At 35.0% G+C, this 72,089-nt stretch overlaps 6 protein-coding genes across 7 annotated transcripts; 2 read left to right on the forward strand and 4 right to left on the reverse strand.

The window, feature by feature from the left end:
- The first annotated feature begins 21,827 nt into the window (after positions 1-21,827).
- LOC130995507 (uncharacterized) lies at positions 21,828-24,390 on the forward strand. The gene is made up of 2 exons (XM_057920811.1): positions 21,828-22,501; positions 23,088-24,390. The coding sequence occupies exons 1-2, from the start codon at positions 22,406-22,408 to the stop codon at positions 24,183-24,185; spliced, it is 1,194 nt and encodes a 397-aa protein (XP_057776794.1). The 5' UTR covers positions 21,828-22,405; the 3' UTR covers positions 24,186-24,390.
- A 5,040-nt stretch (positions 24,391-29,430) lies between these two features.
- On the reverse strand, positions 29,431-33,408 carry LOC130993882 (uncharacterized). The gene is made up of 4 exons (XM_057918918.1): positions 32,040-33,408; positions 30,949-31,870; positions 30,464-30,894; positions 29,431-29,438 (listed from the first exon to the last, which is right to left on the reverse strand). Exons 1-4 carry the CDS (start codon positions 33,406-33,408, stop codon positions 29,431-29,433), a joined length of 2,730 nt encoding a protein of 909 aa, XP_057774901.1.
- A 6,188-nt stretch (positions 33,409-39,596) lies between these two features.
- On the forward strand, positions 39,597-41,290 carry LOC130995509 (uncharacterized). The gene has a single exon (XM_057920814.1). The coding sequence runs from the start codon at positions 39,653-39,655 to the stop codon at positions 40,073-40,075; it is 423 nt and encodes a 140-aa protein (XP_057776797.1). The 5' UTR covers positions 39,597-39,652; the 3' UTR covers positions 40,076-41,290.
- LOC130995510 (probable E3 ubiquitin-protein ligase XERICO) lies at positions 40,673-41,295 on the reverse strand. Its single transcript, XM_057920815.1, has one exon. It carries the CDS (start codon positions 41,194-41,196, stop codon positions 40,861-40,863), a length of 336 nt encoding a protein of 111 aa, XP_057776798.1. The 5' UTR covers positions 41,197-41,295; the 3' UTR covers positions 40,673-40,860.
- Positions 41,296-43,516: 2,221 nt separating this feature from the next.
- LOC130995508 (uncharacterized) lies at positions 43,517-48,373 on the reverse strand. Of its 2 annotated transcripts, none has more exons than XM_057920812.1 (15): positions 48,262-48,373; positions 47,021-47,148; positions 46,814-46,925; positions 46,612-46,737; positions 45,986-46,090; positions 45,218-45,301; positions 45,024-45,139; positions 44,834-44,935; positions 44,633-44,746; positions 44,476-44,532; positions 44,318-44,384; positions 44,163-44,216; positions 43,989-44,063; positions 43,853-43,888; positions 43,517-43,743 (listed from the first exon to the last, which is right to left on the reverse strand). In XM_057920812.1, exons 2-15 carry the CDS (start codon positions 47,068-47,070, stop codon positions 43,636-43,638), a joined length of 1,206 nt encoding a protein of 401 aa, XP_057776795.1. In that variant the 5' UTR covers positions 47,071-47,148; positions 48,262-48,373; the 3' UTR covers positions 43,517-43,635. The 2 variants fall into 2 exon arrangements, with proteins under 2 accessions (XP_057776795.1, XP_057776796.1); XM_057920813.1 differs by having other exon boundaries at positions 47,902-48,270.
- A 10,689-nt stretch (positions 48,374-59,062) lies between these two features.
- On the reverse strand, positions 59,063-65,291 carry LOC130995512 (chloroplast sensor kinase, chloroplastic). Its single transcript, XM_057920816.1, has 9 exons — positions 64,628-65,291; positions 63,149-63,310; positions 62,723-63,019; positions 62,464-62,529; positions 62,325-62,393; positions 62,118-62,210; positions 61,537-61,730; positions 60,873-61,146; positions 59,063-59,499 (listed from the first exon to the last, which is right to left on the reverse strand). Exons 1-9 carry the CDS (start codon positions 65,078-65,080, stop codon positions 59,242-59,244), a joined length of 1,866 nt encoding a protein of 621 aa, XP_057776799.1. The 5' UTR covers positions 65,081-65,291; the 3' UTR covers positions 59,063-59,241.
- Positions 65,292-72,089: the final 6,798 nt, after the last annotated feature.

Genomic DNA, 72,089 nt, shown 5'->3' on the forward strand with positions numbered 1-72,089 from the left:
GGGACCTTCTAGTTGACTACACTAATTTCACACTTCTTAATCTCCGTGCCCAAAAGAAACGGGACAACATTATTGGGACGGAGGGAGTAATATATATATAGAGTAAAATTTTGAAGTAGCCAAAATGAAGCATAAAACACAATTTATGGCCACACATTGAAAAAACACAAATTTTGGCCATTTTTATTGATTTGGACGTTTTTGCCCTTAATGAGGCGGACTGAGTAGGATCAGGCACGCGGGTCGCGTGCCGGGTCGGGTTAGGCACTTATGGCACTATTAGTGTCATAAGTGCTAAGATTTTACTTTGATTTTATTTTGGATTTCCGATGGCACTTATGGCACTAATAGTGCCATAAGTGCCATCGAAAATCTAAAATAAAACCAAGTAAAATAGTCATTTTGGCACTTATGGCACTAATGCCATTAGTGCCATAAGTGCCAACGAAATTCAAAATAAAACTAAGTAAAATGGTCATCAGCACAAATACAGAAACAACAACATCATTTAAACCCTAAATGGAACATCTAAACCCTAAATGAATAATCTAAACCCTAAATGGAACATCTAAACCCCAATTGAATAATCTAAACCCTAAATGAAATATCTAAACCCTAGGGGGAAGTGTGCACTTATGGCACTTATGGCACTATTAGTGCCATACGTGCAGCACAGATCAGATCAGATCAGATCTGTCGATGGCTGAAATCAAAGGAGGCGAAGATCAGATCTGCCGATGGATGAGGCGGCGCAACGATCAGATCAGATCCACCGCCGTCTCATCAGATCAGATCTGCCGCCGCCGCCTCATCCTCCGCCACCTGACTGACCTCCTCCACGCCGCCGATTTCAGAGGACCAGATCTCCTCCACCGCCGCCGCCTCATCCTCTACTCCGACGAAGTCTGCCCAAGCCGCGAGAGCTCCGGCGAATTCTCCAAGCTCAGCGCCGCTGGAGAGAGAGGGAGATGAGAAAGAGAGAGGAGAGAGAGAGAATGGTAGAATAGTCATGACATACAAAAAATGGCCAAAATTTATGTTTTTTCAAATGGTGGACAAAATTTGATGTTGTATGTTGAATAGGGCCATTTGGCCCTATTGTTTCTATATATATATATATATATATATATATATATATATATATATATATGAAAATGATGAAAATTTATAATTTCATAAGCCGTTATCTATTTTGAAATGGGCTTGAAAGCTCTCCTCTTAGGGTGAATTTGGTCCCTACTGACTATTAGATAGAAAGAAAAAAGAAGAAGTCGTTGTGCCTATGAAAGAAGAAGAGAAGTGAGCCCATTAAGTAGGGAGGGCTAAGAGAGAGTTGCATCGAAAAGACTGGCTGCGGTGAATTCCGGTGCGCGTGAGCTGGATGGGAAAGAGAAAGGAAGTCAGATTCATTTTATTCTCTTTTTCCTACTCCCCTTCTTTGTTAGAACATCTTCAGCCCTGAAAATAAGGGTTGGATCGGGCTGGCACCAAATAGAGGAGGAGGGTTGGCAGACATACTTGGCTCGAGGAAGGCATGCGGCGAAATGAAGAAGGCGCGTGATACACACACGTTAATTAAAAAAAAATATATGAATTTGTATCGTTGCAGATTTTTAAAGCAGTCATTTTTTTTTCCTTTTTTCTTTTTTTGACCGTTGCAATTTTTTTTCTTTTTTCTTTTATAAATACTACACTTTCTCTTCTTTTTCATATATTCTACAATCTCTCTACACTCTCTCTAAATTTCATCTCAATTCCAAGCAATGGAGAAAAGTTTTGATGAATTTTTCAAGAAGTATTCTCAAGATGCGGTCGTTCTGACTACCAACCCGATGATAGGGTTTGCTTCTTTCTCCCAAGCGTCCAACGTGTTAGAGGTGGGCAACGTTCCACCCCCGACGAACCCACCCCCCGTTGTCGACGAAGTGAAGCCGAAGGCTACAAAAGGATCCCGTAGTGGCTACACCCCGTCGAGTCGAAGCTCATATGCATGTTGTGGGCCCACAACTCCATATTTGGAGTTGGCAAAAGGGCTACCGACAGCTAGGGATGACAATTTACCCGTGGGTAACGGATATTCGCGAAAACCCGACCCTAATAGGATGGGTTCAATAATTGTTTTAGTTTCTCAAAAAAAATATTATTGTTTCAATAATTGAAAGACACTAAACTAACAATATTAAATATTCATATATGTATTTAAATTAAATAATTGTATTTAGATATTTATAATAAAATTGTATATTTTTGTTGTATTTATAATTTTTTACTACATGATAATTGTATTTAATTTATATGTAGAAAATATAAAATACTTTTTTCATGCATTACACGAGTGTAAATGCTAACGACTTTTTTACTAGTTAACACATAAATTAAACATACTCTCTCCGTCCCCCAAATAACTTTATAGGAGGGAGGGACACAGGTTTTAAGATGAAAATGTGAAAAGGTGAGAAGTAAGTGTAAATAAGGTATTAAGAGTAGTGAAATGTGAAAAGTAAGGTTAAATGACATACTCCCTCCGTCCACGAAATAAACTCCTACTTACTCTTAAAAATTTGTCTATGAAATTAACCTCTACTATGTTTTTTGTACAGTTATGTCCTCCCATATTTCCTATATTTATTACCCTTTACCATTAATGGACTCACCCCACAACACTTTTATCACTTTTATATTCTATATTTACTACTCTTTACCACTAATGGACGACCCACTCCACAACATCTTTATCACTTTTGTGCATTGTCATTTTATCTCACTCACAATACTTTTATCAATTTTTTTAGTTTTCATGCCAAGCATGAATTGAGGGTTTATTTCATGATCAAAGGGAGTATTATCAATTATCAGTGGTTTGTTATAATTTAAAAATAGGAAGAATTTTTTTTTAAGAGACTGATTAAAAAAAAGTTAGAAAATTATTTGAAGGAGTAACAAAGTATTTTAATAGTGAAGACGAGGTTATTTGATTATTGATTAGTCAGGAGGCATGCTCTGGTGAAAGGGAATGCATGGTGCATTCATTCTAATTAATCCTTAACGAACTATTAATTAATATGTAATCCTTTAATTAATTGTATATAATTACTTAATTGCAGGCGTCTACATGCTTACCGAGTGTAGTAATTGGGTGAATCAATGTTTAGGAATGGGCATAGCTCAATCATGGACTAACAAGTGGCAATTTGGACATTTTGATTGTTGAGCAAGGGTAGTTTGGGAGAAAAAGTGGTGGTGGTGGATTGTCGACTCGCATTATTATCCGAAACGGCGTAACGGGGTCTTAATCCGTGTCGCCCAACGGGGTTACAACAAACATATGGGCCCCGCCCCCTATTCCTTTCGTATTTTCTACATACTTTGTAAAATGGAATGGATCAACAATTCTAACTTCCATTTTATTTTTCTGGATGCTATTAAATCTACCGTCCATGGGAACATCAAGCCTTTTGTTATATTTAATACTATGTCCCAAAATTTGGTGAGAGAAATGGAAGATATAATTAAATGAAAAAGAGTGGAAGAATAGAACACGAATTATCTAGTAATATTCATTAAATTCCAACAAATTAATTAAACAAAGATTAAGTGCGGATAGTTTAACATAAAAAAGCTGGGGGGAAAGTACCCTAATGCCACCAAACAATAAATAAAACAAAAATTGTTATTTGTATGGCCAACATAAATACCCCATATGCATATGTGGAGAGATTTTAAAGATTTCCTGAATTTTCCCATAATAAAATCTGAGTTGACAGGCCCATTTTATTACCCTTACAGTCGGTGCCCATTTTCACGACATTTTAAGGCGATTTCAATAAATGCTCATTTCAATTATAGGATAAATTTCTAAGTTACGAGACGAAATAACGTTATATTCTTGTGAAAAAATGAGGATGATCATCTAGTGTTATTTCATTTTTCTTTATATGGAATAATAAAGACGTATCCGGGCTAGTCTGTCCCGTGAAACAACTCAAACCGGAACAAAAGAAAAAGCAAATTAGCGGTGAATGAATGAATGACCTCGTTAAAATCTTATGAGAAAAAACCCTCTAATTAAAAAAAAAAAATCCTAATTTCTAGCGTTACATCATTATTTGACGAGAGTGGTGCATAATTTTGACCTAGAAATATGTTTAGTTCGTGTATGACTAGAATAGCAAAAAATATACAAGAGCAATAGAGAGAGGAAACTGACATGTATGTACATTTTCAAAGTGATATGTAATTCTTGAATGGCAAGAGTTATGGATGAAAGAACCCACTCACGATGAGTTAAACCATATCCTGCTAAACATTTTTAGACTTGCCTGGTTTGTGACACGTCAACTTGTTGTATTTTAATATACAAATTTGGCTACAATATGTGAACGGAGCAGGAGACACAGAAACATCAACAACGCCTATCTTCTATCACTCATTTACTGTCAAAAAAGCACGAAAAGTAGTGGATTTTAATTAATTTCAATCTCCCAAATTGAAGACTACTAGCCTTTATGAATATAAGGCCGGAAGACTTTATCCCTATATATTTGCATGCAATTTTGACGTAATAGGTAGTTTAATGGAGTACTATATATATAAATGTGAAAATATCATAATTTATAGTACATATTAGGCGATAATGGAAAATTAACTCCATATAATCAAATTTTAAAATTATTATTTTAACTGAATTGTATATTAATGAACTAATATTTATAATTTTAAATGTTATAGCTCAAAATTTAATTTTGAAATTTTAATTTAGATTTTATTTTCATAAGAACTGAATAAATCAAAATAAAAACTGTTGAGTATTGACCCTCGTCGTCGTTGTTGAAGGCTTCCTTCGACTTTGGGCAGCCACAGCGCAGCTACAAAGCCGCAAAACAGCAGCTGCACAGCGGCGCAGCAACGAGGTAGCAGCAGCCTCGACAACCTGCAAAGAAAAACACACAAAGAGAGGAACAAGGGGCGTCGATCTTCTCGGCTCAGGTACAGCTCTCTTCCTCTCGATCACGCACACACTAAGCCACGAAGAATCACAAAGGGGACGTTGCTCTCGCCGGCACCACAATCGGCCAACAAGCCTTACACCTTCACCGGTAGCACCTCCACACAAAGGAAGAACACTAAGCAATTTTCGTCTTCTCTACAGCCACAGACCAAGGGCTCTTTAAATAGCCTACCATAGAAGGATCTAGAGAAGGAAGGTGAAGAGGTTCATGGGGGAGAAGAAGCGCAGGGGTCACAGCCCCAAAAGGGCACTAATTTTCGACTGGAATGGGGGAATGGGAGGGCTGCCAAAATAAGGAGGATAGGGCATTGGCTTGTTGGGCCAAATTTGGGCCAACTAACAACATCTCCACCTTTGGCCCAATCACGGTATTGTGTGCATCAAAGAGGAAGCTGTACCATAATCATCATCGCCGAGCCCCCTGTTAAATCACAAAGAAATAACAGGGAAACACAAGACCACAAAGGTCAACGGGTAAACTAACCAAGCCAATTCCTGCAAAACACAAACAAGAGAAAGACAACCACCAAGCACGAAGCACACTAACACAAAGTTAGTCTAGCACAAAGGGCCACAAAGAGCTAGCACAGATCACAAAGTACACATGATCACGAAGATAACATGCGACACAAACGGTCATCACAAAGTAAAACTCACAAAGCCACATAGACACAAAGCTACTAATCAATCACAAAGACACTAAGCCACAAAGACTCACATAGTCATTAAGGCACTAACCAACGAAGTCTCACAAAGCCACAAAGCCTAAACAATCACAAAGAACAACACTAAGGCATTAAGAAAGAGCTCCACCTTAGAACACATCACTATTGGTTTCATTACCAATTACATTAGCATGCTCTACATCTTGTTTTTTCTTAGGGTGAGGACAATCCTTAATATAGTGACCAGTTTCACCACAGTTATAGCACTTCCTAGGCTTATATCTATGATTAGACTTATCATTAAATCTCTTTTCACCCCTAACATGCATGACTTTGTCCGGTTCTTGAACACAAATATTAGAATTTAAATCTAATTCCTTATTCTTTAAAGCACTCACAACAGTGTCAAGCGTCACATTATCTCTACCATACTTAATAGCAGATTTAACATCACTGTAAGAGTCAGGAATAGCATTTAAAAGAGCATACGGAGCATACTCATCAATATGTTTATCACCCGTCAGTTTTATATCTTGAACTAACTTAGTGAATTCATCAACATTTTCATCAATTTTCTTATTCAAATCAAGTTTGAAACGGAAAAACCTTTCAATCAAAAATATCTTAGACGGCAACGAGGTTCCAGTGTACAACTCCTCTAACTTAGACCATAGTTCTTTAGCAGAAGTCATTCTCCCTACTTTTCTAAGAACACACTCAGACAAGTTGAGAACAATAGCAGACAAGGCAAGACGATTCAATTGAGTTTTCTTTTTCTCATCAACATCTTCATCATACGAATCATCAATTACTTGATAAACATTTTGTTGAATTAAAATACATTCCATTTTCTGCTGCCAAAAACCGAAGTCCGTTTTACCATTAAAAGGAGCTAAACCATAATTTGCCAAAGAAGACATCGCAACACGAAGCAAATAATCACAAAGACTCACAAAGATTGACAACCACAGAGTTTACAGCGGAAGTAAAAATAAGAGACCAAAAACACTATTCACGAAATCACTATTCATGTGAATAGTAACAGCGAAAAAATAATTAAATCAGAAAACAGAATTCGACACACGAATCCTAGATATCTACCAGCAGATAAGCACCAAGCCTAAACTGCACCAGATGGCAGCAACTAGAAATTGAAAAACAAGAGAGGTTTAAGCCGCTTTACCAGAGCGGGATCCTAAGGTCAGGACCCCGACTTACCAATGCGACGACGAGGTCAACCGTGGCTCTGATACCACTGTTGAGTATTGACCCTCGTCGTCGTTGTTGAAGGCTTCCTTCGACTTTGGGCAGCCACAGCTCAGCTACAAAGCCGCAAAACAGCAGCTGCACAGCGGCGCAGCAACGAGGTAGCAGCAGCCTCGACAACCTGCAAAGAAAAACACACAAAGAGAAGAACAAGGGGCGTCGATCTTCTCGGCTCAGGTACAGCTCTCTTCCTCTCGATCACGCACACACTAAGCCACGAAGAATCACAAAGGGGACGTTGCTCTCGCCGGCACCACAATCGGCCAACAAGCCTTACACCTTCACCGGTAGCACCTCCACACAAAGGAAGAACACTAAGCAATTTTCGTCTTCTCTACAGCCACAGACCAAGGGCTCTTTAAATAGCCTACCATAGAAGGATCTAGAGAAGGAAGGTGAAGAGGTTCATGGGGGAGAAGAAGCGCAGGGGTCACAGCCCCAAAAGGGCACTAATTTTCGACTGGAAGGGGGGAATGGGAGGGCTGCCAAAATAAGGAGGATAGGGCATGGGCTTGTTGGGCCAAATTTGGGCCAACTAACAACAAAAACCATTGATTCATGTGTCTTTAAATTGTGAATATAAAATCTAAGTCTACATATATATTCTAATTTGGGCTCTTCATTTCCTTTGAATTTTCGAGTGAGGAGAATAGAGTTGAGAATACTCTTCTATGGCACTCTTATTCACGTCACGTGAAATGATTTCTTCGCAACCATTGTTTTACCACTTATGGTGAGTCGGTGACATATAAATGGGATCATATCATTGATGCAATAACCGTACGTCAAATTAATTTACAATTTTTTCATCCATTTTTTTTTTTCAAATTCTAGTATGACGCCCGCTGCTACTGTTTAGCGCAATTGGTATTTACATTTCCAAAACATCTTCTTAGCATTAACTTTGACTTGTGAGTTATTGTAAACAAACAAGATTTTTCCAGTATTGGGTAAATCAATCATTTTTTTTCTCCACCAAAATTTCGTTTACTCTTCCACCTGTTTTTCGACCGATTCCATATCATTCACAATCGATATACCTTTGCCCAATTTCTACCACATTGGCCATTGTGAAATCTTTGTACATGATTTCTCATTGCGATTTCTCTCGAAGATAATTTTGGAATCTATCGCTCAAATATGAAAATTGATTAGGGATTTTCTCATGTTTTGTTCTTGTTTTTTTTTTTTCCCTCCAATTTCGCCGCATTCATACCGGATTTTCTTCACACTCAAATGAAATTATTGTACAATAAAGTTATTAAAATAACGTATAAAGATAAAAATTAATATTAGATTTTATTAAAAAGCAACAATTTTCTTATGAAGCAATCAAACACATAGCAACATTTACAATGAAAAATATGCATAGGATTGGGTTATCGGGAGAATCTAATAATATAACATTGATAAAGTTCGTGTACCATGATCAACACACATTTTCTATGTTTCTAAGGTCACTAGACATCAATATTGTGTGTTTGATGATTATTTTGAGCTTAAATTGATTTGTTGTCGAGAAATTATTATTCTCTTATTATTTGAGTGAATTTATATAAATATTAAAGCTGAATTGGAAAAAATTATCTGAATAAAGTTAGAGTTCATCTCGATATGAGTTCGTGAGCGCATACCGATTGGAAATCGAACAATGGACGAGGGAAACGGCCTGAAGCAAAAACACTGCTCAAAGTTGAGTTGTGTACGCGGCACGCACACATGACAGCCTGCGTGCTTGCTAGATATTTGATGAGTTTTGACGGATTTTAGGTTTAAATTCGATTTTCACTTGAATTCCTCAATATTTAACATCCTGGTTTATAGAAAGCCTGTGAAAGTTGCAAAAAAAGAGATAGTCTTTATTTTCTGAACTTTTGCATTGTGGAGCTCGAGAGACGAGAAGAGAAGATTTGTGGAGTCAAAGCAAAAGATAGCGAAATTCTGCAATTTTTCCTACGAGTTTAATTGTTGAATGATTTTATTTTTCATGGTTTATAGTTTGCTAGTTTACTTGTCTATGTGTGACTAGTAGTCTTTTATCCTAGGGTTAGTTGATGATGGATTTCTGAACTTATTTTAATTGATTAATCTAGACCATTAATTTCTTCGTTTTCATGTTCTTGATTTTATTATTTGCTTAATTGATTGACCACCAATTTTGCATGATTAATTGCATTGATTTGATATCGGGAGATGATTAATTATTGATGCTTAATAAGATCATAGAACATGCTTTTCAATATCCGCCGAGAAGATTTGAGATTAGTGTGACGACTTGTAATCTTATCGATCTGTTAAGAATTTTGCTTAAGTACGATATGAGGACAATAGTCTTGCATGTAATCTATGGTTTATTCACTACAGGAGTAGGTTTAGACTTTATTTGTGATTGTCTTAGGATGGATTGAGTCTGAGAATGATCAATTAATCTGAATTTGTTTGATTTCATGAATCTGTTGAAACTGATGCAATATCTTTTTCTTTATATACACTCTCTTTGCCTTTATACTTTTTATTTATTTTATTTGTCTGCTTATAGGTTTAAAACCAATTCAATTTTCATTAGTCAAAGATAGAAGATCTTAGTTCAAGCTAGTAGTTCATTGTAGTTTTCAGTCTCTGTGAAATACGAACTTACTTGTTGTTATACTTAATTGCACTTGTACACATACGACATGTAAAAAAAAAAGTGAACAAATTTTTGACATCGTTGCCAATGACTGATTTTACTCTTTGTGATATTATTCTGACTGTTTGATACTAGTCTAGTTATTGGTATGAAAAAAATGCAAACATAAAAGTAAGTATTTTTATATAAACTAATTAGTGGATGCACTACAAAAAAATCGTTGATTACCGACGGCGAAATGCCGTCGATAACAAAAGACGGCCGCCGGTAAATAGTGTTACCGGCGGCGTTACCGGCGGCAACTCGCCGTCGCTAAACGGTTCGTCGGCAACGCCATTACCGACGGCGATCGGCCGCCGCCGGCAATTAACGGCGGCGAAGCCGCCGGCATTTCCGCCGTTAAATACCACCGTTGAACGGCGGAGAGTTGCCGGAAAATTACCGACGGCATTTGCCGTCGGTAATTACCGACGGCGAGATCACCGTCGGTAATTTCCACCGGACGGTGGTGGCGCATACGCCGGAGTTGTTCACGATATTACCGAGGGCAAAATGCCGTCGGTAATTACCGACGGTATTACCGACGGCATTTGCCCTCGGTAATATTTTTTAATATATTTTTTTTATTTTATTTTTTTTATTTATTTATTTTATTGTATATCCACAATTTATTTCGGTATTTATACAGTATTGCATAATTTAGACGAACTTCCCAGTCGGTCACCCATCTTAGTTGTGCTCTAAGTCAAGCACGCTTAACCTTGAAGTTCTTTTCGAATGGTCACCGGTACAGAACACTCGTATTATTGATATATATAGTATCTATTAATTCATTTAAAGTCTACTTCAATATACAATATCATATATATTCATAACCTTAGAATATGTCGAAATGATATACAAAAAATGTTGTTAATTACGGATTGGGCTCGTTTCCGTTCTTATTTTTATGTCGAAAAAATATTTATTAATTAATTTATTATTAATTTTCGATTTTTTTTTTTTATCAATCTAGTTTATACACCATTCATAACCTTAGTGTTGATTGATGAGTGAATCACTAATCAAATTAACATTCTTAAGTTATAATTATAAGTTACTTACTAAGAATCTTGAATTCTTAGTAATAATATTAGATTAGTGATGAGTGATGAGTGAATCACTAATCAAATTAACATTCTTAAGTTATAATTATAAGATTCTTACTAAGAATCTTGAATTCTTAGTAATAATCTTGGATTAGTGATGATTGATGAGTAAATCACTAATCAAATTAACATTCTTAAGTTATAATTATAAGATTCTTACTAATTAAGAATCTTGAATTCTTAGTAATAATCTTGGATTAGTGATGATTGATGAGTGAATCACTAATCAAATTAACATTCTTAAGTTATAATTATAAGATTCTTACTAAGAATCTTGAATTCTTAGTAATAATCTTGGATTAGTGATGATTGATGAGTGAATCACTAATCAAATTAGCATTCTTAAGTTATAATTATAAGATTCTTACTAATTAAGAATCTTGAATTCTTAGTAATAATCTTGGATTAGTGATGATTGATGAGTGAATCACTAATCAAATTAGCATTCTTTATAATTATAAGATTCTTACTAAGAATCTTGAATTCTTAGTAATAATCTTGGATTAATGATGATTGATGAGTGAATCACTAATCAAATTAACATTCTTAAGTTATAATTATAAGATTCTTACTAAGAATCTTGAATTCTTAGTAATAATCTTGGATTAATGATGATTGATGAGTGAATCACTAATCAAATTAACATTCTTAAGTTATAATTATAAGATTCTTACTAAGAATCTTGAATTCTTAGTAATAATCTTGGATTAGTGATGATTGATGAGTGAATCACAAATCAAATTAACATTCTTAAGTTATAATTATAAGATTCTTACTAAGAATCTTGAATTCTTAGTAATAATCTTGGATTAATGATGATTGATGAGTGAATCACTAATCAAATTAACATTCTTAAGTTATAATTATAAGATTCTTACTAAGAATCTTGAATTCTTAGTAATAATTTTGGATTAGTGATGATTGATGAGTGAATCACTAATCAAATTTACATTCTTAAGTTATAATTATAAGATTCTTACTAAGAATCTTGAATTCTTAGTAATAATCTTGAATTAGTGATGATTGATGAGTGAATCACTAATCAAATTAACATTCTTAAGTTATAATTATAAGATTCTTACTAAGAATCTTGAATTCTTAGTAATATAGTAATAATCAATGTTTAAATTTTCACTTGTATTTCAATATATATTTGATTTCAATGTTTTTGTATTTTTATCTTTGATCAATTTATTAGATGATAAATGAAAAAAAATAAAAAAAAAATTAAAAAATTAAAAAAATTAAAAAAATAATAAAAAAATAAAATTAATTACCGACGGCATTTGCCGTCGGTAATTAGCAGCGGAAAAATGTCGTCGGTAACGTTGGCCGGACGGCGGTTGTGCTATCGCCGGATGTCACCGACGGTGGCGATTAGCGGCGGCCGATTGCCGCCGGTAAATACCGACGGCAAATGTTGTCGGTAATAAATAATATATATGTATATTAATATATATTTAAATTAGCGACGGCGTAACCGCCGCTAATTAGCGGCGGCCGTTTTGCCGTCGGTAATTCGCCGGTAATAGTCAAAAGGCGGGTCGTCGTTTTTGTCGCCGCCGTGCCGGCGGCGGCGCCGCCGTCGGTAGTTTTCGTCGCTATTTGCGCGTTTTTTTGTAGTGATGTGTGCATTTTAAATTTAGATATTTTATCCCTAATTTCTCTACTTATTCACAAAAAAAAAAAGACGATTCATAGTCCACCATTCCACTCATAAATCCATTCTCCACTCACAGTACATTTATCTAATATTTTGTAAAATATGTGCCTTCAAAATTGTCACATGTTTTTACGATAAGGAATGAGTATGATTTTAAAAATATCAAGTTGTCATCTTCTCACCCCAAACGACACGGCAAGTCTCTTTTATAAGTTTGTCATCAATAAGTTAGCTGTCGTAATGAGTAATTTGCTCCACATCAAATAATTAGATTAGGTCAAAAAAAACCAACTTCGTAATATTAATCATTATTAGAAAAAAAATATGTTTAGGTATGAACCAACTTTTAAATAATGGCTCAAAATCAGCGTTTTGCACTGTGAGTGAATAGTAGCAACTAGCAAATGTAAAATCTTGACGTCGTTTTTTAATTTGCTGGTCATGTCACACCATCCACGCCGATCTTTCACAAATAATTAGAGTACTTAAGTAAATTACCGGGACAAGATCCAATGACCAGCCAAAAAGCATGCAAATTTATTTATTTTTAAATAAAGTAAAAGTTGATAAGATCATTATTAGCGAATAACAAGTGCCGGTTACAAATCCAAGAAAGATTTTCATACATATTTCTAATAGAGTAATGCTAAATGTGGCCACCCACAATTTACCTAAATAGAATATAATTTAATTTAATTTTTAAAATAAAAATAAAATTTAGTAATTTTATCATATTCTCTATATTGTAGTTATTTTTTTGCAATTTTTTGGTAACTTTTTTATTTTTATTAAAAATAAATTAAAAATAAAAAATGCAAAAAAAATAAAAAGTACAATGTAGAGAATATAATAAAATAACTAAATTATATTTTTATTTAAAATAAATAAATTAAATAAATCAAGATTTTCCTTATTGTACTAGTTTGTGTGGGTGGCTACAATGTGACTGCATAGATTTATTGTTTCTAACTACAGCCGCGTCTCTAAACATATATTATATATATTTGAATCTCGCAGTCCCCAACTAAAAAGAATATGTATTTGGAAATATATATGCATCATGTAATATTTTATATAAATATAAAATGTTTATCTGTTTCAAGTGAAAAATAGTACTGTAGATAATAAGAAGATTATTTTCATTGAAATAGAGACTTTCAACCATAAGTCAATTGAGATCTTTTATTGTGAAGAATTTGTATCACATCTTCTTATTAATGTATTTGTAGATGTACTTCCAAATAAAATTTATATAAAGAAAATATATACTTTAATATTGGGCAAGTTAAAATGTTTAAAATTTAGCATATATCAATCACCCTTTAAATAGCTGCAAGGTTTTGTTATTATAAAATAGTAAAAGATCATGAACCACTGATATTTTGATTTAAAAATCAGACTCCCACTTAATCCTTTACCACAATATATTTAATTTTGCAGATTGATCCCTTCATCACAAAATATTAATAATAGGAGTTGAATTATTGGGAAAAGGGAGGCCCCAAGGGTGGTAATTAGGGATGGCCCATTTCACCAAGAAAGCTGAGAGCAACTATTCTAGGATCAAATTGCCACTTCAGACAGTAGGCAGTAGTCAATACCCCCACCACCATCTGTCACACAGATATATATGGATGTATACAACTAAAACCTATCAAGCCCATATCGGCTATTCGAGTAACTCCTAATTATTTAGTGTTCGACTATTCATTAATTAGTTGTATTCGTTGAATATGCGGGTATACGTATAATATCCAAACAATTATATTATAATTTATATACTGATATTTTTGGTAGTTTTGATTTTACACTACAAAAAATAAGGAGATCGAATTGCAAATGAGATCCTCTGTCCCAAAATATAGTGTGTACCACGTGTACCACGATGTTTTGAAACTTGTTGATGCGAATTGTGATTTAAGAATGATGTTTGATTATTGAAACTTTGGTGTTTGTTTTGAAGTCTAAATAAGTGAAGAAAATTAAAATATATATATATATATATATATATTTTTGCGGTATTATAGTTACTTTTGTAACCAACCCGTTTGATCCAATCGGTTAGGTAATTGATCAATGCTACCCAAATTTGGATTCAAATATAAAAAATGGACTATTCAAATACAAATACCTACATTTCGAGTTCAACTTAACCGTACATCACCCCTATACCGAACACAAAACAAGATATATACATGTCAAAGACATCCATTTGAGCTCTATTGCATGTGTGCATGCACATATAGATACAAAAATCAAGAATAAAAATAACAACCACAAAATTCGGAATATATGTGGACATTATAGATATAAGCTGTCCCCTGAGCATGTGACCAGTACTGTGATTGAACAGGGCATGGAAAGAGTAGCTGTTTCATTCTACAAAAGTATCCAAGTTGGTTCAAGAAATTGAAAGGCAAAAAAGAAAAAAAAATCAAGCTAATGTTGTTAAGTTAGATATAAAGGGTGTTTGATTGAGCTTATAATCCTTTTAAGACAATGCTTATCTATAAGTTCAAAATAAACTTTAAAACTGTTTATAAATTATGAAAATTAGTTCATTTAACTTACATATATAGAAAATTCTTTATGTGGTCTCATTACTTTTACACATGATGATCAATTACCTTAATTTATCCATACTCTAATCTAATTCTAGCTAACTATGCCGAAAAAGGCTATACAAGAACTTGCATGCTACACTAGAATTTCTTTTATTCCCTCACCAAGCTTTGATAGTTTAATCATTGAGCTTAGTAGGAGGCACTACAACTACAAAAAAAAAAAAAAAAAAAAAAAAACAGCCCAAAAAAAGAAAGAGAGACCCCAAATGTGTGGTTTGTTGAATGTTGCATGGTTGGTTTAGGACAAAAATTGTAGAAAGCAACAAAACATTGAAGGCAGTAATGAATTTAGGGTGTGTGAGCGAGGCGAGGCCATACCGTGGTGTTGGAAGCATTTGATTTCGTCAAGTGAAAAAGAATTAAAGGGGCAGTTGGTAAGGGAACACCAAACGTTGACACAACAATCTGAGCCGCACGTGCGATGCGACCCCAACTTCCATGTTCTTGTGGTCTCAAGGTGTCAATTATATAGAGCCCCCACTTCTAGGTTAGGTCTCTTTCCAAATGCTTAATTATGAATTCAGAGTAGAGATAACAACTACAAGGATGAGGAGAATACAAACATTTCAAAATAACTAACGAATTATATAGATTAATTTATCAGATATTACAAACTATCTATAGGCTTCGCTTCGCCACAAACATCGCCCGAATTTACAAAATTCAATGATGACATAATTAAGAATGCTCGTTCTTCTCCATACGTCAATGGTTTAATTGCTCCATTTCACAGCAGATTCTCTATTAGAATAGAGTACTACAAAATCTGCACTCTTACAGCAGAAAATATTTTATATATTTATTTATTTGATCTAACTTATATTAAAAATAATACTACTATATAATATTATCATTTTATGCAAAAAAAAAATTGAAAGAATTTTAGTATTTATTATATACTAAAAAAGTAGTCATTTTATTTTAAATTTTGTGGTGTATCTTAGCTTTACAAAATTTTATACCTCAAGTTATTCATCCAAGTCCACAAATGTGAGCCCAATTCTTAATTTGACCATAAAACTACTTATTACAAAAACTTGGCCCACCGCTTGAGATGGCTTGAGAAATTACAAGAAAATATAAGCCGAGTTCTCATTTTAAATATAACTCAAAAAGGGGAAATCCCAAAGAATAAAAATAATTCTCAAGTTTTTTTTACTTTAAATCAAGTTATGCATATGATAAAATATTAAAGAACGCGAATTTGCAGTAGCTAGATTTGCCACTTTGGTCCTAAACATTAAGCTGTTTAAACTCCCGCTTTATAATTTGTATGCTGCTGCTCTTTAACAGTTTCAGATGACAGATTATCATATATGTATATGTCGGGGCTGGATATTTGGAGAACACAAGTTAAAAGGAGATTAATCAGAGAATTGAGGCTGTAAAACTAATTTTAGAACTTTACCTCCTCTAATTACTAGAATATGAAATATAAAACGGCATTGAATCTCTATATAATGTCTTTTGTGTAATTAATTTGATGAGAGAGTTGGTGGGATTAGGGCTGAAGAATATTAAATGAAGGACTAAAATTGATTTCTTTTTTGAAAAAGGGGCATTGATTTCAGAGGATATGAATACAAGTCTTATATCACAAATAATACCAAAATAAGCTTCATGCCCTTGATGGATTGGCCACCCCTAACCTAATCCTTTCTTCTTCAAACAGAATTAGGATGCTAAACAGGTATATTACTTTGCCTCACACTTCTCAAGTCTTCCCAAAATATATACTCAGAGATTACCATGTCGTAATTAACATAATCAATAAAATGATTTGGCTAGTAGAATTATGACATTCTGCTTTTGTACAGAGAAGGAATATTACTAGTAATACCAATGTGTTTTAAGAAAAAAAATGAATTGTTTTACCTAGTCATCCCTACATGTTCCATCATCATTGTAGCCAGGTGACTCACATATTGCTTTGGACAACTGTTACAATCAAATTGTTACAATTTAGTGGTTAGTAATCAATTAGCATCTTTAGATTATCGATCCTTCAACTGTATGATTTTTTATGAGTTTAGGATGATATATAGCTTTTTGATTTTGTTTTTTTGAGAACCAATATCTATGAATATGTATAGAGTTGTTTAATTACTAACATTATAGTTGGTCAATGTGTATTGAGCCGTTAGAAGAGATCCCTTCAAGTTCTTAAGTTTCATAAATATCTCATCTTAATTTATTATGTTTCTCTTCTTGGCCACCACTTTGTATCAACAATATTTTTCTGCGATAGCAAATTTGGCTTGCATCTACTTGTAAAGTAGTCAAATTTGCACGTTGCTCTTTCTGAATTGATGGCCATCTACTTGAGTATATATTTGATATTGGTACAATCTCAAAGGTATCCTTTGATTATTCTCTTCAAAAAATCATTAAAATCTTAAAGAGTAATTAAGTTTATTTCTTTCTCTTTCTCAACCGATAGGGTGTTTGACTTAGTTTATAAATTCCTAACTCATTTAAAGTGTTTGGCAAAATAAGCTTCTAAAGAGCTTATAAGCTGTAAAATTAAGCTCTAATAGCTTATAAGTTCCTCTAACCCAACTTATTTTTTCCTTTTTTATAAGCAACACTCATTTTACAAAAATAATTCAACTATAATTTTTTATTTTCATCATATATCATTCTAATTTCATTTTTCTTTGATTTTTTCTCTCTAACAAAATTTTTCTCTCACTAACTAAAAATTCTCTCTATAGCTTATAAGCTCAATTAATTACCCAAACACTTTGACAACTTATAAGCTCTTAAGAAACTAAATCTTCTAAGCTCTTGAAACATCTTATAAGCTCCAAGAGCTTATAAAACTCTTTAAAATAAGCTTAGCTAAACACCCTCTAAACCCCTCTGATTGTAGATGAGTGGTTCATCACAGTCTTCCTTTTCTTAAAGTTGTGATTCCATATTAATGAGCTTGCCATCAAGAATTTTAAGAAGGTATAAACTATAAAGTGAAATATAAAAAAATTCCCCCTATCGATGGCGTCCCTATCGAGTACAGGACCCTATAGTCAGGGTTATAGTTGTTTACTACCTCAACATGACAAAATTGCACCGAATCCCCTCCCCCCCACGCCTTTTAACGGACGCTAACGCTGTCAGAAAAAAATATATTTTTTTAATTTTTAATTATGATGGGCTCCAGCTCGCCTTCTCTCTCTCAATTCCAGAGAGTGTCCACCACCGTCCGCCTCGTCTCTCCCCTTCTTCTCCGACGACAGGTGACCACCGCCAGCCCAAAGGTCGCCGCATAAAATTCAGAAATTGCAGAGAAGATTTTCCAAAATTTTAGAAATGAACGAGAAGATTTTCTAGAAATTCCAGAAATTCAAGAGAAGATTGATTGGGCGTATTTTATACGCATATTTTGATTGTTTTTGGTGGATTTTTAATGCATAGTTCCTACTTATTATTATCTTTTGAAGTTAATTGTGGAAGTAATTAATATTCCTAATGATTTTTGATAGGTTGTGGAGGAAAAGGTTCATTTTTGGAAGAGTTTTAAGGTCCTAAAGCGAGTGAAGAAAGAGCTGATGACGTGTGACGCTGAGCAGTGTGCCCATACCGTCTGAGGGCGACCAGAATCGGAGATTGACGAGAAGATTAATGAGCTGCTACTCCTTTTGGCTTTTAGTGGGTTGTTTTTTATTCTTTAGTGGGCCTAAACGTTGACTTTAGGCTTAGGTCATTATTCTTGTTATTTTATTGCTTAATTAGGTTTTAGATTTAATTTACAACTCTTATATAAATACTTATGTTTTAGATTCACGCCAACTTAGAACGGAGAGCAACTGGAGGCGTGAACTTCAACAATTTATTCAAGTTTTTCTTTTCTTCTTTATATATCGCAATTATTTATTTATTTATTTATTTTATGCGTTCTAGCTAATTTCTTTTATTCCAGCAACGATTAGGGAAGCACTAGCAAGATTATTCTGTGAGATCTAATTTGTTCTTATACTTTGTTTTATGCTTGTATCTGTGATTCTCCGTGTTTATCGTCATTAATTGTTTTAATCCATTAGGTAGTGCGCAATATTTAGTGGGTTAGAATTAATTATACAGCCAATTGAACCAGCCAATTATTTAGTGGGAAAAACACGAAATCTGTGCGAGATTCAGAAAATCGACAACCAAATTAACTATAGAATCTACTCATCCTCCAAAATTAGCTTTAGATCTACACAAAAATCAGATTTAATTCGAATAAAAAGGCTTCAGATCCTTTGAAATTAGCTTCAGATCTCCTCATCGGCGGTGGCTACAACGAGGAGCTCCCGGACGAGTGGGGGAAGAAGAGAGAGAGAGGAAACAGAGGCGGTGGAATGGGTCTCAAAGAGGGGTAGATGAGGGTTTTGCAGCAGACGAAGACCCGGCCTCAGTGATAGCTGTTGGTGGAGGCTGCGGCGGATGGCGGCGGGAGCGAGAGGGGGAAGGAGGTGATGGTGCTGATGAGAAGTTAGGTGGATTCTTTGGCGGTAGAAGAGGGAAGCCAGGTAGTCGTGCTGGTCGAACAGATGGTGGATGAGGCGCGGTGGTGGAGGGTGGCCAGGTAGTCATCGGAGATTTGGAGAGAGAGAGAGAAAAGGGTGGCCAGGTAGTCACCGGAGATTTGGATAGAGAGAGGGGAGAACGACAGATGAGATGAAACGAGGTGAGGGATAGATTGATTCTAACGACGTTAGTGTCCGTTAAAAGGGGCGGGGAATTTGGTGCGATTTTACCACGTTGAGGTAGTAAACAACTCTAACCCTGACTATGGGGTCCTGTACGACTGTACGCGATCAATAGGGGGATTTGGTACATAACCCAATATAAAAAAAATAGAAATGTCAAATATAATAATGAGAATACTTTAATAATTGAACTAGCATGTAACCGATCAAATACTGATTTGAATATGTAAATATTTTGTTAATATAAACCTAATAGAGTGATACTCCCTCCGTCCATGAAAGAACTTCCTAGGAGGGAGTGGCACAGGTTTTAAGAAAAAATATTGTTGAGTGTATTGAGAGTGAATAAAAGGTAGTTAAGTGTATTGGGAGTGGTGAAAATGTGTTATAATTAATATTGAGAGTTGTGAAAAGTGAAAAGTGGATTATAAGTGGTGGGGTATAGTCCAAAAATAGGTAGGAAGTTCTTTTGTGGACGTCCAAAAAAGGAAAGATAGGAAGTTCTTTCGTGGACGGATGAAGTATTAAATTCGCTTCAAATTTTGATTTGTTTATATCGCTTTATCTAAATTAAACTCCCCAGATAAATTTCTCGATTTAAAATATATCTGTTTGTGTAGTCAACTAAATAATTAATTGATCACATTAAATTGGTGGTGTTAATTAATTGAGGGATGAGAAAAAAATAATTGATTTTAAATATTTATTTAGGTTACTATCTATTCATGTCCCAAATTTGCGCATAGTATAATTATTTGTTTGGCCAATTTAAATTGATGGTGCAAAATAATTGTGATTTATTTAGGTTTTTTAAGGATCTCAATAATAAATGGAATTTATATAGGTTTTTTTGAAGATCTCAATAGTAAATGAAATTTATATTGGTTGTTTCAAGAGTGGAGTTTCGTTGGGAAACAATGTTGGATGGAAAATGCTATAAAAATAAAGATGTTGGAGATTTGAGAAAAATGAGAAGGAAGAGATTATATAATGTTACATAGGAGAAAGAATAAAGAGATCTATTTTCTTATCATATTATAGATAGATAGATAAATAAAGAATAAGAGATTTAAGAAATACGGTGTATGTAAATTTGTATTTCCTCTGTTTCAATTATTTTGAGATAAAATTTTTGGGCACGAAATTTAAAAAAATAGTATTTAATGTGGTAAATAAAAAAATGAAAAGGTGAATAAAGAGAAAAACTTTTGTTATAAAAAAATGTGTTAAGATAGTTGGGTCGGCTAAAAAAAATACGAATCAAGATAGTCGGGACGGAGGAAAATAAGACTTCTTCCGTCCACAATATCGTTTCCACTTTTGCTATTTTGGTCCATCCACAATATCATTTCTACTTCCATTTATAGTAGTAGGGTTCACATAATATTTTATTTCTCTCCATATATTTATAGTGGATCCAAACTCCACTTACATTAATATTTATTATTAATAATTATTATTTATTATTTTTTTAAAACTCGTGTCATCCATAATGTAGAAACGATATTATGAACGGAGAGAATAGTTAGAACGAGGGGTACATAACAACTCTATAATCTCAAGGTGGAGGTGTCAAGACTCAAAACAGATTTAAACCCCAGGTCAGGTTCGGGCCAACCCAATATATTTGAGCTACTTTTTCCCAAGCCTGAGCCCATCTCGGATCTTGCTTTTCTGGGTTAGCTGAGGTTGCACCAACCAGACTAGGCCCATTACAATATTTCAAAATTCTTGGGCCTACAGAAGAAAATATAGTTAACATTTACAGAGTCCAACTTCAATTTTCGGGTCAAGTTGAGCACTTTCAACAAGCCTAATGAGTAATGATTCTCTTCTTCTTCTTTTTGCTTCAAAAAATGATTCTCTTTTTTTCTTTTCATTTTTCTAGAAAATAAAAATATTTTTAAATATGACATCAAATTGTTTACCAATGATTTTATATGAGATCGTGATTTGGATTCTAATCGAAAACGTTGTCAACTGTTCCCAAATTGTTAAGCTACCGACTACCCTTCTAGTTGAAATCAGCTCGAATTAATGCATACATAATATTATAAAACAGATATTCAAATTAATTATATTTGAATTTGAATTATCCATTAAAGCAACTTGGATGAGTCCACGAGGTGAGGACTCTGTGATTCCTTCAATCTGGATTCCAATTGTATGACCTAATTAAATCACTCCACAAAGCACACGCCATAACACAAGGTTGCTTTTTTGAAAGATAAACAGAAGATTGATTTCTTGAGCAGGTCAATCGACGCGTTAAACAGGGACCAAGCAAGCCTGCATTGAAATGTCAAGAATACCCTTTTCCACTTTCCAAGATCGAAAACATTGAATGGGCTTGTGCGTAAATTGAACCCCAAATATTCCCAACTCGCTAAGATTTATAAACGGCCAGCAGACGTGGGGTAGACGACGAGAAAACGGCTTCCTTCGTTTTAATCTTTACAACTGCAGTCTGCGGCGATCCCTTCTGCTCTCTGCTCTATTTAATTCTCTCGTAACTTTCAATAATTCCCTTTTTCTTTTTTTAATTTTCGTCATTTGGGGTTTCTGGGAACAGAGTTAGGGCTGTTTGCACTTTGCTCCCCTTTTTCTGCTCAAGATTTTGAATTTATGGGCAGATCTTCATTTCGGCTGTAATTGGATTCTTGTAAGCGTACATTTGCGGATCTTGAGATTACACAGTTAGAGAGAGGGATATGTGTAGTGTAACGAGGTTTTGTGAGAAAGTATATACGATGGCGGAAGGGGGATCTAATTATTGTTCCAAGAAGTCTGATGATGTATGTGATGAGGTATATTTCTCTTCTTCTTGCTTCATCCTACTTTATTTGCTGCCCTGATTGGGAATTTTAGGTAATTAGATTCTGCTTTTGTGTGGCAGGTGTTATTGTTGTTCTATTTTGTTTTGAAATAACATCTGTAAAGTCCATGGAGCTGAGAAGCTCAAAATTTGAATTTTAAGAAAGGAAAACTTGGAAATCTTCTTTTGAATAATATTTATAACAATCCATTAATACTCTTAGCATATGGGATAAATCAATTTTGTATTCCTATAGGTTTTATGGGGCAAGAAAACTGTGATATTTCAGATTCTACACCCTATAATTTTTTTTGTTTTTGTTTTTCCCTTTTCTTTTTAGGGGTTTTCCCCCCTACCCTTGGTTCGCATTTTTTGGGGGAGGGGTTTCTGAATATTTTGTACTGGGTGTTGGCTTGTGTTCAATCTAGCTTCTTATGCGTCGAATTGGGTTCTTGTGTGTTTGTAAACCCGAATTTGTTATATTATTCGTGTTCTTTATTTGGGAATTAGTTGTAGCCATTGCAAAATGTGTGCTAATCTTTGATGAGTTTAATGTGTCTGGTATTCTCAACAAGCAGGATTCAGGCAAGAGCTTGAGCATAACAAGATTAAAATGCTTTCTGCGCGGGTTGGATGTTAAAGCTTATCTCTTCCTATTCATGTTGATCCCGACATCTCTGTTTTTCATATACGTGCACGGCCAGAAGATCACGTACTTCTTGCGACCGTTGTGGGAATCTCCGCCTAAGCCCTTCCACGAAATCCCTCACTATTATCACGAGAACGTGTCAATGGAGAATCTGTGTAAGCTTCATGGTTGGGGAATCCGTGAGTATCCTAGGCGTGTTTTTGATGCCGTGTTGTTCAGCAATGAGCTTGACATCCTTAAGATAAGATGGAACGAGTTGTACCCTTACGTCTCAGAGTTTGTCCTCCTGGAGTCGAACTCAACCTTTACTGGCCTGCCGAAGCCATTTGTGTTTGCTGGATTCCGAGATGAGTTCAAGTTTCTTGAGCCACGTCTAACATATGGTCAAGTTCCTGGGAGATTCAAGAAAGGGGAGAATCCGTTTATTGAGGAAGCGTATCAGAGACTTGCACTGGATTATCTCCTGAAACAAGCTGGTATTCAGGATGATGACTTGTTAATAATGTCGGATGTTGATGAGATACCAAGTAGGCACACGATTAACCTGTTGAGGTGGTGCGATGGGATCCCTCCGATCCTCCATCTTCGTTTGAGGAACTATCTGTACTCGTTTGAGTTTCTTGTGGACAACAATAGCTGGAGAGCTTCAATCCACGTGTATGAGGCTGGGAAGACGAGATATGCTCACTATCGACAGTCTGATGAAATCTTGGCTGACGCAGGGTGGCATTGTAGCTTCTGCTTCCGGCGCATCAAAGAGTTCATATTCAAGATGAAGGCATACAGTCATGTTGATCGGGTGAGGTTCTCTCATTTCTTGAACCCAAAGAGGGTCCAGAGAGTAATCTGTAAAGGTGCGGATCTGTTTGATATGCTGCCGGAGGAGTACACTTTCAAGGAGATAATCGGGAAGATGGGGCCGGTCCCGCACTCGTACTCAGCTGTGCATCTTCCTGCTTATCTCTTGGAGAATGCGGAGCAGTTCAAGTTTCTCTTGCCGGGGAACTGCTTGAGAGAGAGTGGGTGAATGAATGGGAGTTGGAGTCTATATATTTTTTGTATAGGTTGAAGTGTTGAGGATATTTCTATTTAACGCAGCGGGGTGTCGTATTTACATCATTCTTTTTACCGGTGTTTGGGGAAATCGGACACACTTGTTGGTTTCCAATGGTGAGTTGTGTATATACCTCTCGATTTTCATATACCAGCCCTGCCCTCTTCTGCCTTCTAAATTTGCTGTGCTATTTCATATTCATGTTTTGCCCCTTACTCTTTTCACTACTTTGAAGCTAATACAAAAATACATAATGAATTGCGTTTAGTTTGGTGGATAATGGATAAAGATAGATAAGATTGAAAATATTAGAGTGACAAATAAATTAAACGAGAGGTGGAATATGCATTCTCGAGAAATTTTATTTTTCGTGGGATAGCATGTAAATCACATAGAGAAGTAAATTATATTTAAAAATCAAATTTTCAGATCTTAATTTTGTAAGGAATGTAGTATCAAGGAATTGATTCATGCATTTGGGCGAGCAATGCATGATGCTATAATAACCGCCGAAATACCTATATTAATATTGTTAGGTACCGACATCGGAGGTGCAGGTTCCTTCTCATCTTGCCTTAACCTTAAAAAAATTGCAACAAAAAATAAAAATAAAAATAAGATCGAAAAGTCAAATATAGTTGTAACATGGTTTGCTGTTTTTCCAGGGTTGGTAATGTCAGTCTGGATATTATCCCTAACATTGTAATCATTGAATGCCACTTATGTACAGCTCATCATAATCATATCACTAATTGGCGTTTCTAATACCTATCATAGTATAACTAAAAAGTTATGAAGTTAAATCATAAAATCTATCATCTGCATTGAATTTCAAAAAGAAAGACCCCAATAACGTTTGGATTATGAAAGATCCATTCACAGATTGTCTAAAAATCAATTTCGAACTTTCAAGAAAGTTTTCTATAATCATTTCAAGAAGAAAAAATTAAAAAAATGTAAGTTATCATTTTAATATTTTATTGGGTTTTCGTGATTTTACAATATCAGAAGCTGGATAACGGATTTACACAATTAGACGCATTTGAACTTTAAAGCAACAAATAATAATTGTGCCTAAGCGACACAATGTTTAATTCAAAATTCTTTATATATTCCCTATAAAATAAAACGAGAGGAGGAAAAGTAGTCTTTTCTTCTAATCTAAATACAAAGGACCTACCGAAGCATTCCTTTTATTGTTTCAAAACATATACACTCATTAGCCGTTGCTACTTTGAAAAAAAAAAAATTAGACTGAATTAGGTCGCTGCTTTTTTTTTTTTTTTTTTTTTTTGAGAAAGAATTAGGTCGCTGCTTTAAATTGCTGTTTACTAGCCGTTGTGCTGCAATGAGATCAATGAGTCTCACACACCAGTTAAAAGGAACAACATATCCTTGCTTTAATTAATTTTTTTAAATACATAATATATATACTCGCTTCGCCGTGGTCCAATAGTCATCTTTCTTTTGGGCACGGATATTAAGAAGCTTAATTTTTAAGTGTAAAAGTGTATGAGACGATTACTGAAACAAAAAATGTAGAAAATCAGAATTACAATGAAACAAATTGAATAAAGAATATAGAATAAAGAAAGAGAAAATTACAAAATAACTTATATACTATTAAATTAATTATTATTCACAAATCAATGTGGGATAAACATTAATATCTCTTTAATGTTTATCAATTTCACATAACTCCATATTTCAAGTACCCAACTTTAATAAATTATTTTTTATTCACCGAAAATCAATTTTGAGTAAATAAATATACTATTATCATCTACTCGAAATGTAGATTGATTCTATGCCATTTAATTTCACTAAATTAAATATTTTTAGTACTTAAAAATTGATCAAATATTAATCTTCTCTTAACCAATTTCCTACCTAAATTATACTCCCTCCGTCCCACCATTTTAGTCCCCTCTCATTTTTCACACATATTAAGAAAATGCATTTAATTTTTATATTTTTATCTTTTATACCCTTATTTATTATTTTCACACATCATTTTCACATTTAAGTGAAGCATTAAATAAGGTTAATTTAGTAAAACAATATTTTTATATAGTATTAATTAGAAAAGTGGACTATCTTTTTGGGACATCTCAAAATGGAATAAGGAACTAAAATGGTGGGACGGAGGGAGTATATAATATTAATAAATTATCAAGCCATTTGCCCCAAATCACCGATCCCTAAATGTTTATGAGTTCCGAAGATCTATATTTTAAATGATATTTTAGAAAACAAAATCATATCATTGTGTCATTTTCTGTTGGATATACGTCACGCCTTATTTTTATCCTAACATCCCAAGGATAAATACAAGAACCTAAGATAAAGATGTAATGAAGGTGCTGAAACAGAAAATTTATTAGAAAAGGAAGTAAGAAATAGGGCCCATGTGAGCACAGACGCAAATAAGGAGCCGGATCACAAATGAGCCGAGAAAAAACAAAACAAAAATAGACGAAAGACAACCTCAAGAGATCAAAAATCTAAAAGGTCGTCCACATCCAAAGAAGCTTCATCGTCCAACATATCACCCCATTTTTTCTTGATAAAGATGTAATGAGGATAACTGCAATCTTGTAGTGTACACTGACATACGTGGTGCGAAAGTTGGTGACCAACTTAGTTTTCTTTTTTTTTTTTTTAAAGAATATTAATAATAATTTCTCATTCCACTGATGGATAAACTTAGGGCTGTCTAATTGGTTATCGGATTTTGGATAATCCGTTAACTGAACCGAAATTCTCGGGTTTGGGTATCCAATAATCGAATTTTTTGGTTATCGGTTCGGTTTCGGGTATCATTTTTAGAAAAAATTCGGGTATCGGTTAACCCAATAACCGAAACGGGTTAACCGAAATAATCGAAAATTATTTAATATTATATTATATGTATTTTAATTATTAATTCATTTATTTATTTATTTAAAAATCGATTTTTAGCTAAAATAAAATTATGATATATTTAAAGTATAAGAATGAGCTTTAGTCTAGAGGATAAGTTGCTTTGTTTATTTTTTAGAGACTAAGGTTCAAATCTTCTATCTAGCAAATTATTTAAATTTAATTTTTTAAATGGGTATTTCGGATATCCAAATAACCGAATCGGGTAACCGAAGCGGTTATTGGGTAACCGAACAGCTAAAACTGGTTCGAGAACGGTTAGTGAAATATGACAATTTCGGGTTCGGATAACCGAAAATCGGGTACGGATAACCGAACCCGAACCGATCGACAGCCCTAGATAAACTTAACAGGGTCACCGTTAAGTTCTAAAAAAGCTCTCAAAATGATTAGAGTGAAGCTTAGTTAATGTCTAGGGTCAAAAGTTTTGGGTTCGAGTCCCCTGTGAGTCTGTGTCGCAGTTATTTAATTTCTTTATTTAATATTATAATTTTTTTAAAAAAATAACTACAACACAAAAGTTAGCAGCTATAAGTTTTTTTCTTCTTTTTTAAGAATATATTAATAATGATTCTTCGTTACTCTTTGTAATAATTTGAACATCTGACTTATTGATTATAGACGAAGCGTCTTACCAATTGAAATGCGCTTTGTTGTCATTTAAGCTTACCGAAAACTTCGTTAAATAGATATTTATTAGAAAATCATTTTGTCAAACTTATGCACATTTTAATGCAAGGTCAAGTTGATTTGGCCGGTGGCTAGGGATGTCAATCGGGCCAGTCCTATCGGGTTTCGGGTTAAACGGGTGCGGGCTAATCGGGCTGAGGATTTTGTCGGGTTATAAATTTTCAAACCTAACCCTAAACGTTCGGGTGGTTTCGGGCTAGCCCATCGGGCTAGTCGGCTTAAATGCGTAAAAATAAAATAATCATTTATATTTTGTTATTTTTAATGATCTAATGTATAAAATATACATAGAAATCAAAGATATAAATTATATAGCAAGCATGAAATGCAAAAATATAAGATATTGAAAAAAACATCAAGATTACATAACATATAAAATAAGTTGATAACAATAAAATGTTCAACTTTGTTAACGAAAAAACAATAAAATATCTAACAATAGTTTGAATTCATAGAATCAAAGCATCTCAAAAATACATAAAAGTGAAATGATGAGACTTTATAATATTTTGTCATTTTTTTATTTTTATATCTAAATATTTAATATTGAGTATTCGGGTTTCGGGCTAGCCCATCTGGTTAGTCGGGCCGACCCTATCGGGTGCCGGCCTATTCGATTACGGACTAATCGGATTGTAACTTTTATCGAGTTGAAAATATTCAACCCCAACCCTATCGGATGGCGGATTAATCAGGTCAGCCCACGGATTTCGAGTTAAATTGACATCCCTACCGGTGGCAGAGCCACACACAGGCTCGCGTGGGCTTAAATCTAACCCCAATTTTTCATTTTTTATAAATAAATCAATAACATGTAGTATTAAAAAATTTACGTGTTGATTTAACTATAGAAGAGCTGAATAATTATTTTTCCAAAGTTAAAACGGGTGTATTTAAATGCATGACATGCTTTAATCTAAGAAATTATTTCACTCAATTCGAGATTGATCAATTCATGCATTGTGGTACTTTGTATTTGAAGACTTCTTGATATGTGACTATTTATATTTTTTTTACAATAGTTCTGTAATTTTATTATTACTATGCACTTTGTAACATATAATTGTTTATATTTTCCACAACAACTTTATATTTCCATAGCATTTGTGGATGATCCTTGATTTTCTACCATTAGAGCATGAGTAACGCTATCCTCGATAGCTTACTCGAACTCGAGTATTGCACTCGAGTAGCCGTTGCAAGTGAGTGCTACTCGAGTTATCGAGTATGCTCGAGTGCAATTTTTTTTTTTTTTAATTCTCTTCTCCTCTTTAAAAATTTCTCTCTCCTCTTTAAAAACTAAAAAAATCAAGTAGGCTATCAAGGAACCCCAATGCAGCACTACCTACTCAATAACACAACCACTATCAAGTAGGCTATCAAGGAACCCCATTGCGGATGCTCTTAGCAATTTGAAAAGTCTTGCTCAAGAAATGGTAAAAAGTGACAATCATTTAATTTTTCAGTTAATTTATCGAATGATTGAGTTGATATTGATTTAATTTTATCCATAACCACTGCTTCTATTTAGTGAGCATTTTATGCAATGAAGATTGTCAATAGTGATTTGTAAAATCGTATGAAAAATTAGTTGATGAATAACAATTTAGTCGTCTACATTGAGAAGGATATTTTCTCAAGAATTAATAATGAAATTTTTTTACAATGTTTTTAATCCATGAGTACATGACTAGCTTATTAAGTATCTTGTTAAATTATTTGTAATGTATTGAAATTATTTAATTTACAAAAAAATATTTATTTTTTTACTATTATACTTATTTTTTTAATAAAAAATAACTGAATCAATTGACTACTTAATTTTTTTAGCTCAGGGGCTAATGTCCTCGAACCCCGTGTAGGTTCAGCCCCTAAGACAAGGATTATCGGGTCCAAGAAGGAGACCAGGTCTTGTTTTCGCCTGCTGCATAGTCATACTTTTTTTTGATCGGTAAAATTAAAATTTTATTAAGATAAAAAGCAAGGCACCAGGGATGCCAATCAAAACAAGAAGCAAAGATTGAAACCCTTTGAGCACCACATGGTGAAATGGATTCTCAACTCCAAAACTTTATAGACCTCATTCCAACTCCAAAGTCTACCCTTGATCTGTAAAACAAGTCTCTCAATATCCCAAATCTTTCCTTGAAAACGACTCTCGTTTCTTTTTTCCCATAGTGTCCAAACCGTTCCCACCCATAACGCATTTAGCAATCTTCTTCCTTTCTTCTTTTTGGCAGCAGAGATGAAGGAAGTGTAATGATGGAGAGTACCTCTAGGATTTGCCGTTTTGATGTGTAACCATTGGAAGATTTGGTCCCACACCGCCGCAGCTTTCGGGCAATGAAGAAACAGATGTTCCGTCGTCTCCTCTCCAGCGACGCAGGCGTTGCATCCTCTCTCTTCCCAGCTAATTTGAATTTGTCGTCTTCTTAAGTTGTAACATGTAGCCAAACGATTTCTAAGACATCTCCACGCTGTCACCTTGGCTTTGTGCGATGTTGGAGCCTCCCAAACCATAGCCATCTCAGCCGGTTGAGTTTGTTGCGCCTCTCTGGAAGCCGCCACCAAATCATAAGCCGACTTTGTTGAGAATTTACCGTCCGTAGTTGCCCTCCAACTCCATCCATCAGTTAAACCTGTAGAAGGGACAAAAGCAGCAACAAGTCTCAAAAGTTCCTCCACCTGTCCATTCTCTCTTTCCCTCAAATCCCTCCTCCAATTCACCGACCACACCCACTCTTCTCCTTCCCAAAACCCACTCTCTCCGACAAGGGCTTTCTTATTCGAGCACAAGTTATACAATCTCGGGAAAGAGAACTTGAGAGGTTTGTTAACAGCCCACACGTCCTCCCAGAACATTGTATTCATCCCATCCCCGAGACTGTGTTGAAGGTGATCAATGAACCATCTATCGTCTCTTCCTCCCCCTTTCTCCACAATTTTCGCCCACCACCCCAACTGCCCACTTCTTCCCACCATCGAACAATCCCCCTCTTCGCCCCAGACAAGTTCCCCATAAATCGATTTGATCACTCTCGCCCACAAAGCTCCCCCATCCACCAAAAATCTCCAAAGCCATTTAATTAACAGAACATGATTAAACAATTCCACATCCCGAAACCCAAGACCTCCTGTTTTCTTATTGGAACACAAGGAGCTCCATTTAAACCAGGTGATTCTTCTCGACTGAGAGTCTCCACCCCACAGAAATCTGGAGAACAAGGAATTGAGGTTCTTGAGCACCGTCTTGGGAATGAAAGCGTAGGCCAGTTGATATACCGGAATAGATTGAAGCACCGCTTTGACAAGAGTGATCCTCCCTGCCAACGAGAGAGGTCTTTTTCTCCAGCTTGCAATTTTGTTTGAGACTTTATCCACCAAGAACTTCCACTCGCTAACACCATTGCTTCGGCCTCCAATTTTGGTTCCCAAGTAAAGACACGGGAAGTAACCAATCTTGCAATGGAGAAACGAAGCCCATGTCCTCTCGACTAACACATTCACTCCTACCGTCATCAGGCTGCTCTTCGCGAAGTTGACAGCAAGACCCGAGACAAAATGAAAGAGAAGCAACAGACTTATCAGTGATTCCACATTACGCTCATCAGCCTCTAAAATAAAGATGGTGTCATCCGCGTACTGGAGGTGTGTAATCGGCACTTCATCCTTACCAATCTTAACAGGAAACAATAACTGTCGTTCCACTGCTCTCTCAACAAGCGCATTCAATCCTTCTGCAACAATGAGGAATAAGAAGGGAGACATCGGGTCACCCTGTCTCAAGCCTCTCTCCATTTTGAAATCTCCCGTTGATGACCCGTTAACAAGGACACTTGCCGTGGCTGACTGTAGACACCCTTGAATCCATTTCCTCCAAATCCCATCGAAGTTCATTCTATCCAGCAAAGTATCCAAAAAATCCCATTGAACTGAGTCGAAAGCTTTGGCAAAGTCAATCTTAAAGAATATCCGGCTTCGTCGCTTCTTTTTTGACTCAACAACAACTTCATTCAAAATGACCGCCCCATCGAGAATGAACCGCCCTTTAACGAAAGCGCTTTGATTATCAGAGATGATTCACCTTCGTCAGTCTCCCCGCCAAGATCTTTGCAATGATTTTATACAAGCTGGTAATGAGCGAGATTGGACGAAATTCGTTCAACGAATCAGCCCCTTCTTTCTTCGGTATTAAAACGATGAAAGAAGCATTACCTCCTTTAGGAATTTTACCGTTCGCGTGGAAGTCCTTCAAGACCTGGAGGATATCCTCCTTAACCACATGCCAAGCCGATCTCCAGAATGAAAAGTTAAAGCCATCAGGTCCTGGACTCTTATCGCCAGAGCAGCTCCAGACCGCTTCTTTAACTTCTTCGGGTTCGAAACCTCTAATAAGCCAATTTCTCTCCTCATCAGAGATTTTCCTTCTCACAAAGTCAATGGGAATAACAGGCATCTGTCTATCTTTCCGCTTGAAAAAGGTTTCAAAATGATTTCTCACCCTAGCTTTTACCTCTTCCGGTTTGGAGATCCATGAGTTATCAAAGATCAGTCCGCCTATGTCATTCTTCAACCGCCTCCCTTTAATCGCCTTATGGAAGAAGCCAGAATTCACATCTCCCTCCTTAAGCCATTTCAGTTTAGCCTTCTGTTGTAAAGTCATCTGCTTATGCTTCATCTGAAGGGAAATGAGAGCTTGGAGCTCATTTCTCCTGATAACATCCACTTCGCCTAAACAACTCTGCTCGTCAAGCTCATCTTTCTGTTGTAACTCCTTCTTTAATTCGTGAATTTTAGAATCAATCTCACCAAAGGATGTACGATTCCAAACTTTTAAAGCCTCGCGAAGTTTCTTCAATTTCTCCTTAACCACGAAAAAGCTCCATCCCTGACAGTCAGTCCCCGTCCACACTTTCTTTACAACATCTTCAAACTCCGGGTGATTCGTCCAAGCATTTAGGAACCTAAAAGGTCTTGGTCCCCAATCCTCTGTTCTAGTAGTGAGAACAATTGGGCAGTGATCCGAGATCGAACGCTGAAGACCGCGTGCAGAACTTCCTTCCCAAGTAAGCATCCAAGTTTCGTTAACAAGGAAACGATCGATCTTGCTCTTGCATTTGCCATTGGGCTTGTACCAAGTGTACTTTCGACCTTGTGTATGAATTTCCTTCAGATCGTTCCCCCTAATAAAATCCTCGAAAAACCTCGCATCCGACGCTCGAAACGTCTCCCCGCTGCCCACCCTCTCTTCTCTTCTCCTGACTGCGTTAAAATCTCCCAAAATACACACACTTCGATCCGCATTCTGTTCAACAATAGAACCAATTGCATCCCAGAGAATCCTCTTTTCCTTTGATTCAGTTGGCGCATAAACATTGATAATGCAACACAATAGACCGTCCTTCTTGTACCTACCGTTAACAACCACGGCCCCCGGTAAATCCCAAGAACTAGATGCTTCGAACACCTCCCTATTCCATAAACACACAATTCCCCCAGCTCTCCCCTCAGAGTTCCTGATTGCCTTATCTGTGTTATTAAACCCCCACCAAGAATTACCAAAAACATCACTAAAAGTCTCCATTTTTGTCTCTTGTAAACAACAAATATCAATCTTATGCCCTCTTACAAGTTCCATAACATCTCGCTGTTTCGCAATACTCCCCAAGCCCCTAATGTTGTATGACAGTAAATTCATGGACAATTCATCTGACTCCCAGCATTATTGAAGGAAAGGATGTTACCTTGCATCTCGATTTGGCGCACAATCACCTCTTCTTCAGTCTGACTTGAAAGACCTAACTTCTTCCCAAAGTCCCAGATTTTGTGACCTGAAATTCCCCCCTTCTCTGTCAAAAGCAACCCTTTTTGTCTCTCCCCAATGTCTTCCTCCTCTGCGGCCTCCTCCTCTCTCCCATTTAGTGGTTCTATTTCAGAGATGAAACGCCCCCAATTTTCCTTCTCCCTCGCTCTATTCTTCTTTTTCCCTTTACCTTTTTTTCCTTTTGTGCATCGGTGATCAGCCCTTTTGTTGTTGGAAGGCAGCCTAGCTTCCCCTACTTGGGAGCCCGAAGAATCATCCTTTTCGGTCGTAGACACTCCCTCAGAATGGTTGTTTTCTTCTACAAAAACATTCACGTCGAGACTCTCACTATTATCTTCCAGATCATCAATACCCCCTTGTAGAAGAATGGGTTCCTTTTCTCTCTTTTCTCTCACAGCAGGAACCGTGGGCAAGGAAATAGGTACCTCGCAAAGAGTGGCCTGCTCGGCCCTGCAAGAAGACTGGCTTAAAACTGCGGCAGCAATCGCATTCAAAAGCAGTCTCGAGCCTCCCAATGTTTTCTCCTCATGATTGGTAACCTCGACTGACGTATCTGCAACGGTTTGTTGCGAAGGAATCGGAGAGTTCAATTCTTGGAGAACTGAGACGTCTTGCGAAGGAATCGAAGAGTTCAATTCTTGGAGAACCGAAACGTCTCCATCTTCCACACCGATGCCATCCATCATTCCAATGGTAGCGTTAGCCTGATCCATGGATTCCACTCCATCCGACCATCCTGGATCCGATTCCGATTCCGACTCGTCTAAATCCGGTTCTCCGAACAAGGACGAGAGTGGGTTATCCTGAATTTCTTCAATGCGAAGTGTGAAACTAGCTCCATCAATGCAGCACTCCACTACTTGCTCAATGGATTTGAGACCTGTAGAGATTTGGATCAAAGCTTCGTCCAATTTCTCTCTTTCTTTCGTGAGTTCGTGAATTTTCAAAACCCGCCCAAATTTTGCCGTCACCGAATCAAAGAAACGAGAGTTCCATGCATGAAGCGGGATCCCAATCCATTTCGTCCAAATAGATCGCTGCTGGTGAACATCCACGAAGTTCCATTTCCTCTTCCAAAGAAACCAGAAGTCACTCCATTCATCTAACTCCGTGAGAACTTCTTGTGTTGGCAGTTCGCAAATACTTCGGATGAGCACCAAACTTCCCCCCATCGTCGAAACTTTCAGTTTCCCGGCACATTCGCTATTGATTTCTTCTTTGATTTCATCCCAGGAGAAATCATCTTTGATGAAACCTGTGAATGTTCCTTCAAGCCACTTTGAATCCTCCTCCGAAGTTTTGAATTGTAGCTTTTCTCTTGTGCTGGGTTCTCCTTCAGAGACTCCAGTGAGAACTTCTTTAAAGGAAACTCCCGGCTTCTTCTTTGCAGAATCCAAAAAATGGAAGTAGTCCGATTTCTTTCCAATATCTCTTTTGGCGTCGAACCCCTTTTTTTCCTCATCCCTCACCACCCTCTCAAACCTTGGTTTAAAAAATCTAATTTTGTAGCTTCCAATCCAAAGTTGGTTCAACTGTTCAAGCAAACCTTCCGTATCCTCGACACCTTCGAATCGGACAAAGCCGAAAGGCTTCCCTTTTTTATCTCTCTTATTGGGACAGAAAATGTCAGTCGGAACGCGGACAGCACCAAACTTCCTTCTTAAGAAATCAAAGCTGCAATGTTCGGGGATGTTGTTGAAGAAGAAGGTGACTCTCTGTGGTTTAACCTCTCCAGTGGATCGACCAGCACCAGTCCTCCAAGTCTTCGGCTGTCTATGAAAGTTATTGCTCCGTTGATACACCTCATTGCCTTCTGCTCTGGTCCTCTCGTGCCCCCTTCTCCTCACCACCCTCCAAACCTCCTGGCGACTCATGTTCTCCGGTCAATTAAATAGGAAAAAACTCTCAACCAAGCAACTTCAAGTTACTCCACAATTAATTCAACTCAACAGCCACTGGTCAGTTTCAAGGTAATCCACAATTGGAAATATCCATTCCAGTAATCATTCATATCCAAGGAAAATAAGTTTGAAGAAGAAGAATCCGTAAACTGCCTCTATTCGAATTGTTGTGAAATCCAAATCCCAAACTCCAATCCATACGCCATTTTCATAGTAGAGAAGAGACTACGATAAGGATGATGGACGGCACAACAACAGAGCTTTCAACCGTTACAAGATAGCTTACATTGGCGTCGGAACTTGGGTACAGTGACAGCAGATGACGCCGGTCAGAGCGGGAGGAATCGGCCGAGAGAGACTGCAGGCGTTGAGATAGGTGGCTGGTAGGCGAGATTCAGATTCAGAGCATAGCGTCGTGACTACCGGCGTTGACCGATCTTGCGCAGAGGTGAGATGTCTGCTGGGAGAATTGCACGCTGCGTCGGCGGCTCCGGTGGCTGCGACTGCAGCTACGACTCTGTCTCCAAAGCGTCGGAGGTCTGCTGGCAACCGGACTGCTGGGTGGCGGAGAAGCGGCGCCGATCGATCTGCTGGGTGGCGGAGGAGTGGCGCCGATCTGCTGCTGCCTCAAATCTGCACGGCTGCAGATCTGCTGGAAGCCGATCTGGTGGATGGCGGCGGAGCTCTGCTGGGAGATAACCGATCTGGTGGATGGCGGAGGAAAGGCGCCGATCTGCTGCGGAGGCGGCCGTTGACGAGGCGGCAAGGGGTGGTCGCGGGGTCACCGGAAAAGCTGTGCTGCTGGGGAGTGGGGGTCTGGGAATAGGCGCGAGTCGGAGTCCGGGCCGTTGGCCGTTGGCGAGGCGGCGAGGGTTGGCTGCTGCTGCTGGGGACTGGGGGCGGCCGAGCAGCTTGCGGAGTGACAGCGAGGGAAGGTCCAGGCCGTCCGGCGCGAGGGTGGTCGGCGGGTTTGAGTGGGTAAGGGGTGGCAGCAGCAGCGGCGAGTTTTTGCTTTTGTTTTTCCGCCGCTGCATAGTCATACTGATTTTTATATGATGTTCTATGATAGAATATCAACCTTGTAAGTAATAAAGCAATAGAAACAATATTTATAATGGTTTGGGAAATACTCCTGAATTAAATAATATCAGGTTGGTTGATATTTACACCAACTAAATTACTCATGCTAATTTTCATAAGATATACTATGATAAGATATCGACGCGGTAAGTAACAAGTAAAAAACTCCAACATTCATTTTTATCCGGTCAAAGATCCCTACATATATATATATATATATAGGGTTGGGTTCCGGTGGATCCCTATGCTTATAATAGATCCGTAGATCCAAATCTAGACCACACATTTATGATATGTGGCGCATCAAGATGGTGACACGTGGCAAAGCATTTCAAGGCAAAATCTGGCAGGGGTAAAATTGGAATGTAATTTTCGAAATTTAAAAAAAAAATAAATAAATTTTCTCAAAATAGGTATATTTTAGATGCATAAAGTTTCATACGAGAATGCATGAACTTTCATATAAAAATGCATAAAGTTTCATATAAAAATGCATAAGATTTCACCCCACCCCAACCCCACCCCCCACACCCCTGAACCCCACCCCACCCACCCCCTACCCCCCACCCCCCACCCCGCCAAAAAAAAAAAAAATTTTTATTTTTTTTAAAAACTGATTTTCTGACCACTGACCCACCCCTACCCCCCACCCACCCACCCCCCCACCCCCCCAAAAAAATTTTTTTATTTTTATTTTTTATTTTCTCAAAAACTGATTTTCTGACCACTGACCCCCCCACCCACCCCCCCACCCCCCCCCCCAAAAAATTTTTTTTTTTTGAAAATCAGTTTTGAAAAAAATAAAAATAAAAATTTTTTTTGGGGGGGGGGTGGGGGGGTGGGGGTGGGGGTCGGCCAGCAATCAGAAAATCAGTTTTTGAAAAAAAAAAAAAAAATTTTTGGGGGTGGGGGTGGGGGGGTGGGTGGGGTGGGGGGGGCAGGGGCAGGGGTGGGGTGGGGTGGCGAAACTACCAGATTTATTAAAATGAAATGCATTTTTTGTATAATTTAATGCATTTTTATGTGAAAACTTTATGCATTTTTGTTTGATTTTATATGCATGTGAAACATGCCTATTTTTGGGGGTGGTAATGGGGAGGGTTGGGGGGTGGTGTGGGCTGGATTGGGGGGTGGTATGGGGTGGGGTGGTGAAAATACCAAAATTGGAAAAATTAAATGCATTTTTCTGTTCAAAGTTATGCATTTCATGTGAAAACTTTATGCATCTTTGTGTGAAACTATATGCATCTAAAATATATCTATTTTGAGAAAATCTAAAAAAAATATATATATTTTTTTAATTATTAAATCCAAAAATTAGATTCCAATTTTACCCCTCCAGATTTTGCCTTGGAATCCTTGCCACGTGTCACCATCTTGATGCGCCACATGTCATAAATGTGTGGTCAAGATTTGGATCTAGGGATCTATTATAAGCATTGGGATCTATATGATCCCATTCCTATATATATATATATATATATATATATACTCTTCCTAGAATTGTCAACGTAACAATTTATCTCAAAAAAAGAAACGTAACAATTAAAATTAGCATTACTTGTTTTTTTTTTAATTACAAGAGGTCTCTGAATACAGTTAATTATACAATCCACACGCAAGCGGAACCTCACCATCACTGATTTGGAAAACATCACTGCACACAGGCGAGAAAACGCCATGCGTGTGAGACCTAAACATCAAACAATACAACATTACATGTAGACGAGAATACAACACCACTTAAAGTGGAAAAACATCAACGCACGCAGACGGAATTGAACCCAAAACCTCTCGTAAATGATAGTCTTTGGATGCCTTGGCTTTGCCACGAGTTTATGGGTCATAATTTTGTTTGGTTTCTGTAGTATTGAGAAACTTACGGACATTTTGTTCCACGTAAACTTGAATAAATCACATTTGAAAATATGCTAAAACTTATAAAGATATTTTAATACCCGAACAGGGCCGGCCCTGGGCATAGGCGAGGGGTGCGACCGCCTAGGGCCCAGGGCCAAATGGGGCCCCAATTTTTTTTATTTTTATTGTTATTAGTTTATATAAATAAGACTTTTTAGTCATATATTGGGCCTCAATCAATAAAAAATTTACAGTACAAGCCCAAAGACTCTAATCTTATTCCTTTGAAAAAGATGGCCCACAAACACACAATTGTATGCAGTTAAAGGGGCCTTTTTTTCTCATTCTGCCTAGGGCCCATGAAAAGTCCGGAACGGGGCTGCCCGAATTTGAGATACTTTAATAGTTATCTTATAAATACTATTCTGGCATTATGCCCTTTTTCAAATAGATTGCCAAACTCACCTTTTTTTAAAAAAAAGTTAGCTTCTGTCAAGTAAGCATATAATGATTCGTAGAATATCGATCAGAAAGCATTTTGCACATACATGCCACAAATATTGACTTTGAACATTCTAAGAGGGTGTTTGGCTGAACTGACCTCAAAACAGCTTTTAAGCTGTTTAATAAACTCCTTCAAAATGTTTGGCAAAATAGGCTCTTAAATAATTTATAAGCTCCAAAAATAAGTTCCAAGAGCTTATAAAATCCCCAAAAAATAAGTTCATCTACCTCAAATTATTTTTTTTAATCTCATATTTTACAAATATTTTTCAACTATAATTTATTATTTTCATTATATATCATTCAAGTTCATTTTTCTTCGATTTTCTCTCTTTCGAACAAAAAATTCTATCTTTAGTTTATAAGCTCAATTATCCAAACACTTTGATAACTTATAAGCTCTTAAAAATACATCTTATAAGCTTTTAAAACATCTTATAAGCTCCAAGAGCTTATAAGCTCTTTAAAATAAACTTAGTCAAACACTAAATGGTGTCGAACTTGGCCTGTATTTGGCTAAATATCTAAATTCAGCACCTCCGGATGGCCTTCCAAGATTCCTACCTAGCCAGTCACATCATCATAATCTGATTTGAGTAATTTAAGAATATGTATTTAGCCCGATTTCTAGAAAAGAATCATATGATCACAATACGATAATGGTTACAAAGGAATCAGATTCCATCTCAATACTCAAAATCTATATATATCCAACTCCCAACCACATGCAACTTCATCAAACAATGGAGAGTTTTGAAATGAAGGGGAAGCGCCATCATAAACACAAACGGCATCTACACAGGCAACCCGACGCCTACGAGCTCTATGAGCTCGAGCACATGCCGCACGAGCTCACAAAGGCTCCAAGTGATCGTGATCGTGATCGTCACATATTTGTATCCGCTGATTATTACGAGACAGGAATAGAGGAGAAACCCAATTATTATGTGTCGGGGAGAAACGTGCAGCACTCAGCTTATAAGGGAGATTGCGAAGGAGATGTTGATTGCATGGCTCACAAGTTCATTGAGTCGGAGCACGACAAGTTTCAGCAAACCAAATGGATGTCAATCAACAAGTAGAATCCCATCAGGCTGGGACATCACCTACCTAACTATTTATTGATTTTCTCAATTAATAATCAAATTATATGGTAATTGTATGTGTTTGCCTTGTCGTTGAGGTTTGACGGCCTACTATAAGCCAGTAAATAAATTAGTTAGTCAATCCTAGCATTCCATACAAAATTCCAAGTTATATTTTCAATCATTTACATAATAGGATACATATATATTATGATATGATTGTGCTTTTATATGATTAATTATGTTACTAATAGTAAAAGTTCAAGTGTGCATGTTTGGCACGCTAGCTGTTTCAGATTGTAGTTTTTCTCAAAGGAATCCAAATTGCACCAAAGTTTTTGTGAATAAAAAATTATCGCAATTGAAAGAGATGTAAACCAACCTAAAATATCGTGGGATATTTAATTAAATCACGTCATATTCAAACCAATCAAAATCGTTTCCATCAAGACAACAAAATTATTGATATCATAGTTCAACCCGAGATCCAACTTAAATTTACGATTCGGTGCCATGAAATCGCCATTTCGATTTACAATCACAAATATATATTTCGGTGAGAGAGAGAGAGAGAGAGTGAGAAGTCGAGTTGTATATACAAATGAAGATTCTGTATTGATAAAATTCAAATCTCCACCAACACGTACAGCACAAAGAAGATGCGTTTGAAATCGTGTATATATATAATGTAGAGAGTGAAAGAAGAGTAGCTAGAGCTAGCTGAGATCTCCTGTATGATCATATCTCACCTAAATTAATTTGAAATTGTGTTTGAAGTAATATTACAAAATGGAACGGCAAAGTGGGCAAGTAATGTGTTGGTTGTCGAACCACTTATCGAGACAAGGTTTGTGGAAGAAATGCTTGCAAGAAAGCTCACTCACTTCCTCCTCCGCCTCAAATTTACACAAACACACACAGCACTCCACCGCCTCTCTACATAGACAACCGTAGCGCGTGATCGACACCCTCCTCGCCTCCTCCGCCGCGCCGCCGCCGCCCACCGCTTGCAGCACTGATCTCAGCTTGTTCTTCACCAGAGCCACCGACATCACCGTGTTCATCACTAGCAGCGGCAGCACCCCTTCCGCTGGGCTAGGAAAATTCGACAGCCCCATGTCTAAATATATTAGTGTTAATTATTTCCAAATTTGAAACTCAATGGGAGTTGGTATTCTTTTACAAATGGCAGCACACTCAGAAATTGTGAACAAACCAAGTTGCATCGATGTGGTGAATAAATAAGGAGTGTGTTGAGGGTGTGATGGAGACACGTGTGACGCTGTGGTGATAATGAACGTGGGGGTCGTTTTCAATAAATGAGGGCAGGCCACGCGTCGAGCGCTGAGTTTGAATAGTGGCAGTGGTGGAAGCTTCTTGATTTCTCAAGCCAATCAAACTTAGCGCGTAGATCAGAGGTGGATGCTTACGTTTTCTCCTTCCCCAAAATATCACCTCTCCACCCGTTTCACTATTATTCGGTTTTCGACCTTCTTAGTTTTTTTTATTTTCAATTCATTATTCATCACTTCTCACAAAAGTGTATTATACTAACATCTCTTTAAAAATTAAAATAATACCACTTTGATAAATTAATATTAAAAAAAATCAATTTGATCAAAATTAAAAAAATCATTAATTTTAATAAAATACTATTTTACTAAAAAAAACTCATTTATAAATATATAAGTCTTATTAATATTATAAATTAATAATTCTTAAAATATTAGAATCTATTATTATTAAGTTTTTTCAAAACTAAAATTTAAGTGGATTTCATCCCTAACTTTTCTAGTTACATCTGAAAGTTCAAATATCGAGTTCTTCACTTATAATAAAAGGTTGTGAAGAGTTGTTGTTTTCAATGTTTTTTTTTTGTTTGGTGTTGAATCAACTTCGATTCAATCATTGCGAGGATCTTTGTAATATCACATCCAATGAATTAATACAAATATGATTTTTCTTTAATTTAAACACATTAAAACATTATTTCTCATTTGACTTTCTACATTATAACTTCATCTAAAATTATAGTTTTCAAAGCGGAATATATGTATTATCAATTAAGAGATGTCAGTTCTTATAATATCTTACAATCATTTGATGTAGGAAAATCACTTGTCCAGAAGCGTGGTTGTGAACAATGAATAACAAACTTAGCAAGACTATGAGAAGTAGATTAGCATCTCTATACATATAAAAAACTGTGAGCAAAAGATTCAATCGTGCAATCTCCATGATCTCTCTGATATCATCAGGAACAAGATCTTCCTCCTCTGTTTTGTTCAAAGCAATTTACTTTATTTGCATAGCTCGTGAGCTAAAATTTGGGAGGAGATTAAATGGATGTTGTGTTTGATGCTTATAACTAAGGTTTCAAGTTCCAATCCTTGCATCTATGCTCACACGCACAGGTCGCCTAGTGCAGTAATTTTTATGAACGAAAAAATAGAATATAGTGGATAATTCGTGTTTCAAACGTAAAATTAAAAACCATGTATCTTTTTTTTTTTGAAAGTGAAAGACCGCGCATTTTATTCAGTCACATCTCAAAAAAATTAGATATCTTAATAATCCTAAGCAATAATTAATACAATTTAGAAATCACTTGTTCATCCGTCGGTAATACTATAGTAAATAATATGATGATTGTTTATAGAAATGGTACGAGAAAATTTATATTTATAAACGTATCGGATCTTTTCTCTCTTTTGTTGGAACGGGCAAATATAATTTTGTTATTAATGAAATTTCTAATTTATTTATAATCGGATCAATTTTTCAGAATTATAAATTGACTACGAAAGTCACGAATAAGAGCATCAGTATTGAGTCAATATGATTCCCATCATATTGACTCATATTAATTAGTTTTAAGTTTTTAATTTTTGATTTAATTTAAATAAGAAAATTGCTTAAATTTAAAATTTAAAATTACATAAATTTATAACATGAAAATCAGGCATCTTCGTCTCCCCTTGGTTCGAGAATTTTGGTCACCCTGGTCACCCCTTGCGCATGTATTTCTTGCTAATTTGGTGTCATTCTTGACGTATCCGTGAAATAATGACAATTAGTCTATTTTTCAACACAAAATTCAGTTTCTATGGCACTTACGTAAGTACCATTTCTCTTCTTTGATATATTACAAAAATAGATTTAGAATGATAATTTTTTTAATTCTACCTTTTGAATGAGGTATGAATTAAACAAAGTTAGCTAAGGTTATAAAAGTTATCAAAGACCTTAAAATTAATAAAGGGTCCTCTGGTGTAGCTGGAACAGTAAGCTCATCATACCTGATCTCTCACCACCCTCTCTTATTCACCTATGTATAACAGAATTTTATTATTTACAAAGATCACAAGGCAAATTTGAAGCAACTTCAATAAGAAAGTAAACCATAATCTTAGGAAAGAGGGAAAAGAAACAGAGTACTCCGCATGATAAAAAAAATTCACTAAGAAAATTGTTTATCTACAAGTATAATAATGAACTTTTAGTAAAGATGTAGCAACTAATTGTGGTTTTATCATGGTATTCTTCTCTCACACTATCTATGTATGCCCTGTGAAGTTAACTCCGATGGACTCGTAATAAGACCTCTCTGCATTCTTCATTCGAGCTCTGAACATATCCCACTCACTTCTACACCTCTGTCTCACCTACACCAACGACAGTAAACGAGTTCAAGCATTATCAGGGTCGAGTTGCCTATGATCAACGAGTTCAAATTTCATTTATAGTGTAAAGTTGAATGATTAGTGTACATACCCCTTGCCATGGAGCCTTCCCATTTTCTGCTTGGCCCTATCATCAAAGAAAACATGCAAAAGAAAGTCATTACTCCCCGTTTCAAATGTATAGTTTACCATAATCACGCCAACTGTCACCACTCTCTACACTGTACCTCGTTTCCCAGTGAAGGAACTGTTTGATGGACGATCCACTGAGCATCTACCACTCCGATTCTCTCATGAGCAGGCTACATGGATCGAAATCTCATCAGCAGAGAGTACTAATTGATAGTCCAGTTCAAGGGTTAAGAGTGTGAAGTTTGTAAAGAAAAGTGGATGATGCTGACCTCAACGCATCGTTGGAGGGCAAAGTCCAGTCCCCATCCATGCACCAAGTCGTTCTACAAATTTTCGTATTAGTTCGTCCAAGGATATGAAAAAGTAATCTGAGAATTTCTGTGCTTAAAAAAAGAACGTCAATATTAAGAAAAAGAAATAAAACCTGAATCACATGCCAAACGCAGCGCCATGCATCTCTAGAAAATACAGGAGCCATGATTTCTACAAACCTGTTCAAATAGGCAGAGTAAAGATCAAAAGAGTGATATCTAGAAATTATTAGATGAAAGAATTGAGCACATTGGAAGAGTGATATCGTACGCTGCACAGGGTGGCAAATGGGGGTCAGAACACCAACCCGGCCTCTCCTTTGTTACCCTGTATGCATAAGATATGGAGCAAGAAATATCACTCAAATATCATTTAATATTTATTGCTAGATGGTCTAATGGGTTTAAGCACAGATTCATTTCCCTACTTGTGAATCTCTTGACCGCCTCTTCTTTTTGTCATCTGCCAAGTCGTTCCCCTGTCGGGTTCCAAACCCGGCTGTGAAATTTCTAGAGCATACTTCCTCACAAGTTTGATGTACCTAGAAATTTCAAAAGGCCGGAAGAAATTAGCACAGACAAATCTAGTCAAATTACCCTCCTCAAAGATATTAGTTGAATGGACTTACTCTTCTGCGTCAAAATGTTCGACCCCTAGGTCTTCATCCCAAATAAATATGTAATCATATGCAGCAACAACATCTGGATGCAGAAACCTCTTAGCGTACCACCTTTTGAGAAATCCAGAGAGAGCTATAACTCAGCATGATTTAGAGCAATAGAGCATAAGATATTTGAAACTGTCTGGTGACAAGTTACCATTTTGTTTGTTTTCTGGCACTAATATGAATAGCTTGTTCTGACCACTCAAACTCATCCCATTCACTTGTTCTTCCGTCATAATGAAACAAAACGATGGTAAAGTTCTTTGAAAACTGCAGCAAACCATATATATAGTTAGAGACGCTAAGGACTGGAGTCCGGGACTTTATGGGGAAGATAGGGTTACTGACCTTTTTCACTGCTGCATCGATGTTTTTCCTTTGACCATAACCAACGGTAAAGGTGACAAGATATTTTGGTTTGCTGGCCAAGTCCTAGCAATGGCAACTTAATCAGAAATCAAAATTCAAATTGAAATGCCTGCCCTGCCTTCTTTGAGAATGTAAAATCTTTTCCAAATGAAAAATTAAATGACAGAAGATATGGCTCTCTGGTGACAGAATCAACAGTCTTCATGCGCATAAGGTAAAAAGCCCTCATTGTTTACATGGAAAATTTAAGAATCTTGAGATCACTTATTAACCTTGGTTCTGTTCATAATAAAGTTCAGTAATAAAGTTGCATGTTCCAGAGGTGATTAACTCTTTAATCCAACCTTCCGCAATTTCTTTTCTGTTTTCTTTCTGATGAAATATGTATGTTTCTTAAGTTAAAGAATTAATTGTAGCCATTTTGATTAACCTTATCCCCAGCTAAAATTCTGGTTGTTTTCATATAAGACATCAGCATTTCTGAAGCTCAAGAACAGCCTTAATGTTTGTGTTTGCTATTTTAGGCACCATTGGTATGGCATTATGGATAAAATTTACCCCTTTTTACTTTTCTTTTGGCGGTCAGGCAACCTTTAAAAACTTCTCCTAACAATTAGAAACTACCTCACGCATTCAATAGGCATGCAAATCTGTGGATGCACTAACTAAGAAATAATATAAAGAAGAATAATGTAGGAAACTAAAGAAGAATAATGTAGGAAACAAGGACTTATGGTGAGTGCATACCTCACTAGGTTTTCCCCAAAGTCTCCGTAGATAAAAGTCTGATTCAGATGCAACAATACCTGGAGGCAACCGTTCTGCACCTTTCGGATTTGATGGAACCCAAATCTGAATCAAAACACAAATTAAAGGGCGGATAAAACATAATTATTTCGGAGGAGATAAGACAATACATTTCATAAATTTTGTGCCTTATAAGGATGTACACAACATAGAAACAGGGAGATGAAGGAAGCTCCTAGCATGCATTCATTTTCAGCATGACTATATATAGTGTTCAAATGAACTTTTCAAAAGGCTCCTATTAGAAACAATAAACTCCCCCTCTCCCTCCTTCGTGGAAACACTATCAAGATTCATATAGAATGAAATGATAACGGATGTTCTTATGAATAACAGAATTTTTTCAACCAGACTAAAGCCCTAACTGCAGTTCACATTTCACATTTTCCCATTTCTATTATGACACACCCATACTAGTTTAGAATAAACAACTGACAGATCAACCGAAATTTTTCAACCAGCCTACAGCCATAACCCCACAACTCTTCCGTCTCCAAGTGTTGAAAAAAAAATCAATATAAATTAAAACGAAACCAGGTTCGTTGTGTTAGCAAGAAAACACAAACCTTTGAGACATCTGTTGTGACTTGATTTTTGGCTGAGCTGCTCGTAGTGTCTTGTTGTGTAGAATTTGCTGTACTTTTGTCCCCAATTATTACAAAGTCGTGAATAATAGCAGATGTGATATTTAGCTGCAAAATTGAAGAGCAAATAAGGCATGTAACAAACTCAATTCACATTCAAGGTTAAAGGAAACAGTTCCTGTACCTTCGTTAACGAGAGTGATGGAAATGAAACTCCTATGAAGAAGCCAAATATTATCCCGACAGCAATGGTAATAAGCACCCTCATGGTCTCATTTGGCTTTTTAGCCAATGTGCTGAAAGAATGAAAATCCACAGGATGTAAATGTCGTCTCAAGTGCAACGCTAGCAGCATTCTTCCTTCGCATTCAAGCAATCAAAATGCACTTACCTGCGCCCAACATTCCCCTTTCTGTACCCGGTATCAAATTCCATTTTCATAGTTCTAAAAACTGATGCTCATTAGCAACAAGCCTGAAGCATCCACTCTGTCGTAAAGATCGCAAAGACGGGCAGAACCTGAAGCATATAGGAAACCCAATTATAACTAACTTCAACAAAAACATAGGGAAAATAGAGCCAATATGGCTGCCAAATTTCAAAGTTCACAATTCCTCTAGTAGGAATGCCTCCATTCAACATCACTCAAAATATTCCTACAAGGATTAATTACAAAAATATCGAAGGTAATCACTTCATATATCAAGAAATCACTGATCATCCTAACCATTGAAACACCTAAACACCTATAACTCAAAACAACCCAAGCATCTACTCCTTCACAGTTAAGGTAAAAGAAAAAAAGAACAGAAGACATTTCTAAATTCTAAGCAAAGCAGACAGCCATGTGCAATCCTTTGACAATTGCAAAGACAAAAGGATCACAGCTTTTGATCATAACAGCATTCGATTTCATGAAACAAGCCACTGATTGAAAAGTTATCAAATTTTGGACCAACCACCATCTATCCAACCTAGTTTGCCATAGCTAAAGCCACCTTGTAAAAATGATCCCAAAAATTTGAAGTTTCAACTCATACAAAAAGAGACTAAAAATGAACTGGGCTTCCGCCAATCCAAAGGTTAAAATTCTTCGATAACTTCAAACGCAACAACGATATATAGTAAAAAGATAAAAGACGATTATTTGAGCGTGATTTGCATAAAGAGATGAATCATCATCAGTTTGATCAACAACATGTATGTATAAACTCATCAGAGAAGCATTCCACATAAACTAATAAACTCCGAAATTCATGCACAGATATATACCTGAAATCGGGAGGAGGAAACCCAGAAACAGTAATCTTAAAAAAAAGAGACAAAAACAGAATATGGGAATCACGAGAAAGAATACGGGGGGACGGGTGAATTTAACAGAGTCGAGAAACGCGCAAGGTTCAACTCTTAATCCGTCAATAAATGCATGAAAAGTTCAGCATAAATAGCTGAAACTGAAGCACGGAGAGGAACTTCCCGGCTAATAAAAATCGTGATAATGAGCAGAAATATTGTGACTAACGACAGAAAAGAAGGGTAGAGAGAGAGAGAGAGAGAGAGATGACTCAGAGGAGAAAGAAGAAGGAAAAGTAACGCAGGAATCGGTTTTTCTCTTTCGTTTTATTATTTTACCTTTTCTTCGAAACCTTTTTTGATCACTATAATTTAATAATGGGAAATATACGAAACATAGCCCAATATTTAATATTTTTCACAAAAATATCCCAATGTTTGAATTGTTCATTTTGATCTCTAATTTTTGAAAAGTCTATTAAAAAGCCGGTTCGAATTTTTTGATTTAAAATAATATGATTAAATGTACGCATTAAGAATTTATGTACTCTCCGGCGTGGCACGTCGATTTATAGAGTCCGAATTTGGACAGTTTTTTGGAAAACTGTAATATGTTGCATAATTTTGTATATGTTTCCTTTAATTATTACTCCCTTTTTCAGAATTTTTAAACAATCATGGATCATGGATTTTCAGTATAGGTTTAGAGGAATTTACTTGAATTGTTAGTTTTAAATGGGATTTCATAAATATGATTTTGGATATGAGATTACCTTTTTCTTATAATAGTTAATTGTCATTACACCTAGTTCTAAAAAGAATATATTGCCATTAAAACCTAACATTCAAGTGTTAAACACATTTAATGGAGAGAGTTGACAAGATAAATATGTGGTTTGAATCTTGAGTTTTTTAGTCCAAACAACTTTTATTGCCTTCAAAAATTGAAGAAGTGGTGGCTATTGGAAAACTGACGAAATATTGATGATGTGTCTAATCTTAATTAGGCCACTTAATTGTTTCGGGTTAATGGGACTTTCCCATTTAAGCAAGTCTTGCATAATTGACGTTATAAGTCTAACTCGTTGTTTCCTCTTTCAAATTCTTCGATGTGAAACAGACTATTTTTATGACTTCAACCCGTACGATAAGTCTATCTCTAAATCAAAATATCTTACACATTTATACCGCTGTACTTGTGGTGGGTATCAATAAAATAAAATAATTACTGTTGTAGGAGTACATCTTTATACAGAAAAAGTAGAGAGAATGTATTGAGCTACAACTTAAATAGTTGACTTTGAAAATTTAATCTAGTGAAAGATGTGAAAACTAAATTAAATACTGCTTTTAAATGGCTATCAAAATTCATTTATGGCTATATATCGATATACTATTCTATCTTTATTGTTTCATTTTTATTTTTCTGAGTTGTGTGAGGGTATGTATGGAGATTAAACTCCAATCTCTAACTCTTATGATGACTTCTAGTACTGGAACTACAAGCACATTCTATAATGTATATATAGATAGACAGGGATGGGTTACCGTGAGAGCACATCTTAAAATAAAAAATAAGAGCAATTTTTAATGTATGAATTTTATGTAAAACACGTATGAATTCGTATGAATTCGTTGTATAAAGGTATGAATTATGAAAAATAATTTTTTCCTACCTTTGGGGGTTCGAAATATATATATATATATATATATAGGGGCGCGCTCCAGTGAGACCCTCTATTTTTCGTGTAACATGAGTACAATGAATAAGATATATAATACTAATGAACAAAACGTATACCTACTGAACAAGATGTATATACTGATGAAAAATAAAATTTTAAAAATTCGTAATGAATAAGACATATATACTGATGAACAGGGCCGTATATACTGATGAACAATGCAGTATATACTGATGAATAACAAAATTTAAAATATTCTGCTCCCTCCAGGATTCGAACCCTGCGAAAAAAATTCTCCATCCAGATACAATATCAGCCATATGATTGATAAAATAAACGCATCAGATCGTGCCATAAATCTCACTAAAATTAATTAGGAGGTCTCATTGGAGCGCCCCCTTATATATATATAAGGGGGCGCTCCAATGAGACCTCCTAATTAATTTTAGTGAAATCTAGGGCACGATCTGATGCGTTTATTTTATCAATCATATGGCTGATATTGTATCTGGATGGAGAATTTTTTTCGCAGGGTTCGAATCCTGGAGGGAGCAGAATATTTTAAATTTTGTTATTCATCAGTATATACTGTATTGTTCATCAATATATACTGCCTTGTTCATCAATATATACTGTCTTGTTCATCAGTATATACATCTTGTTCGTTAGATATACGTCTTGTTCATTAGTATTATATGTCTTAGTCATTGTCCTCAGTGTTTCACGAAAAATAGGGGGTCTCATTGGAGCGCACCCATATATATATATATATATATATATATATATATATATATTGAACGGTTCCAATAAGAATTATCATATTCTATAACTCTTATGTATGTATCGGGCATACGATCACTGTTCTTCTTGGCGAACTACACGCTATTCTGATTTCTGATAGCCATGGGTGGTGTTTGGAAAATGATTTTGGCCCAGTGGTTGTTTACACGGATTCGCTCCTTGCAGTACATGTTCTACATGATTCTCATTAGGCTCAGAATCATTAAGTGATGAGTTTTGGGAGGCGTTTACCCATGCCAAACAGTATGCGGTAGTGGATTTCTTACATATGTGTTGTGACGTTAACAGAGCAGCCCATTTGCTTGCTCAGTTTTCTTTTTATGTTTCTGATATTGTTATATGGAAGACCGATTTTTCTGATTGACTTCTAAACATTGTTTGTTCTGATTCCATTTAATAATAATATGCTACCATTTTTGCCTAAAAAAACAGAATTGATATGAATAAGTCATATATATATATATAGGGAGCGATTATTCAATAAACTACTCTTATTTTAAGAATTGCGAACCAGCAAAAATGCATGAATTTTATGCATAACATGCATGAATAAACTGTATAAAGGTACGAATTGTGAAAAATAATTTTTTGCTACCTTTGGGATTCGAACTCAGGACCATGAATTTATCCAACAAGGTGATGAATTAACCGTAGATCTTGATGATCTAAGGGCTGAAAATGGTTCCTAATTTATATTTTAAGAAGCGTTACCGTGAGAGCACATCTTAAAATAAGAAATAAGAGCAATTTTTAATGTATGAATTTTATGTAGAACACGTATGAATTCGCTTGTATAAAGGTATGAATTGTGAAAAATAAATTTTTGCTACCTTTGGGATTCGAACTCAGGACCATAAATCCATCAAACAGGATTACGAATCAACCGTAGATCTTGATGATCTAAGGGTTGAAAATAATTCTTATTTTATATCTTAAGAAATGCTCTTATTTTAGCCCACCCATATATATATATATACATATATATATATATATATATATATATATATATATATATAGGGGTGGGCTACCGTGAGAGCACATTTTAAAATAAGAAATAAGAGCAATTTTTAATGTATGAATTTTATGTAGAACACGTATGAATTCGTTGTACAAATGTATGAATTGTGAAAAATAAATTTTTGCTACCTTTGGGATTCGATCTCAGGACCATAAATCCATCCAACAGGATTACGAATCAACCGTAGATCTTGATGATCTAAGAGCTGAAAATAATTCTTATTTTATATCTTAAGAAATGCTCTTATTTTAGCCCTTCCCTATATATATATATATATATATATATATATATATATATATATATATATATATATATGGTGCGGTTATAGTGAGAACCATAATTATCGTGAGAACATAAGAACCAATAAAATTACTGCATCTGCTATACAGATTAATGCATCTGCTATTAAATTTAATGCATCCAAAAACAATAATTTTTTTGCTCCCTTCAGGATTCGAACCCAGCATCTGCATCCATCCACCAAGATGATACATCCACCGTAGATCTTGATGATCGAATGGCTTAAAATGGTTATCTGTTCTTATTTTATTAGTGGTTCTTATTTGAATCTCTCCCTATATATATATATATATATATATATATATATATATTATATTTTATTTGTAAAGAACTTATTATATATGTGTATATATGTATATATATTATTTGTAAATTAAATTTAATTTGGTATTATATCTCATCTACACATTTAATTTAAGGCAATACTGTAATATGATATTATACTCCATCTGTTCTTGTAAAATGTATCTATTTTTAAATGGCACGGATTTTAATAAAGTGATTGAATGTGTTGTGAGTGGAGTAAGAGTCCCACTTTATCGTGAGAAGAAAACTTATCAAAAATAAATTTGATATATTTAATAAAAATTAACGAAAATAGTAAATTAGATACATTTTATGATAATAGAGAGAGGATAGTTTAATGTACAAAATACATATTGCAACACCACATGTGACTTAACTAGTAGTACACCTTTACAAATATTTAACATATGAAGCTGCTGTTAATATATCATGTCATGTTTACCTATATTTGATTTTTAGATAAACATATATTCCACAAATGAATAATAAATGCACATGGTAACTTGATCGTGAAATAGCGTAGGCCATTATTTTATGTAATTGAGGATATTCTTCCCAGTTTGGGAAAAATGCTTCTTAATCCGGCCAAGTTTGCTTAATATGATTTTTGTACATAATCAGACAATTGATCATTTTTAGCCCTATTATTGTCCCTATCAATCAAATATATCGAACATAATCTTCCAATATCATTTTTCTAGATTAAGACGGCTTTCGATATTTTAAAGAACTGTCAATCTTAACTTTTAAATCAATTGTATGTGGAAAATTAAAGTTTAAATGAATAATCCAACAATAAGTTTCAAGAAAATGGCAAGTTAATTAATCTGGTGTTTACATGAGAAAATGGCAACATAAAATAAAAAAGAAAAACAAGCCAAAGTTCGACGAGTGGATTTTTGATAGATTTAGCAGCCGGCTTGTGTGGCGTCTTTTAAAATATTCAAAATGTGTATTATATAAGTATACATAATATGATGTGATAAAATATGCAATAAAATTCACATATTATCTCATAATATTAGCCAAATACGAAAGTGTCCACTCTTTTGTATATGAGTATATCTCATATAAAGTCTCAAATAAAATTCACATAACATCACATTTGGCATTACTATTTACTATAATTTGAAAATAGTAAGTAAATTGAGAGTCCAAAACTCCCCCCATCTTCTTTTCTCCAATTATATCTACTTTATTTTCAAGTTCGACCTAATAAGTTTCAAAAAAAGATCGACCTAATATATAAAATATAATATATTAATTTCGTACAAAATAATAGGTTACGGGGTGATAAGCTATTTTCCACTATAATATAATAGACTCAATTTTGACAACAATAATCACTTAGTTATCTTCTCCAGCAGACCTATTGACATAAGAAACGTCATCTCATGAAATTATTGAAGCCCTTAATTTTATTCCAATTATTAAAGCATAATTTAGTTAAAACGGCAAAAGAAGAAGAAGAAAATATGGAAGTAGTTTGACTTCTGGCACAATCACAATTCACAAGGAGAACAATTCGACTCTATTAATAGGACTTTCTATATATGATCAAGGGCTTTGCCAATGTTCACAATCTGATTTGGTGTGTTTTGGATTTTTTGATATCAAAATCAAATCAAATATTGATAAAATACAATTTGGTAATTGGCTGATGCTAAAAAGCTAGTATAATTATAGTTAGATTGGTAATTTTATGTATTTGTTATAATTATATATTTAATTATTTTTAATCATTGATTTATTATCTTACGTACAATGTTATTCCTATATATAATCTCTTTCCTTATAACTAAAGATGATTTCTTTATATATACTTAAATTAATTATATTATGTTGGATATCGAGCACAATCCCCCTCAGATCGCGCTGCTCATGCAAGGATATCGAGCACAGTCCCCCTCCGACGCCTCTGATGGGACCCACCCGGACCTATGATTATATTTACTCTCGCTTGTTGTAGTTACTACACTTTGAATACTGAATTTCTAAACTTGTTGACATATTTTATGATTTGCTACTTTAATATTTGATGCCTTTCTACTTTGATCATCTTCATGATTTTGAATAATTTATAGATTGCTACATAATTGAAAACAGGAATATAAATTCAAAACAAAAAAAATAGTACTTAAAAAAACGACCGAAATTCCGATCGATAATTGGAAAACGGTCGTTACGAAATGACGGTAAAAAACAGAAAAAACGACCACTAACGACCGAATTTCGGTCTTTACACAACGACCGGGGGAAAAACGGTCGTTAACGATCTCAGAAGATCAACGACCGTTAAATAACGGTCGTTGATCAACAACCGAGAATCTGGATTCAACGACCGAATTTCGGTCGTTGATCAACGACCGTTACATAACGGTCGTTGAACTTCTGAGATCTTTAACGACCGTTTCCTCCCGGTCGTTGTTTAAAGACCGAAATTCGGTCGTTGCATCCAGAAATTAGTCGTCCCGGGAAGCTTGGCTACGGTTTTAAAGACCGAATTAACGGTCGTTATAAATAAATTTCGGTCGTTAAAAGTCAACGACCGAAATAAAACAGTCGTTGTAGGCCGCACGACGAACAAAACGGCAACCACAGTTTTCAGCCGTTAAGACTTTAACGACCGAATTTTCGAGTTTAACGACCGAAAATTCGGTCGTTAGAGCCGCGTTTTCTTGTAGTGTTTTAATAGGCATTTCTGATATCTCAAACTCAAAGCATCGGTTCTAATCTATTTTTTATTGTTTTGAACTTGTATGAATCATACGGTACCAATATTTATTTATTTATTTTGAGGGAGGACATCAATTCTGTCGTCACATTTATACAAATTATTCGCATATCAAATTAATACGATATTTATAAATTACTATGTTTTTAGTTTTACAATTTCCAAAGTAATTCACATTATATTTAGTAAACTTTCAATTCAAAAATCTTTATTGTAAATTGTTTAAATTATAATGCTAAAAATAACTTAATGTATACCATGTTTGCTATTGTTTATCCATGTAATGATATTTAATAATTTTTAAATTCTAATTTACTACTAATATAAGTTATCAGATAAAAACATTTTTCTGTAGATATATTACATTTTTTTAATTATAATTTAAAACATTCACAACACCATTCAAGTAAATTAAATAGGAAAGTGCATATAATTTAACATGCATAAAGTTTTATTTTTCTATTTAAGACTCAGTGTAACAAATAGGTAAGATGGCAGAAAGTTGGTAAATGCTCCAAAAATTATAGAGAGGTTATATATTTCAATATAATTATGAAATGAAATGAAGAATAATTGACAATTAAGGAAGAAATAATATATCCAAACTATTTAGGGACATCTTAATCATAAACATTTTTCATATAATATTAAGGGTATTATGACAGGCACAATTATGACCCAATATAATTTTCCTTTTTTCAAATTGCAAGTCAAATCAAACCACAAAATATGATTTGGTCTAGGGATGGCAATGGATCCTGGACCCGGTCCAAATCCGCAGATCCAGATCCTTTTAATAGGATCTGGACCTTGTAAAAAATGGATCCAATGGATTTAGACCGGATCTGGATTACTCTTAAGATTTGCGGATCTGGATCTGGAGCTAAAGTTTTGAGACCCAGATCCGGTCCAGATCCGGCCCACGGATCCGGTTATATATAAAATATATATATATATATATATATATATATATATTTATTTTTATCAAACTCTACCTTAAAGATCTATTACTAATCTAAACATCTATTTTCATAAATAATGTATATAATTCTGTTAAAAATAATATTTTATTCTATCTTAATTTAAATTTTAGTTGTTGTTGTTATTATTATTATTATTATAACTTTTATTTATATTGATAATATTGTTTTTTTTCAATGTAAAAATGGAAGACACATTGTTCCACTGTTACTGAATATTGTGATGAAGATAGAGATAAAATTGATTGTAATGATATGATAATGAATTTTTCATCCCTTTTTATATATACAATTAAAATAAGTGTGTATCTACTAATATATTATTTAGTACTTGAATATCATATTCTTACTTATTATGAAATTTTATACTAATATTTTTATATAGGTTATGATTTAATATTTATTTTTAAATAATTGTTGATACTCTAGAAAAAAATCGATTTTTTTTAGTTAATTCAAAATTTATAAATGTTTTAAAAGAGTAAAAAGTATGGATCTGGATCTAGACCCGAGACCCTGTGAATCTAATGGATCTGGGTCTGGATCTTATTTTTTTGGATTCAATAGATCTGGACTGGATCTGGACCTAAGTAAGAAAATTCGGATCTGAATCTGGACCAAGCAGGATCCGGTCCAAATCCAGCCCATTGCCATCCCTAATTTGGTCCAATTTAATTTATGGTTTAAATCAAATTATGGGTTAAGGTGCAGATAGGCCCCTTAAGTAGAGGCCCTTATAGCGTTTCACTCCTCTTACTCACTGTGTGTGCAATATAGCCCCTAAAGTACCAAAAATCGAACATTTAACCCCCTCCGCCCTAACTCCGTCAGTCCACCGTTAGTCAAACTTTTTTTTTTTTTAATTCAAAACCCTTCCTCCGGCGAGGCCAGCACCCTTCCTCCGGCGTCCGATGCCCCTCGAGAACGGCCAAGCAGCAGAACCGGCCGCCGAAGCCGCGCTGCCAGAATTCGGCCGTCGAAGCCGCGACACCAGGAGCAGCAGCTACTCTGACTCCCAAACCAACATCAACATACAATCCAATCTCTCTCTCCTCACCCTCTCCTCCATCTCCCAAACCGGCCGCCGAAGCTGCGCTACCAAAATTCGGCCGTTGAAGCCGCGACACCAGGAGCAGCAGCTACTCTGACTCCCAAACCAACAGCAACATGCCAACATACAATCCAACCTCTCTCTCCTCACCCTCCCCTCCATCTGCCTTCGTTTTCTCATTTGGATTTGCAGCGGACTGGTTTGGAGATTCTTGCTCACCAGTTCTTGAATCTTGAGAGGGCAGATTGGATCTTAGTCCCAGTCCCCCATTAGCGTCATCTGCCTCTCCGACGCCCTCCTCCGCCGCATCCTCTCCCTCCCCACCCCGCGCCCGCGCCCGCGCCCATTCCACGCCCTAATCTTCTTCGACGTGCACCGGCTCTACTCCAAACCAGAGCTCTCCTTCCCCACAATCAAATCTGAATTCGCCCTTTCCAATCTAATAACCCTGATTTCAAATCCAAACTCTTCTTCTTCGAAATCAATTTCCAGGAATCCCAATCTTCCTTCGCCCTATTCGGCGTCAACTCCCTTCCCCACATCCGCCTCATCCCGTTGTCCGCATCCGATGCCAAGACGGATTCCGTTCAAATGGACGCCGCCGATTACTCGAGACTGGCCGACTCCATGGTCGAATTCATCGAATCCAGAGCTAAGCTCACCGTCTGCCCCATTTTTGAAATTAAAACAAATTTCTATTAAAATTAAAAAAAAAGTTTGACTAACGATTGACTGACGGAGTTACGGCGGAGGGGGTTAAATGTTCGATTTTTGGTACTTTAGGGGCTATATTGCACACACAGTGAGTAAGAGGAGTGAAACGCTATAAGGGCATCTACTTAAGGGGCCTATCTGCACCTTAACCCTCAAATTATTAACATCCATCATAGGCTCAAGTCTTCCTAAACTAATTTTATTTTTATTTTTCTATATTTGGTTAAAGAAAAATAATTTATATACTTATAAAAAAAATAGAATAACAACCTTGCTCCCGAAATAAATTTTCATGCAACAATGCATAGGACTCTTAACAGAAATTCCTTCAACATTTTTTATACTAAGATCACAAGAATTTGACGATTTCAAATATTTGAATATTTGTGAAGTATACCGTTGACGTAATTAAAAGTATGAAGAGGGGTAGAAGAAACTGGTTTAGTCGTTGACTTATCTTGTGGGCTTCAACCAAATGGGTAGCCGACTTCAAAAATTGTGTCGGTAGGAAACTCGCATTCATATTTGATAATGAAATCTCTCTCCAAAAATTTGGTCCCCTTAAAAGTGACTTCTGTTTCACAGAGCCATACATTTTTTTTTTTTGGAATGTACAGACCGACGTATTACAACATTTAAATAACATGCACGCTTTTTTATATTCAATTTTATGAATCATTGTTAATACTGGTAAAGTCGTTTATGTACTCAATTACATGTAACATTCAAGAAATAATATTCCAATTGTAACATTTTTGGTACATTATTTACGAATTAACATCGTTTACTGTCAAATATAGCATGGTCCGTGTCACTTTTTAGGTTGGTGAAATGTTAGATTTGTCAAAAAAAAATTGTGAGTTGAGGTACTAAATTGATAAATAGTGATAAATTTCAGCCCCAACACAAAATCCCATTTTCGTGGTCCGTGCAAAGCCATGAGGGCCATAACCACATGTTCTTGAATGCTATATAGTGAAGCAAGTACTTTTGCAATTTTATACACCACTATAAATTTTACATGTTTTCACAAAATTTCTGCTGCTGCAGACATACTATTTTTTTGTTTTTTTGAAAGCCGACATACTACTTATTTCTATCGTCCAATAAGTGATGCCTTAGTATTTGGAATAATACCGTGAAATTTATAGCCAATAAATTTCATGTTTATGATGTGCGACACAAGTCATATTCTGCTCAAAGAGATGTTTGAAGCCCAAGTTGTTTAGACCAAAAAATGAGACTTTATTAATGGCCCAAAACATGGCTCTAAACTATCGGAAATGCAGAAAGTGGGGAAGATCAAATATATATTGGAGATACGAATAGGGGCTGATCTGCATGTACACTGAGGCTTTGTAAATATAGGGAGTCCTAGTCCTAGCCCTAGCCCTAGCCCTAGGCTAAGAAATTCATCACAAACTTGATCACTTTCGATCTTCTAAATACTTGAATTCTTATGTGAATACCGAGTATTGGTTCTCATCCTGGGCTTATTGGATTTTACAAGCCGAGCTCGAGGCACCTTGTTATCGACATATATACCAACAATAGCATCTTAATCATTAACTTTATATATCAGCAGAGAATGGTACAACACTTTCACCCTCCTGAGGAGAGCTTGCTGGAGCTACCGCCTGAATAATGTGTCGTATCTACAGAGAAACAGGCAGAGCTAATAATATGAAAATTTTCTAAAACTCAATGTTACAACTACATATATATATCGTTCAAGCCTCGCAAGCAAAGCTATCTGTGCCGGATGGTGATACAGGGAAAGAGGGAAGCCAGATCTCTAGACGGGTTCCGCCTGCTCCAAGGGCTGCATCGGTGTTTCTTGGAGAGAGAACTCGTACAACACAGCCATAGCTTTCCAGTATCTCTCGAGCAACAGTCAACCCGGCAATGAAATTCCATGTCATGTTGTCCTCCATCCTATCTTCACTATATAGATCACTCCCAAATGGTGTAAGTGAATGCATTTGTGTCTGCAACCAAGAGATTTTGATCAATAATTTGCAAGGCTCAGAGCCAGACAAGTTCAAGTCCTTTCCAAGTATAAGCAGTGACACCTATTTTGGTTTAAGATCCGACTAGGCACAAGGCCTTGCACTCATTAGTCAGAAGAAGACAAAAAGTAGATATGAGAGGCACCAAATACACATTTTAAACCTCTACGAGCGTGCGCTTCTAAGATTGGTTCCTAGTATATGAGCCATTTCCTATATATACACACACAAATATAAAGAAAAGTGCAAGAAAATTCTGGTTTCAGAAAAGAACCTTGGCTAAGGGGATTCTCAATCATACAGTATTCAGAATACCTTATGGAAGGGAATACCACAACAATGCGACAGAGATTCACACATCTACAAATATGGATAATATCATGGTCAAGAAGAAACTATTTTGTCCAACCAGATTTTGATTTTATTTTGTTTACATATCAGGGCATGTACAATATTTTTATTATGTCGAGAGTTCTAGTGCTGTACTTTATTAAGAAATTTTGCATACAAAACAAGGAGAAGCAATCGTGTTAATCGGCTCAACTCCCTAAGAGTAAGTCGAACTTCAGATCTACCTAATGCCTCACCAGAGGCGGCATACTTCAAGTACTAAGTAGCTGATAATAGAGAACGATAAGAATCTATATTTCAGATTTAATCCCTTAAATCAATTCAAGGGTTAATTACTAAAAAAATCATAAACTTTAACCCAATTTTGGTTTTCTACATGTTTCACAAATCATTGCAATAGTAACACATTTTGATCTGTAGCAAAATAGACGCATCCAAATAAAATTGACAACCGGAAAAAATGATGTGGCAGGAATTTTTTCCTTCACAATGGCATAAAATCTGCCACGTACAGCTGGAATGAGAAAAAAAATTCACAGAACATCATATTTTGGTCCTCAAATTTTTTTTGGGCCGTGTCTATTTTGCTACAAATTGACAAAATGAGAAATTTTTATAATGATTTATAAAACATCCAAAACTGAGTCAAAATTGCTAATTATTTAGCAATTAACCCAACATCTCCTTTCTGTCAGTAACTAACTAGAGAAAACTGTAGGATTATGTTTGGATTAGATCTGATAATGGAATTAAAAATCATTAACAAATCTATTAGTAGGTGCATGAATTGTTATGAATTTGAAATCCATCACTCTCATTTTAAACTAGGTTTTAACTGATTAAGCGAACATAACAATCCAATTTTCAAATCCTTGTATTTCAAACTCTTCAATCTAACACAACCTAAATATCTTCTAAGTGAAAGCCACAACAGTAATTTTATGAAAGCTGTCAGCCTTAAAGAGGATGGAGCTGCCACTGGCCAATTAGTAAATAATTACCATATACTGCATGTCAGGCCCATCATCATCAATGATTATAAGAGCACCACCTGCTGGCGCTTCAGTAGAGAGAATTTCAATTCTTCCCCCAACCTCTGTTCGCAGCAAAGCTCCTTCGATTAAATTGCTCAAAGCTTGACGTAAAGCAGGTTCCTCGACCGCAACCTTCAATGACATTGAAAGATCACATAGTTCCACAACCCGTTGTTGATTATGCGCTAGAGGTCTTATGGCACCAACTAAATCTTGCAGTACATCAGAAACTTCACATGGTCTTGGAACCAAAAGAAGGTTTGTAAGAAACAGAATCCACAAAAGAAATATAACAAACAAAATTTCTGGAATAGCAAAATGGAACATATTGGCACTTTGTAAGGTACAGAAAGATAACCTTCGGGCTTTAGGCTACTTATTATAGTATTTAAATATCTAACATTATGACTGCTTTAGCACATCTTCCATCACACCAAAGAAAAGGAAGAAAGAGGTAAATGATGCACCAAAAGAAAAGAACATGGGTACTTTATACGTCAGCTATTAAACTCAACAAAGAATATATATAAGTCAATTAAAAGCCAAACTAAATAAACACAAGTTACACAATAAACAGCACATTGCCACAAAATAAAAGGAAAAAATGCATATATCTTCAGCACAAGAATACCTAATTTCCTGTAGTCGTGAAGGTGCAAGAGCAAGAGGTGGCATGGGAAATTCTGAATCCTTGGACGCAGAGATAAGAGACAATTTCCCGGTAGATTCTAGCATATCAGATAACCTAGAACTCATTTCCATGTCTGATGACTGTTGCACTTGCATCTGCTTCTGTGTTCCTTTGTTATATCGCAGTATATTAGCCTATGAAGCAAAAGCAATATGGTCAGAGAAACAGTTAAGCATAGAGATTAAAAAAAAAAAATCAAACAAAAGAAAAAGTGCCAAAGGATCGAGAAAGGTTGAATGCTGCAAACAAACGGAAGAAGTTGGCTCAGAAAATTGATTTATATTTTCTAGGCATGCTACTCCAGAGCTGTAAGAGAAAGTGAGAGCACTTCTTCAAAAATTTATTATCAGAACTAAACATGCAGCAGAGTGGCTGCAACATGCATCAGAAAATTATAAAGAAATGCATGTGGTAGTACTTTTTTCAAAGTAACAACAAGAAAGCACATTTACCGCAGGTGATATGTTGAGTCAATTATATAGCTAAATATTTTCTAAGCATGACAGGCAGCAGAATAAAACCTTTGTCAAGTAGACGGCATCCTGTAGCTTCTGAAGTGTATCATTTATGTAATCGCCTTGCACTAAAATGTCTTCAACTATATCATGTGAAATCTGCAATCTCGTTATCATTATTCAATCAGGACATTAAACAAGAAAGCAGAAGTGCTTTACAACATGCCCAATGTAATTTTAGCACAACCTTTTAAGGTTTGCAACAACACCCACCTCACTCCTTTTCAACTGAACAGACAACATCTTGCTCAATGTCCGAATGCTTGAAAGAGAACTTCGAATCTGAGAGTCAAAGACGGAAACATCATGATATGCTTGACTATAAGAACATATGGCAAAGCATCAAGCTTACCTGCTCCACCAAATCATTCATCCTGATATTATTTTGCCATGATGATTGCTGCAGCAGCATGGCTTTCTGGAGATTCATACAGAAGAGATATTTCTAAATATTAGAAAAAGCTACAACACATATACCACCAAATTATGAGTATATATTAAAATATATCTAAAACAAAAGAAAATACCTTGCCTTGAAGTGAAAGATATTTCACTATAACATATACTCAGCAAGGGAATAAAAAATGTATAACTATGCATAAAAAAACTACCTGATCCATGACATAAGCCATGGCAAGCGAACGGGTGATGTGTAGGGCATTTATTTTTTGTTCTGCGGAAAACTTCAACTTGTCAACTGAATGATCCTTCAAAGTTTGTACATCTAATGGTTGGGAGTCCATGCTCTGCAGCAATGGAAAAGATTTCCCAGAGTATGTACAGTCACTTTGATCATCCCATTCTCTGTCTAGAGCCATCTTTGGAAGTTCAGCAACTAAGAAGCCCACAACAAATGGATGTGTTACCATTGGGAAGACTACAGCACCAAGCTCAGGAAGAAATTCTGCCTGAAAAGAAAGAGACCAAAAACCTATCCATTAGTACCACGGGAAATAAGTGGAATAAGTAAACAATAAACCTTAATTTCTAATAGGTACAAGATAAATGAATAAGAAAAACAAACATAAAATCCTTGCCTGTTGACTTGAAATCGCAGCTTCTGCAACTCTTAGTCCTGCTGGTACACGGAAGGTACCAACTAGAACAACAATATCAGCTGCACTGGCACATGGATTGAGAGTAATTCGCCGCAACTCCAATTGATCCATGACATAACTACCAGCTGGTCTTACGTAGACCTAAAATTAGTTAACTGGTATTAGAACACTAACATTCAGTCCCATCTGAAGCATCAGAATGTCATTACAGTATGCCACATGCAAGCATGACAGGTACTCTTAAGAACATTCTGTCTATGAATCTATGTCTTTCAAAGGAATAAGCCACTACTTATTCAGAATTTGTGTGTAAAGCTTTTTTTTTAGCATTTGCTCAATATCATGAATTACAGCAACATGAAACAGTTACAATATAATAGTTTTCTTGTCTAGCATGAGTTGAACCGGATCCTGTTAAGAATCAAGAATTGATTCTTTGTTATAATTGTCAGATTTAATAGCACACTTATTAATTGATTGTGATATCAATATATCATCAGGTGGATTGTTTGAGCAATAATCTTCTTTACTTATCCATCATGACTACTTATCTATACAAATATTCTCAACATAATACGGAATCAAGGAGAACAAGAAAACTGTGTTTCAGCCATTTTTAGAAATGTTTCGTGTGTCATATGGCCAGACCACATTACATCATTGTATTCTCCTTTATCTCTTTAATTTTATCAAGTAATTCGACATTCAATAAGGTATTCAAGCAAGAATAAATGTTGCTCTAGCCCAACTTCTCGTTTCAATTAAACAACAAGAACAAAGACTCTTTGTTCAGTCATCATTTTAATTCAAGTTGGAAACTTCAATCAGATTTCCATGGGTTCACTGATATATTATCTCTATAACTGATGGCTCTGATACCAATAATTTGGTATTGTTGTGATTTCCTTCGTTTTTATTAAGTCACATGCATTATACAGTTATACCTATATAAAAGGTGCTCAATATATGAAATAAAAGAGAAAGCAATATTTATGTCATCATTCTTCGGAATTATCCATGGTAGATGTAGACACAAATGAAAAATCACGTTAGAGCTTTGCCCTCTTCTTACTCTTTTGAATTCCGCATTGCAGTTTTAAGTTCAACAAAATCCATGAAGCAAACAGCCTCTTCAAATAGACAACAAAATAAAATATAATAGGGATATACAAACAAAATTTTGTTCCAAAGAAGAACATAAATGAACGGTACAAAGTATACTATAGTACTATTGATTTTGAGTGATAACTGCAATTAAGTTAATATCCAACAACTTTGTTAGCTTTTCAAATTAATTTACAGTTTTTTTATAATAATACATCACATTTATAATTGTATATTTCGTGTAGTTGGACATGCGCCCATCGCTGTGCTAAAGAAAATACACAAGTTCAACCCACACATGGAATAATCAGTGGATGATCACAAGGTTAGAACTTAATCAACAAAGCCAAATACCGATAGAAGAGCGTCTGGATGGACGATGCGGCGGAAGAGATCGAGCTGCTCGAGGCAAAGCCGCTGAAAATCTTGACTCGGCAGCACCATAGCTTTACTCTTAGCGCCGCCTCCGCCGGCGTCGGCGCCTTTCTCTATCCTGTGCACGAATTCGACCGGAGAAGTGGAGGCGTCGCGTATGGCCGTCGCGATGGCGGCCGCCGACGACACCATGGAGTCCTCAGCGTGCGATGAGGCATCGTCTTCGGATGTGAAGCTGACCTGGCCAAGAGCGGTGGAGGCGGTGGCCGCGAGGGAGAGCGGGCGCTGGGCGGAGGAGCTGGTGGTGGCGAGGCAGGCGCAGGGGGAGTGGGGCTGGGCTTTGTTGTAATTAGGGGCAACGATAGGGGTAAAACAGTAATTGGAGTGGGCCGCGGGGGGTGGAGTTTGTGGAGGAAATGCAGACAGCAGCATTTGGTTTGTGACGACTGATGAGTGAGAGATGGCTGAGATGATTTTACATTCACTCGCTCTCTCTTCAGCTATTAATTAATTAAAAGAAGCTCAAGCTCAAAAAAAAACTACTACTAAAAGAAGCTCAAGTTGGGCTCTGGGCCCATATACTTTAATTTCAGTATGCCCGTTGAGCTTCATCACACCTGGAAATTGGGCTTCAGATTCAGCAGGACTGGTAGAGGTTTTTGCCTTTCCACACCATTAATTCTTAAGAGCCCACGTCAATTCTAAATTCAACCTTTCAAATAAAACAAAAAAATAAAATGAGAAAAGGTTGTTGAGTATATTGAGAATTGAGAAAAAGGTTGTTGAATGTATTGAGAATGATAAAAAAAGTATTTTAATTAGTATTGAGAGTTGTGAAAAAGTGAAAAGTAAAGGTAAATAAGGTATTTATAAGTGGTGGAGTATAGTCCAAAAATAGACAGAAAATTATTTTGTAGACGTCACAAAAAAGAGAAGTAGAAAGTTCTTTCGTGGACGGAGGGAGTACGTAATAAATCTCACTTGTTAGATGTTTTAGTAACATAATTCACTCCCAAGTCCCATCATTTGATACCGTAAATATTATTGTAAATCAAAATAATCATTAGCAATTCTAATACTTATATAAGAAGTTGTTGTTTGCATAAATACATTCTTACAATTGTTTTATATTTTAGTTATTTATTTACCTGAAACATGTTTTAGTAAAATTGTATACGTTACATACGATCATAAACAAAATCATTGCAGACAAAACCAAGAATGAACCTCATCAAATGGATGTTATAATTGAGAAATTAATAGAAAAACAATCACTTTCTAAAGAAGAAATGTTTACTGGTTACCATCAATTTTTTTTTTAATATTCTCGTCCACACATTGTGGTTGTTGTCGGATGGGAAATATCAACTATCAAATAATGAATTAAATTCGATAATCAAATACAATCAAGGTTAATTTGAAAATAATTTAGTAAAGAAAAGAATTGGAAATGCCTCGTATTGGAATATTATTTATCAAAAGCCTGCAGTTCAAGCTTCTCCACATCAGCATTCAAGTTTTTAAAAGAAGATTAGTTTTTTTTTAAACGTTTGTTAAAAGAGTTAATTTCTGTAGATTCTAAAACTCTTTTGATTATCACTTTATTTAGTTTCTTGCTACTCTTACTAATATGTATTGGGATGCTTGCAAAAGATTACTCAAGTACTTGAAGAGTACAACTTCCCTTGCCTTAAACTTCCTTCCCTCCTCCTTGACACAACTGGTGGCCTATTCAAATCCACTGGTGCTCATTCCATCTTCTTAGGTTCAAATTTGATTACTTGGTCAACCGAGAAGTAGGATGTTGTTCCCAAAAGTAGTAATGAGTCTGAATACCGAAGCATGGCAAATGTCACTATTGATCTTGTTTGGCTTACTAGCTTTTCTGTGTGCAGAGATTGGTATTAGTCGCTCAGCCCCTCATAAACTTTGGTGTGACAATGTTAGTGCTATTGCGTTAGCTAGCAACCCTGTTTTTCAAGCTCGGGCAAAGCATATTAAGGTGAATATTCACTACACTCAAGAGAAAGTAGTAGATAAAACTATTGAATTGGGTTATGTTCTTTTTGTTGATCAATTCAGCAAAGGTTTTCACCAAGGCCCTTGCAGATTCACGATTTTGTTTGTTCCGTAGTTGTTTGAATCTTGCCCACGATAAACATAGTTAGGTTTTACGGGGAATATTGGAATATTATTTATGCATAACCTAGAAGTGTCTTAGAGCGTTTCGTGCTAGAACTTAAAAACTCTTATTATGTTCATGCATAAGACAGACACGTACACGTAACATACTCACACGCAAAACTTAAATTTTTCTTTGATTTTATCTTTAAAAACTCTTACTCAAAATTCTTAGTCACATTGCTGACTTAAGCATTGGAATCTCTCAACGTCGGGTCTGAATATTCACAACGCACCCCTCATTAGAGATGCTTTTAGATCATATTTGATCACACAACAACAATATAATTTGAGGGCCTGTTCAGCCCGGCCCAAATTTTCATTTGCCCAATAGTTTAATATATAGTTCTACCTAAATTTTTTCATCGCCCTCAACAATTCAATTTTGGTGGAATGTTGATAGACTTCATAAACTACAAAGTTTAGAAATTTCGAAGACAACCACGATCGAGCATCGTAGCTCAATAATATTCTTCCTCTTTATTAGGGCAAGTGATGAAGATATGAAACTCGAAATCCCCATTCTCTCGTTAAAGAAAAAAAAAAGTTAAATCGATGATGGCGACAATAAAAAAAGTCGTTATCCAATTGTCCTATCACAATTCGAAATTTTATTGGAGCTATTATTGTCCACCATCACACCATAACAGTGTAATGAATTTGCCTGTATACATATTCTCCCAATTAAAGTGTCACTATTGATGCTTTCGTACAAAATTAAAGTTAAATTTGAGAAAATATAAATCCATCTCATACCTAATCATTTCAAATTCATTCAATTCAATTCAATTTGAATAAATTTAAAATCCATCGCAAACCTAATCATTTTAAATTCATTCGTTTCAACTCTTACCGCATTAAAGTCGCAAACACACACCATCATAAGTTATAACTACCCACATTGCCCAATGTCCACACACACTATACACATATTACACACGGAGTCATGCACCTAGGCATACCATTTTTTTTTCTGGTTTATTTTAATTGTAATGAATATTATTCATAATGACTTCCAAGGTGTTTATAAGTAGTACTCATAAACTATATTTTCTAATTTTGCTGTTAAAAAGAAGGCTCTCAAATAGTACTATGACACTCTAATACAAAATAAAAATAAAAATAAAAATAAAAATGAACAAGCGAATTTCGTATCCATTAAATTAAGAGGGTGTTTGACTAAGCTAATTATATTAAAGAGCCTATACACTTTGAGTTTATAAGATGTTTCAGAAGCTTATAAGTTATAAGATATAGTTTCCTAATAACTTATAAGTTGTCAAAGTATTTGAATAATTGAGTTTATAAGCTAGAGAGAGAATTTTCAGTTAGAGAGAAAAAATCTTTATTAGAGAGAGAAATCGAAGAAAGATGTTAACATGATATATGATGAAAATAAAAAATCATAATTGAATTATTATTGTAAAATGAGTGTTGCTTATATGATAATGAGGAAATAAGTTAAGGGAAATTTATTTTTTGGGGAGTGTATTACGTATAAGCTCCTAAAGCTTATTTTTTACGGCTTATAAGTTTTTTAGGAGCTTATTTTGTCAAACACTTTGAAGGAGCTTATAAATTCTTAAATAGTTTATTTTAAAAAATATTCTAAGGAACTTATAAGCTCAACCACCACCTAAGTCAATTCATTTGAATTTCAAACCTCAATCCATACATAGTTTAAGTTTTGAAAGTGATACGGTTGTTTTTCCTCCTAGATTTTGAACCCCAATTTGAAATTGCACATGCTCAATTCTTGAAGGTTCGATAATTCTTGATGTCTGACATGCAAAAGTTTCATAAATATTAAAATAACGTAACCAAATTAACTTATAAGAAGAGATGTACATATATAATTTATATAAATACTAGATAATTTATTGAAGCCAACAGTGTGTGTAATTTTAAAAAAGAAATTAATTTAACCAAGCTTTAATGGAGGTCGCACATAATTTGAATCGGAATGAGAAGTAGGTTACCTAGCATTTATTAAAATTGCAAAGTTTTCAAAAATAGACATCGTGATTTAGACGTAATTAATTGTGAAGAAAATGAAACAAGATACTCTAGATATCTATATCTATATTATACAAGCAGCAGTTCTAACAACTACTATAATTTACCGGCAAAAATCAAATTCTCCCGGAAATATTTAATTTTGTTTCTTTTACGACAGCTGCCTCACCATTCATTAGATTTAATTTCACAGCTATTATCTTGGACATTAAAAGTAACTAATTGTCGACAGTTTTCTTATAACATGCACATGTTCTTTTTAACTCCCATCCCATTTGACCATTACTCAGCCTATTACTATATTTAAAATCCCCAATATATGAAATGTTAAATATTCAACAAACTTAATTGCTTTCATCAAATTTTGTAAAAATTTGCATATTTTTGTATAAAAAGGTCGCACGGATTATTATTTTCACCCACTAAGGACGTGTTTGGTTTTGGGTAAGGGATTAGTCAGTATAGTTAGTAAACTAGATTATTAGCGTGGATAAATATGTATTATTAATATATATTGGTTAGTTGTTTGCTATTATGGTTAATTAATCATGATTTTCGTTTGGTATCCATATTTCCAGGTTAGATAAGCTTAAAAATGGACACAATTGCAGGGCCGTATTAATTATATCATGCGTAATCTGAGGGGGAGGCGGTATTAATTATCCTGCGTAATCCGAATTTTTAGCTCTGGGCCGTCACATATCGCAGGGTCGTCCGCATAAGTGTTATAGAATATCAAACTCTTTACTACTCTGTATTAACTTAACTAATATGCTGTAAAACCCAAAACCAAACACACCCTAAGTCCATTACTAATGTTCTCTCTATTTTCTTATTTTTTATTTTAATTCACATTGTCAAATTTAATTTATGAAAAAATATTCAATGTACGTCATATATATATGAAAAAATATGTTCTACATTATCTAATTCAATTATTACGTACTATACGATACTCATTAAATTCAATACTTCAGTGTACTAACTTTGTTGATAATCTATATCTATATATTATATAAAAGACTTTTTCCCACCAAAATTTCTCTATCCCGACTTTTCTTTTTTTGTTTTGATTCTTTTATAAAAATCGTCAATTTTGATTAATAAAAAGATATTCAACATGGGTGTTAAATTAAAGATAATGAAAAGATCTTTAATTTAATATAAAAATTATAAAAAAAATAAATTTAAAACGAATAAGTTATTATCAATTAAAGTTACAAAATTATTTGTTCTCTCTCTCTCATCTTTTATCTCTTCTTTCTCTTTTCTAATTTCTTTTATACCGTTCTTTCTCCTTCATTCATTTTTCATATTTTCTATTTAATTATTTTATCATAATAATTTAATGCAACTAAAAAAGATTAAACTTATATTTATTCATTTTAGAACACTTTAGGTTAAACATATTTTTTTTAAGTGAATTTTATATTAATATAAACTATATATTAGAATAGATTTTCAAAAACAATTTAGATTTATTAAATTTTCAGTATGTTTTTATATGAATTTTTAAATTTATTTATATTAACATATTTGTTATTATTATTTCTTAATTAAATTTAATATTAGATTGACAATTACTTATCTATTAAGAAAAAGAATGATTAATTGGAAAATCATCAATTGGAGACTCATTATTGATTCTCTTTAAAATATAAAATAGAAGTAGATTGAAGAGTTTAATTTTGAAGTAGCATGTCTATTTAAATTTTACTTAAATCATATACTCCACATTTTATTTTTGAAAATGAATGACACGTTCAACCCTTTATTTTTTCTGCTAAAAAAATAGTATTTGTCAGTAATACACAAATAAAAATTTTGATGCATATAAAAATAATTATTGTCATGTTTATTCAAATTATATGACATGTATGCACTTAATTAGGACTCGTCGATGAAACCATTTTTCAGATAAATTTTTTCTTATTAAAATCGAAACCCCGACTAAAATAATGCAACATCATTATTCAATATTATAATATTAAACTTAATAAATTGATCATTTTTATTATAAAAACGAATCATGTCTTTTTGCAAAATCAATTCTTTGGATGTCATATAGGAACTTTATTTTAGAATTTGTATTTGAACAAAATGACCACATAGATATGGTTAAATATGCAGTCCAAAAATATACTATTAAACTATATGTAAATAAATACTCCCTCCGTCCCACTGTAAGTGAGACTCTTTCTATTTTGGGTGTCCCACTATAAGTGAGACTATTTCCTTTTTTGGTAAAAGTTTTACTCTTTAAACACTTTTTCACTTTTTCACCTACACACAAATACACTTTTCTTAATTTCCGTGCCAAAAAAACAGGTCTCACTTACAGTGGGACGGAGGGAGTAGTTTTGAACATCTTAGAATATTATATGATATATAATGATACTCATTATCATTTATACTTACTTTTGATGGTGAATTTATATATTTACACACATTATCAATGAAAACCAATTAATTGGTAATTGAAAATATAAAATTGAAAATTTATATATTTTCAAATTTATGTTTTTTATTGAAACTATGTCGTGGATAATATCAATTTTTTATTTAGATTTATATTTACATTTATTTATATTTAAATTATATACATATTTAATATGCATATTTATTTATTTAAAATATCGTTCAGTTTCGATACTGATCGTGCATCACACAAGTGGGCGTGTGCCGTAATAATTTACCGCCACAATTTAAAGTTTAGTTATTAAAAAGAAATTTCAGCTATAATTTAGGAGATTAGTTATTAAAGAGAGATTTCAGCTATAATTTAGGAGATCTATGTTCATTTGCAGAATTCTAATTTATTTTTTCATTCTTTTTCTCTTTCTTTCTATATATATAGTTTTTTTTTTCAAACATCTTATAATTTGGCTAATAATAAAATATACAATATATATATATATATATATATATATATATATATCATAGGATAAAAATAGATTTAAGATGAGAAAATTATCAAAGTTATAAATTGAAAATTTACATTTTGTATAAATTGAAAATTAAAAATTTACGTGCTTTAATTATCATTACACTTTGTATAAATTGAAAATTGACATTTTTAAATTCAGGATTTTATTGAGTAATTAATGTGAATTATTATCTTTTATTTTAAAACATATTTGTATTTGTTTTTATGTTTTGACATTATTTATTTATATTTATTTATTTATTTAAATTTATCGTTTAACTTCGATGTACGTCGTGCATCGCACGAATAGGCGTATAC

The sequence above is a fragment of the Salvia miltiorrhiza genome, chromosome 7 (genome assembly GCF_028751815.1).
Source record: "Salvia miltiorrhiza cultivar Shanhuang (shh) chromosome 7, IMPLAD_Smil_shh, whole genome shotgun sequence".
NCBI classification, from domain to species: domain Eukaryota; kingdom Viridiplantae; phylum Streptophyta; class Magnoliopsida; order Lamiales; family Lamiaceae; genus Salvia; species Salvia miltiorrhiza.

Excerpts from the sequence above, each read along its gene's own strand:
- LOC130995509 (XM_057920814.1), top strand. The coding sequence starts at position 39,653 with ATGGTTACAAAGGAATCAGATTCCATCTCAATACTCAAAATCTATATA.
- LOC130995508 (XM_057920812.1), bottom strand. The coding sequence starts at position 47,070 with ATGAAAATGGAATTTGATACCGGGTACAGAAAGGGGAATGTTGGGCGC. Across the intron at positions 46,091-46,611 it reads TCACAACAGATGTCTCAAAG|ATTTGGGTTCCATCAAATCC; the intron begins GTTTGTGTTTTC and ends GTTTTGATTCAG. Across the intron at positions 44,747-44,833 it reads GAACATTTTGACGCAGAAGA|GTACATCAAACTTGTGAGGA; the intron begins GTAAGTCCATTC and ends TGAAATTTCTAG.
- LOC130995512 (XM_057920816.1), bottom strand. The coding sequence starts at position 65,080 with ATGCTGCTGTCTGCATTTCCTCCACAAACTCCACCCCCCGCGGCCCAC. Across the intron at positions 62,530-62,722 it reads TGGCTTATGTCATGGATCAG|AAAGCCATGCTGCTGCAGCA; the intron begins GTAGTTTTTTTA and ends ATGAATCTCCAG. Across the intron at positions 61,731-62,117 it reads ATGCCGTCTACTTGACAAAG|GCTAATATACTGCGATATAA; the intron begins GTTTTATTCTGC and ends TTTGCTTCATAG.
- LOC130995507 (XM_057920811.1), top strand. The coding sequence starts at position 22,406 with ATGTGTAGTGTAACGAGGTTTTGTGAGAAAGTATATACGATGGCGGAA. Across the intron at positions 22,502-23,087 it reads CTGATGATGTATGTGATGAG|GATTCAGGCAAGAGCTTGAG; the intron begins GTATATTTCTCT and ends CTCAACAAGCAG.
- LOC130993882 (XM_057918918.1), bottom strand. The coding sequence starts at position 33,408 with ATGGAGACTTTTAGTGATGTTTTTGGTAATTCTTGGTGGGGGTTTAAT. Across the intron at positions 31,871-32,039 it reads CGGTAAAATTCCTAAAGGAG|GGCGGTTCATTCTCGATGGG; the intron begins GTAATGCTTCTT and ends CTTTCGTTAAAG. Across the intron at positions 30,895-30,948 it reads AAGAAAACAGGAGGTCTTGG|ATTTTTGGTGGATGGGGGAG; the intron begins GTTTCGGGATGT and ends ATGGCTTTGGAG.
- LOC130995510 (XM_057920815.1), bottom strand. The coding sequence starts at position 41,196 with ATGGGGCTGTCGAATTTTCCTAGCCCAGCGGAAGGGGTGCTGCCGCTG.